The sequence below is a fragment of the Bos indicus genome, chromosome 14 (assembly GCF_029378745.1).
Source record: "Bos indicus isolate NIAB-ARS_2022 breed Sahiwal x Tharparkar chromosome 14, NIAB-ARS_B.indTharparkar_mat_pri_1.0, whole genome shotgun sequence".
Taxonomy (NCBI): domain Eukaryota; kingdom Metazoa; phylum Chordata; class Mammalia; order Artiodactyla; family Bovidae; genus Bos; species Bos indicus.
Window position 1 is genome coordinate 5,093,062 of NC_091773.1, and position 72,089 is coordinate 5,165,150.

Below are 72,089 nucleotides of genomic sequence, written 5' to 3' on the forward strand. Positions count from 1 at the left end.
AGATCTCCTGGAAGAAGAAATGGCAACCCTCTCCAGTATTCTTGCCTGAAGAATCCCATGGACAGAGGAGCCTGGTGGGATGCAGTCCATAGAGTCGCCAAGAGTCAGACATGACTGCAGTGACTTAGCACGCATGCAACCATAGAACATGATACTAACTTTGCAAACATTGTTGTTCAGTCAATCGGTCATCTCCAACTCTTTTGCGACCCCGTATATTGTAGTATGCCAGGCTTCTCTGTCCATCACCAACTCCTGGATCTTGCTCAAACTCATGTCCATCGAGTCAATGATGCCATCCAACAATCTCATCCTCTATCATCCCCTTCTCCTCCTGCCTTCAATCTTTCCCAGCATCAGAGTCTTTTTCAATGAGTCAGCTCCTCGCATCAGGTGGCCAAAGTATTGGAGCCTCACTTAAGCATCAGTCCTTCCAATGAATATTCAGGACTGATTTCCTTTAGGACTGACTGGTTTGATCTTCTTGCAGTCCAAGGAACTCTCAAGAGTCTTCTTCAACACCACGGTTCAAAAGTATTAATTCTTTGGCACTGAGCCTTCTTTATGATCCAACTCTCACATCCATACATGACTACTGGAAAACCCATAGCTTTGACTAGACAGACGTGTGTTGGCAAAGTAATGTCTCTGCTTTTTAATACGCTGTCTGGGTTTGTCAGAGCTTTCCTTCCAAGGAACAAACGTCTTTTAATTTCATGGCTGCAGTCACCATCTGCAGTGATTTTGGAGCCCAAGAAAATAAAGTCTGTCACTGTTTCCATTGTTTCCCCATCTATTTTCCATGGACTTTGCAAAGTATAATAATATAAAGCCACCATATGCATAGATAAATGACTGAAGTATAAAAGATAGGAAATGATCAGTAGTCATTTTTGTTCTTTAAATATAATGGAATTATTTTTTCCTCCTTTGCACTTTTCTGATTTTCCCTAAATTTCTAAAAACTTATGTGTAATATTACTTGTGGGTACAAAAACAAAACCAAATAAAATTAATAATTTTTTGGTTAAAAAAAAAAGCTGAAAAACAGCTAGCAGAGAACTACTGTTGCCTTTTCATATTTGCCTGCTATTTTTTCTCAAGTAGCAAAGTAAAAACATAAGAACTTTCATATCACTGCTCATTATTTTCAAAATGGAATTCAACACAGTACAAGTTATTTCCCCAGGAGCATCTTCTATCAGGCACTATCATTTTGAATGAAAGCACTTTTTAAATCATTATTTTTTTGCCCCTAGACTACTGCTTTATACTGTCTATTTTTTAATATTCTGGGAGATAAATGGTTTTCTAATTTTTTTTCTGAATTTATATTATTTTTTGTACATATGCAATTGATGGCCAGCAGTATTCCTATTAATTCTCAACAAGCATTTCTTGAGTCATTGAATGATAATGGATATCTAACAGAGGTCTTGAAATAAAGTAGATGCTCAATAAATATTCTTGAAGGAAGGAAGGGAGGGAAGGAGGGAGGGAGGGAGGGAGGCAAGAGGAATGATGAAATAAGTGACCAGATAACATGAAATTTGGAAAGAAATTTTGGAAAGCATCCACAGATAGCATCAAAAATAAACAACAGAGCGGTTCATGAGACTCGAGTTCGAGCCCCAGCTCTGGCATGAAATCAACATAATAATGGGAAAGTCATTTAGTCTTTTGGGTATGTTTGCTCCATGATGAAGTGCAGAAAATAATATTGCTAAATGTATAGATGTGCTATGACATTACATAAGGTAAACCTTGAAAATGCTATCTCCATAAATTATGATATGTTAATATTGTAAAAGTCGTGTATCCAAATTCTGATATTGGTATTTTCCCAGCCCAATATCTGGTATATTGTAGATGTATACTCATTAAAGATATACATAATACATGATTGAGGGGGTGAACAAAAACTAGAGAGATAAAATACCTTGCTGAAGTTTTTTAAAACAAAGAATATTGAAGTCCAGATCTCCTGGCACCAGTTTCAATGTTTTCTTCTCTCTGTTTAAAGCCTGTGATCTACGTTTATCTCTGGATGCTTTCCTGATCAAGAATTTCAAGTAAATATTTAGTAAACTCTGAATATCAGATTAAAATATACACTTTGAATATTGTTTATTCAGTATACAATAGTCCTAATTAATTGCCATTCTCATTAATTTCAAGTCGGAAAAGATCAAAAGATGCTGCTCAACTAGGTCTTTTTTCTGTAGATTGTTCGTAGTATAATGCAAACCAGCAATCTTGTATTTTGTTAATGCAGATAGAAACCATTACTAAAATAATGGGTTTCCCTATAACCCATTATTCTTTGACAAAATTTGTTTATTTTAAAATTTTCTGCATGTGTTGATTAGTTTGTATGGAGTAAGATTATGAAAAGTGCTCTCAGAAGAACGTTGATTGAGACTTCCAGGGTCAATGCTAGGGCTTGGGGAAACAAAAATGAACAGGATGGTATTTAACAGCTTTCAGTCCACTGAGAGAATTGATAAGACCATAACAGGTGTTAAAAAGCATTGCAACTATGGTTACAGAAGTAATTATAGACCAGAAAACAGTGAGACACAGCATTCTCTAGGCACCATGCCAGCAGATATCTAGTGAGGTTTTGCTCATCTTTGAAGGAGACATGGAGAGAGAAAGATTTGGGATGACATAAACATTCTTATGCATTTTGCTCAATGAGTGAATAAAGTCAAAGCTGTCAATTTTGAGGGCAAATGCCAGATGACTTCCATCACTGTTCTAAGGGCATGTATTGTGGTAGTGGTAGTTTAGTGGCTAAGTCGTGTCTGGCTCATTGCAATCCCATGGACTGTAGCCTGTCAAGTTCCTCTGTCCATGGGATTTCCCAGGCATGAACACTCGAGTGGGTTTCCATTTCCTTCTCCAGGGGATCTTCCCAACTTGGGGATTGAACTTAAGTCTCCTGTGTTGCAGGCAGATTCTTTATTGACTAAGCCACCAGGGAAGCCCAAGGGCATCTGTAGAGAATTAACCAAACTACGGCTACTTGGGATGATCTGTAGAGATGGTTCATAGCTGGTAGGTTTTATAGAGATACTCACAGTTTTTTTCCTTTCTTTTCTTTTATACTGGCAAGAGAACCTCATAAATCAGTAATGAAAATTCACATTAAATGAACTCCCCAAATTATCTCAATGAAGTGTTCTTGCCTTCAGGCCTAAGTGTGAGAGATTTCTACAAAGACCTGGCTCTGAGGTGATCGTGGGTCATCACTCAATACTGAGTATAAATAAGAAAACCTATTTTAGAATGCATTGCAACAGAGAAAGGAGAAGTTCCATTTACAGGATAAGTTGCTTGAGAATATATTCATATATAACAAAGAAATATTATTTAAAATATGCATTTTCATCCTGGAAAAGAGTGTTGTGGAAAAATGTCTACTTCTTGAAAGATGGCACCCAGCCCTTGGTCAACCAGGTTATACAGCAATGTTCTCTGTAAATGTTTCCTAATTACTTTTCTCCTTCACTTCTGCCTGCAATGCAGGAGACCTGGGTTCAGTCTCTGGGTCAGGAAGATCCACTGGAGAAAGGAATGGCTACCCACTCCAGTATTCTTGCCTGGAGAGAGCAAGGACAGAGAAGCCTGGCAGGCTATGGTCCACAGAGTTGCAAAGAGTTGGACATGACTGAACAACAAACACTTATCACCTCTACTGAATTTTACTCATTGGATTCTTGCTACCCCCATATCTCTCTAGTCATACAGCTAGTGTAATCCTCTCACATTTTTATAATTAGTGACATAATCGTATTAAGGTACCTAGATCTCATAGAATGCTTTCACACATAACAGGGACTCAGAAATGTCTAATGCTATAAGGTTCAACAAAGGTACAACTTAAAAAAATAAATAGAATATCATATTCTTCTCCTCTATTTTTTATTGAAAGAGTCAAGTTAATCAAACTCCAGGTTCATGGCACTGGAGCGGTAGTGCAGATCTCTTTGATGTTGTTCACTCTTTCAAACTTCCTCTGTTTTTAAAATGATGTAATAGTATATTTCTATTTATTGTAAGATTATATATAATGTATACATATATATGATTTGTATAAATAACAAAATGAACACACCTATATCTACCATCCAAACCAAGATCTAGAATACATGCAATAATTATCATCTGTCTTTATTCCATCTTTATCTCATGTCTTAGTATTAGTCACTCAGTCGTGTTTGACTCTTTGTGATCCTATGGACAGTAGACCATCAGGTTCCTGTTTCAATGGGATTCTCCAGGCAAGAATACTAGAGCAGGTTGCCATTCCCTTCTTCAGTGGATCTCCCCAACCCAGGGGTTGAACCCAGGTCTCCTATGTAGCAGGCAGGTTCTTTACCATCTGAGCCACCAGGGAAGCTCAATCTCCCTGCTGATTCACTTAAAATTATCAGCTCAGTTTAATTTAATATTCATTTATTTAGCACTTATACTGGGTCATCTCTTCTGTTACTTATTAATTTAACACATTTATAGAACACCTACTATAGGCTGGGAACCAAATGGCATATCAAGCTTGACTGTGACTTTTATTTGACTTAAAGTCTAGTGACAAAAAAAGTCCTTAAATAAATATTAGAGAGAAACCTGTAGTACTTGTCCCAGTGCGGTTTACAGTCCAGTCATTTCAAAATTCTGGTTAGTACCTCACTTATTATGTTAAAATATAGTCCTCTCTTTAAAAAAAAATAAAATAAAATATAGTCCTCTCTTTACCATCACCTATTTTTTTTTTTTGATTCAAACCCTGTGTCTTACAGAGGCATGATCGAGTAAGCAGTTATTTGGGATCTGAACATGCTTGATTTCTGAATACTATTGATGTTTTTTGTTGTTGTTTGTGTTTTGTTAACTTGGGCAAGTTAATTCACCTCTCCAAGCTTTGTTTTGGGTTTTTTTTTTTTTTGGAGATAATTCCTAATTTTTTGCCAGTTTTGGAAGAATAAACTGTTCCCTGAGTTATACTTAAATAGCTGTGAATATCCCTTGAGAAATGCGAACAAAGCAAACATGAGTATCATTTAATATTCCATACAGAATGTAATTCTGTATAGAATTTTGTCTTCACTCATCCACTGATCATCTCATGAAACTGTGACCTACATTTCCAACAGGAGTCTCTGTGTCGTTCTACCTTCTGTTCGCTGCTGGAATGTTCTTTCTTTTCTCCTCCCCTAGAAATTGCATTCATCCTGCATACACTGTCTGAGAATCCTTCTCATTCATCTTGTGGCAGGCCACTTCATCCTCCCAGGGTCACTGTGAACTGGGTGTCCTTGCCATTTTCCTGATTTTACAGATGAGAACCCTGAGGCAGAGAGATTAAGAAACTAGTTTAAGATCGTTTGGCTTATACGGAGTCTAAGAACCTGACCTCCAGTCTGTTTCAGGGAAGTGTAGGAATGATGGATAATGGAGCTGGCTAGGACAAAAACCGAAATGACTTCAGAGTGTAGCTGTTAGGAAATTGTGTGGACATCAGGTAAGGGATCAGGTCTCAATCTGGAAACAAATGTGAGAGTCCCAGCTGACATCCAATCCTGTCTGAGTGAGATGAGATGACATGAAGAAGGATATGAGAGAGATACACTGAGTGTTTGCTCTAAACCATGGTTTTATCAGTAGGAGCATAAGTGATTTCATGAATGTCTACCAAAAGACCACAAAATCCTCCTATGCAATGCAAAAAAAAAAAAAAAATCCAAAACTTCACACCTTACCTATGTCTTTTATCAGTCATCGACATATATTTCCAGCAACTAATATTTTAACATGCTTATGGCCAATGTTTAGCAACCTTCCAAAATTAGTTTTAAAGGTGACTGATATTTAATATTTTAAAATGAAAATTACTGCATAGCTAGAATTTCCTGAAGACTCTAATTTAGTATTTGAACAAAAAAATGTGGTTGCCATGCAACGCGTTTGTGTGCAATATTGCAAACTTCCTACTGTGCATACATAATCAGAGATAATTGGGATTCTTATAATTTTGTTCTGAAGTATGTCATCTGTGCTGTCTTGGGCTGGTCGAGAATTTTGATTGCTGCTATTTTGGTAGTCATTAATATATATGGTGGATGACGGTTAGGTTTAATTTTGCTGATCATTTTGTTCTTCTATAATTACTGTGTTTTTAAGGCTCTGAGTCCTATTTGTTATTTTCTACATCTTTATCATCAATGAGTTGCTTCCCTTTTTTCCTCATCAAAATTAGAAGAGTAGAGGAGACCTATTCCTTTGGGCTGATGGGCCTGTTGATTGTTGGTGCCCAGAAAAAGCAGTTTCTCTCTCTCCCTGATTGTAATGGTGTGTGCTCAGCTGTGTCCATCTCTTTATGACCCCATGGACTATAGCCTGTCACACCCTTCTGTCCATGGAATTTTCCAGGCAGAAATACTGAAGTGCGTAGCCATTTCCTCCTCCAGAGGATCTTCCCAACCCAGGGACTGAACCCGCATCTCCTGCATTGGCAGGTGGATTCTTTACCACTGCACCCCCTGGGAAGCCCGTTTGTAATGATGTCTGTATCTTGAGGCTGTTGTGAGTATTAAGCATTTTGCTAAAATTATGACACCTGGCCCTTGAGATGGCTTCCCTGGTGGCTCAGTGGTAAAGAATCTGCCTGAGGATGTGGGTTTGATCTCTGGGTTGGGAAGATCCCTGGAGAAGGAAATGGCAACCCTCTCCAATATTCTTGCCTGGGAAATACCATGGACAGAGAAGCCTGGTGGGCTACTATCCATGGGGTTGCAAAGAGTGGACAAGTGGACGTGACTTAGCAACTAAACAACATCAAAGACCTATGAGAACCACTCAATTAACATATTCTTTTACTCTCTTGCATTGAACTCTTGTTGGGAAAATTACTCTCATTATTTCTACATAGTGTAAATACTTACAATGACTTCATCCCATTGTTTCTAATGAACCTAAAAGGGACCACATCTAAGAGTTCTGTTCTTTCTTTGGATGTTTATTTACAACTATCAGAGGAAAGAAAATGCCACTCCCCCTTTCCCAAGTCACTGATGTTTTTGTTTCTAAAAGGAAATCCATTTGTGTAAACAATGAAGGTGGAAGCGAATACTTACTGAGCTCCTGGTGTGTGTTAGGCATTGTACTTACCAAAAAAAAAAAAAAAAAAATCTGTGTTAATTTTCTCATTTAGTCCTTAGGACAACCAAATGTAATAACTGTTACAACTCATAAAAATGAGGCAAAGAAAAGTGATTTTCCAGATTTTTAATTCTGGTCTGTCTGACTCTAGTGCCCACGATCTTTCTTTCCACAGTGACAGGAACCAACAGACCAGGAGCATCACCATCCCCTCTGCTCTGTTCCTCACTGTCGCATGTGTGGGGCACCAGCTTGTGCAAGGCCCATTTAAAAGCTCATTTCAACCAAAGAAGCATGATGGGTACAGAAGAGGTCAATTCAGGCAAACAGATGAGACAAGCATCGCCTGTGATATTTTAAGATGGTAATTAATCACCCTTAATATCACAACCATCTAAATACTGCAGACATTTGCACTCCATCCTTATCTAATTCTGATTACTTCTCATAAAGAAATGCATTTTGACATTGACCATTTCTTTAACATAGTGAAAATACATTTTCAATTTTCTGTCTGCCTCTAACATAACTCCTGTGAGTCTGAGATTTGACTTAGTAAATTACTTAGTGGGGTGGCCAAGATGAATGGATTGGATGGAATGGTTCTCTCATCATCCCTTAACTTTGCCCTGATTATGAGAATTAGGCACAAGGTATCTGTACCTGTAAAACAGGAAAATGTAGAAACTGGCTCCAGGCCGAAAAGAAATGAAGTAAAGTGTGAAAGGAATTGGTGAGGGGTGGGGAGGGGAGGTGGTAGCTGGAAAGCTCCTACTGGGCTGGTGCACTTCACTGAAGCCCTGAAGGCACCGTTTCAAGGCAGGACGATTTCTTCCGGTTCAGACTGTTCACAAAGCAAGGCTTTTTCCGAAATCTGTGCTTGCTGAAACTCCACCAGTCCTTTTGTCCTCAGTTCAGAAGGCTACCTCCACCAGCAAGCTGGCTCAGATGCTCAGCCTGTCTTTTGAAAACTATACCCATAGAACACATTGCTCTGTGTTACGGATGTCTGTGCAGTGTTCTTTTCTTACTGGGACTATATATCAGCAGCATCATTATCCTTACCGGTACATGGCTATGAGATAAAAACCTAGGGTCATACGGTTTTAGTCTCCTTGTGCTTAGTCGCTCAGTCATGTCCAACTCTTTGTGACCTCATGGACTAAAGCCCACCAGGCTCCTCTGTCCATGGCGATTCTCCAGGCAAGAATACTGGAGTGGATTGCCGTGCCCACTTCCAGAGGATCTTCCCAACCCAGGGATCAAATCCAGTCTCCTACATTTCAGATGGATTCTTTACTATCTGAATCACCAAGGAAACCCAAGAATACTGGAGTGGGTAGCCTATCCCTTCTCCAGGGGAACTTCCTGACCCAGGAATTGAAGTAGGGCCTCCTGCATTACAGGCAGATTCTTTACTAGCCGAGTTACCCAGGAAGCCCTTGACCTCCTTACTGATTATATATTTTATATTACATAATAGTGTGTATATATTAATTCCAACTCTTAATTTATCCTCACCCCCCAACACACACCTTTCCCCTTCAGTAACCATAAGTTTGTTTTCTAAGTCTGTGAGTCTGTTTTGCAAAGTAAATAAGTATGGTTTTCTCAGATATATGTCCAGGAATGGGATTGCTGGATCATATGGCTGTGTTATATTTTGGTCAAAGAGAGCTGACTGGCATCAAACAGTTAGGGATTAACTTTAGCTACTGGGAGAAGTCTTAGTCAGCTTCCTAGGTGGTTCAGGGGTGAAGGATTTGCCTGACAGTGCAGGAGACACAAAAAATGTGGGTTAGATAATGGGTTGGGAAGATCCCTTGGAGTAGGAAATGGCAGCCCACTCAAATATTCTTGCCTGGAAAATTCCATGGACAGAGGAGACTGGCCGGCTATAGTCCACGGGGTCACAGAGAGTCAGACATGACTGAGCATGCACACACTGAGAAGTCTTTGGAAATTTTTTGAGGTTCTCATTTCTTCATGGTTTACCACCATATAACAAATATGCTCAGTGTAGGAGCACAGGTATCTGGACCTTTTCATACAATGACTTATTTTTATCTCACGTGTAATATCACACTTAGACATTGATGTATGACGAACAGTCTTAGGTTGGTGCGTTTAGGAATATTTTAAGTATTTTTCTGGGTGAGGTCTTGAGTAAGAGAACTTGGACCAGAAAGATTGCTGGGATAAGAATAAGATGAGCCTCAGTGAGGTTAACTGAAGAAAGACATTGATAACACCTGTCCTGGATTTCGGTCAAGATGAACAAAAACAAATTTTGACAAAGGTGAAGCATAATTTAAATCATAAACTCCTCCAAATAGCAGGTTTTCCTTGTGGAAAAAAAAAGGGCAGAGTCAATCTCTAGAACAAATACTCTTGATTTTTTACTTAGTGTTCTTGACTATAACACATACGTGGCAGGAAAGGGACAGCAAATGAAGTTGCCCTCAACAGCAAGGGTGTGCCCAGAACTGAGTACTTCCCGAGGGCAGAGGTGGGTATTATTTAACTCTGTCGTCTCAATGCTGGCAGGGTGACTGTCTTTTTTAAATGAATATGAGAAAAAAAAATGAAGAAGATGAATAATTTAATTCCTCTGCACAAAGGAAAAAAATTACAGAAGGAAGGGGAAAAAAATGAATGTAAGACACCACGAAGAAGAGATCACTCTCTCTGACTCGACAGACTCAGATCATCCTTTGCAGTGTTCGTGTGGTCTATGCATTGAAAGTGATTCTGGTCCTCTCAACCTGATTACTGGCTGTCAGCATCCAAACGAGACCTCATTCAGTACACCACATCAGTGGCCCCTTCTCTTTTTCTTCTTCAGGAAATGGCCTGAGCCATGCTCGGGAGTTCAGAGCCCTCCTTGCTGCACAGTCCTCACCTACTCCTTCTCTGGAAATTGGCATTGAGCATCAGCACGTGCAGGTACTAGGAGAAAGCTTGTTAATCCACGTCTCTGCTGAAATGGAACTCATCTAATGCGGCAGACAGGAAAAAAGAAGATAATATGCAGGTATTGGAATAAAATGCAAGAAGTCAGTTCCTAGAAACAACAAAAAAGAAGAGTAATGTGTATGAACATTTAATAGGTAGGTATATTTCTCTTAGATTCTACCGAGGGCAGCAGATGACCTTGGTAGAGGGAAAAGCTCACTGAAAATTGTCTAGTCCCTGGGGAAAATGGATGCCAGGCTGGAACATGAAATACATAAAAGAGGGTGATCATTCTGATACCTCCTTCTTGAAGCCTTTTTTCCTCCGTTCACTTCCTGCCCCCCCCCACCCCACCTTGTTCTTTCCCGCTTGACTCTTGTGTATGTTTCCCTGCTCACTACTTTCACATTGATAACCCATGCCAAGACCCCCCTCTGACAGCCAGCATGGGATTACAGCTGGCTTCTTTGTCTCTCTTCCCATTTCTCCTCCCCAGACGAGCCCACCACCTGAGATGCCCAAGTCTATCTCTGAAGCCCAAGTCCTTCCTCCAGAGCTCTAGTCATCTCTACAAGAGATGGGCGTGAGGGCAGAGTATCAAAGTGCGGAAACTGGAGACAATGTAACCCAAAGAAGAAGCCAGAGGAGATTTAGCCAAAGAGTGCTAACATGAAACCAGACCAGAAGGATGGAGAAAAAGATGAAATATGGTGCAAGGGAGCAGAGAGAAGTGGTTAGGGATGAAGACACAGGTGTCAAGGGCGGACTGGGTCCTCTTCTTTTCAAAAGTCCCCTTCTCTTTATGGATGTAAATTTTGTACCTGTTAATGCATCTGCAATTGTTTCTTGCTTAGCAGATAACAGGCTTCCTGAAGCTGGGGTGTTATACATTAGTCATTTCTCATCCAAGGGTCCAGTACAGCACTGAATGCATACACAGTTGATACATAAAAGTTTTAAAACAAATATACATTATCAAAACCAAATCATATAACTTGAAAAATATCCTAACTCTATTTTTTGAGTGTTCCAATGGCACTTCAGGTGTAATATCCTTTGGTCAAAAACACAATAGTAATCTACAGAGTTCAGTTAGCCTTAATTATTGTCAACAAACAGAACTCCCAGAATATCAAGGTACCAAGACCTTTTGATAAGCAATGGCTTGAATGCCAATCTGAAAGGTATTCAGCTGAGAATTTCTAAATCCATATACTAAAGTATTTTAGCTAGTTCATATTTTTTGAACACTATTTATTTCAAGAGCCTATTTCTAGAGTTTTGCATTCTATTTATAAAGTCTGTAATTGCACCATTGACAATTTATTTCTGACTTTCATTAAGCTAATTAGCAAAACATCTGGTGTTGACCAGGGTTAAAGATAACTAAAACCCCTAGCTGCCATCTGTGGAGGGTGCATTTCTGATTAAGACAAGAAGTAACTTCTACAGTTAAACTATTACGTTGAGTTGAGAGTTGAGTGTTAGTCACTCAGCCATGTCCAACCCTTTGTAACTCCAAGGACTGTGGCCCACCATGCTTCTCTGTCCATGGAATTCTCTACATAAGAATATTGGAGTGGATTGCCATTTCCTTCTTCAGAAGACCTTCCCAATCCAGAGACCGAACCCAGATCTCCCATATTGCAGGTGGATTCTTTACTGTCTGAGCCTCCAGGGAAGCCCAAACTATCACCATACCTAATATCAAACCGTTCATAATAAATGTTCTAAATATAATCACTGATGACTTAACCCCTCTGGCCACTCAGGGCACCTGGAACTCTCTTTGGGCAGCTTTCTGGATAGTTGGCTAAAGTGATCTCCGCTTGGTGGTCCCAATTTTAATCCTTATAAGTTTTAAAACATGAAGTTCTAGACTTACTTCCTAAGGTGAGAAATAACAACTTAGATATTCAGAAGTATAATGCTGAATTTTATTTTCTCAGGCAGTGATGAGGTAGATGCGAGATGCTAAAAGCTCTGGACCTAGCTCCAATGCGGCTGGGGGGTTGCAAGACTTCCACAGCACTAAGCAGTTTCCAGGCATCAACTAAAACTCAGCTCAACTCAGTTCTGATCCTGTCTGCCTAGAGAGAGCAGCACATCCCACAGGTTAAGGGTTCAGTCCTGCAAAACTGTCCCCACCCCGTGCAGACACCAATCACAAGTCCAGGTCATCACCTGTGATTCTGACAGACCTTCTTTAGACCAGAGAAGCACTGCTAAACTCACCTGTTTGCATATTCCAATGCATTATTATGGGAAATGCCAACTTTTAGGAAAATAGATGAGTTTTCCAATATCAGTGGTTGTCCCAAACTATGTTTGCCCATGACCTCCTTCCAGCTCCTAAGTCCTTATTCCTTCCATGGAGATCATTGAGGAATGCACACAGCATCTTATAGCTCTTGAGAATCCAAGGAAACACCTTTACTTTAGAGTAGGTTTTATCAGAAAGATAGCAAAATCAGAGGAAAATAGCAAGATGAACCTATCTCACTACCCCGAAGTCCTCCCAGCCTAATGACAGCCTTTCTGACAAAGAGAAGAATAACAATGTTGACAATCATGGACTCTGCTAACAATATTTGAGCACTTACGGTATGTTCCCTTCTTACTACAGGCTTATAAGAAAGACTTGGTTAATATTTCCAGCATCAGTTCAGTTCAGTTCAGTTGCTCAGTTGTGTCCGACTCTTTGTGACCCCATGGACTGCAGGACGCCAGGCCTCTCTGTCCATCACCAACTCCTAGAGTTTACCCAAACTCATGTCCATTGAGTCGATGATGCTATCCAACCATCTCATCCTCTGCCATCCCCTTCTCCTCCTGCCCTCAATCTTTCCCAGCATCAGGGTCTTTTCAAATGAGTCAGCTCTTCACATCAGGTGGCCAAAGTATTAGAGCTTCAGCTTCAACATCAGTCTTTCCAATGAACACCCAGGACTGATCTCCTTTAGGATGGACTGGTTGGATCTTCTTGCAGTCCAAGGGACTCTCAAGAGTCTTCTCTAACACCACAGTTCAAAAGCATCAATTCTTTGGTGCTCAGCTTTCTTTACAGCCCAACTGTCACATCCATACATGACAACTGGAAAAACCATAGCCTTGACTAAACGGACCTTTGCTGGCAAAGTAATATCTCTGCTTTTTAATATGCTACCTAGGTTGGTCATAACTTTCCTTCCAAGGAGTAAGTGTCTTTTAATTTCATGGCTGCAGTCACCATCTGCAGTGATTTTGGAGCCCAGAAAAATAAAGTCAGCCACTGTTTTCACTGTTTCCCCATCTATTTGCCATGAAGTGATGGGACCAGATTTCTAGCACAGAGATGACAAAATAAGCTCAGAAAGGACAAATAACTTACTGGAGCTCCTGCGGCTTGAATGATTAGAGTGAGGGCAGCAGAGACCAGAGCCTGTGACTGTATACACAGTGTGCTGCTGGGGTCAAGTTGATGGTTGGTGTTTCTGCTTCTTAACAAGCTACTGCTCGAGAACAAGACTTCACTTCTCACTCCTCACCATTCCCAAACTCCTCTAGCTCCTGAGGAGTGACCCTAAAGAGGTGGAATGTTCTAGAGACAGCTGGGCTGGGAGTTCATACACAATCTTTGCTGTGTGACCTTAGGGCATGTACACAGGCTCTCTGAATTTCAGTTCTTTGCCTCTTATTCAGGATAACACTTCCCCTTCCCTGGATGGTTGACTGCACTACTGAGACGGCTTCTTCCAAATGTCCAGCTCGCTATAGCCCATGTTAGCAGCAATAGTTCCTGCCCTCTGCCTCTCAGCCTGGACACTTCTCCCCAGGCTCAACCCGTTAAAATGTGCTCTGAAAGCAGCTCACTTAGAGACTGCCACCTCAAATCAGATAATAAAATCACACAGTACTGTCTCCATTACCACCCCCTGCTATGCAGAAATCACATTCTATTCAATTAAGTTAAGTGGACTCCGAAGGAGTGTCACATGCTCCTGCCATTTGCCTGATTTAGGGGAAAAAAAGGAGGTGGCAAGGGTAAGGGTAGGATGCGCCTTCTGGCCTGCTCCTGTCCTGGTGGGAGGACATAAACAGAATGCTATTTCATAGAGGAGACACTGGCAGCTCTCCTGCAGTCTTGGTGATTCAGTCCTCTAAGCCCCTTCAAGACGCCAGCCCTGACTATGAACTTTGGGAGAACTGGAATAATGAAAGCTCCCACCTAGGGTGACACTGCGGGGAGCAGGCAGTGGAGTGTGCCAAAGATCACTGTGTAAGTTCCCTCCGTCGGCAGCAGACAGGTCGTCCTTCGAAACTCTCCTTCAGCACCCAAGGCAGTCTATGTCACATATCTTGGCCCAGTCTTTTTTTAAAAAATTAATTTTTATTGGAATATGTTTGTGCAAATTCTGGGAGTTAGTGAAGGACAGGGAAGCTTGGCCTGTTGTAGTTCATGTGGTCGCAGAGTCAGATACGACTGAATGACTGAACAACAACAATACCAGTTGCTTTGCAATGTTGTACTAGTTTCTACTGTACAGCAAAGTGAATCAGCTATGTATATACTTATATCCCTTCTTCTTTGGATTTCCTTCCCTTTTAGGCCACCACAGAGCATTGAATAAAGCTCCCTGTCCCATAGAGTAGATGCTTACTAGTTATCTATTCTATGGGTGCATATGTGCCCAGTTGCTTCAGTGGTGTCCAACTCTTTGAGACCCTATGGACTGTAGCCTGCCTGCCAGGCTCCTCTGTCCATGGGATTCTCCAGGCAAGAGCACTGGAGTGGGTTGCCACGCCCTCCTCCAGGGACCTTCCCAATCCAGGGATCAAACTCACATCTCTCATGCCTCCTGCATTGGCAGGCGGATTCTCTATTGATAGCACCACCTGGGAAACCCCATCTATTTTATGCATGGCATCATTATCATATGTATGCCAATCCCAATCTCCCAATTCATCCGACCCCACCCCTTGGTATCCAAATGTTTTTTCTCTACCTTTGTGTCTCTGTTTCTGCTTGTCAAATAAGATCATCTGTACCATTTTCCTAAGATTCCAAATACATACATGGATATAGGACATATGTTTTTCTATTTCTGACTCACTTCACTTAGTAAAGAGGGTTTTTAGGTCTATCTGCTGCTGCTGCTGCTAAGTCGCTTCAGTCGTGTCCGACTCTGTGCGACCCCATAGACAGCAGCCCACCAGGCTCCCCCGTCCCTGGGATTCTCCAGGCAAGAACACTGGAGTGGGTTGCCATTTCCTTCTCCAATGCATGAAAGTGAAAAGTGAAAGTGAAGTTGCTGAGTCTTGTCCGACTCTTAGCGACCCCATGGACTGCGGCCCACCAGGCTCCTCCGTCCATGGGATTTTCCAGGCAAGAGTGCTGGAGTGGGGTGCCATTGCATTCTCCTAGGTCTATCTATGTCTGTGCAAATGGAACAGTTTTGCTCCTTTTATGGCCAAGTAATATTCTGTTGTATATACATGTCCCATCTTCTTTATCCATTCCTCTACAGCTAACAAGGATGAGGGCCTTTTGGGCGCACAAGGCATGGCCTCCCTGTGGAGGCATGCGCTGCAGTCCAGGGACCATTCCAGCCTTTACTATTGGAAGTTGCCATGATTCTCAGAATGTCAGTGTTCTCTCTTACAAAATGGGGTGAGTTGGAATCCTCACCGAGGAGTACCGTGAAAGTCAAATCAGAGAGTGTGTGAAACTATTTTGCAAATTGGGAGACATAGCACTCTTCTTTCCTTTTAAAATTTTGGGCTCACACTGATTAAGGGAGTATTGGTTTATGGCTGCTGCTGTAAAAGATTGTCACAAATTTAGTGGCTTAAAACAACAAACACTTATCTTTCAGTTCTGGGGGTTGGCATTCTGAAATAGATCTCCACAGGCTACAATGAAGCTGTCTGCAGACACCCCCTGATAATCCCATCTTACATCAAGCATCACGTGTCCTTGAGTTGGCCAGCCAACCTCTGGAAGCACCTCCTTCTGCTCAGTCCCCGGGTCCAAGTTTTAGGAAACAATGGACCTGACTGTTGAGGGACCTTGTTTGCTCTCACAGGAAATCACATACAAAAGCAAGGGGCTTTTGAATGTGCAGTTACTCTCGAGGTAAACCTGGGAAAGTTCCAAAATCTGGAGAACAAAAATGCCTGTCGACTCATTAAGATTCTGCACCCCCTCACTACAAGGATATTAGTGATCATCACCATCTCCATCTTCACAGTTTCACACACAAGTCATGGGAGCCTGGAGGGCAAGTGACTGGACCAGGTCACTGGGGGCTTTGTAATATGTCAGAGCAGATCCGCTCTCTACATTTTCCAGGCGTGCTCTTTAGGAGTTCAGTTGTAATAAACGATGCCATTTCTCCCACCTGACAAGAATAACAACCTTTTGTGTCAGGACTGTTCCCTTCCTCGAGACTGGAAGTTTTCCAAAAAGGGTGATCAGAAGGCCTTTTTAACAGGAGCGGGACATTCGCAGAAATGCCAAGTGCTGACTTGTCTCCTCTTGCAACCCGAAGCAGCACCTTGCAAATGTCAGTAGCTCAGGGACAGACAGTATCCAACGGTATAAATTCACTACCCACCTCCCTTCATGGGAGTTGTTCAAAAGCATCTCAGTGAAAATGGGAGGTCAAGTATATCTTCTTTATTTTTTCAGCCCCTGTTTGCAGAAGTGGGTGATGAGCAACATGCTGTTATTTGTTTACAGCGACTGAGATCAGATGACAAATCAGATTTCTAATTCAGGTTACTTTGAATCACAAACGTGCATTATACATGCAAAGGCTTATGTCACGGGCTTCGGGTTCTTGGTTAGCTTAAGATTAAACAAACACACTGTGACCGTCTATTAGTATTTTTCTTTCTTCCTTTTCTTTTTCTTCTTTGCATTCTGCTAAGCAGTTTCACAAGAGTAACACAGACCCCAGAGTCCTGCGGGGCACCTTAGGTTGGAACCAAAAACAAGCTGCTAAATCATCCTTAAGAACATATAACCTTGAACATTTGTTGTTGTAAGACAAAATAACAAGGTTAACTTCTCTCTTTTTTTATGTTTTAAAGGAATGATTTTTAAATTTTTTTTTTTTTTTTGTAAAGAAAAGTATTATCTGATTTGGGGTCTTTGCTGTAAATCCTGCCCCCAAAGGCTAGGATAAAATATTGAAAATCTTTTCTTTATTGGAAATCAAATAAAATGACTTTAAAAATATGATTAATGGATACTAATTTACTAAGTGCAATACTTAAATCCCCAAGGCGTGTCTTATTCATCAGAACTCAGATAATAATACATGATGCTCCTTAATCAAATGCTGAGTTTCTTTCATTCATTAGCTACATGACTTTGGGAAATTTACTTAAGCTTTCTGAGCCAGTTTTTCTGTCAGGTTAGGGTTGTTAACACCTCACAGGGGACTTTTTGAAAATTAAATAAGACTTCATGTGTAAATAGGCTAGGCTCAGGGCTAAGCCCAGGATGACATCTGCCACAGTCTGATAACCCCTTACACTGGGTCTACCCACCTGATGTGCATCAGTGAGATGCAGCAAAATGCCTTTTTTCTAGATCCTGATGCTTCTTTCACTTCTGAGAGTTAGTGATGCTGGGTTATAGCAAGCCCATAGACAATCTGTGGGTAGGACGGATGCACAATGCAGAGCCAACAAATTAATTCTAAGGGAAATAACAGCAAACCTCAGATGACTTCTAATGGTGCATGTATATTTTCTCATGCAATCTTCACACCAGTGCTGAGAAATAACAGATTTGTATTCATATTTTGGGCTTCCCTGGTGGGCTTAGCAGTAAAGAATCTGCCTGCTAATGTAGGAGGCACAGGTTCGATCCCTGAGTTGGGAAGATCCCTTGGAGAAGGAAACGGCACCCCACTCCAGTATTCTTGGCTGGAAAATCCCATGGACAGAGGAGCCTGGCGGGCTGCAGTCCATGGGGTCACAAAAGAGTCAGACAGGACCTAGCAACTAAAGCAACAACAGCAACATCCACCTTTTATCCATGTGAGATGGCCACAGAGAGGTTAGATAGCTGTAGACATGGTAAGACAAGCTATTAAATTTCTTTGTCTGCTGTGTTATCTTAAAAAATGTAATAATAATGATAACTCATAGGGAAAGAGCTATTTAGAATTAAATAAGGTGACATGAGTCCAATATTCAGCACCGTGTCTGGCACAGGGTAAACAGGTCACTGAACCCTGACCACTGATTTTCTCTATATTCACAGAGCCGCACACAGAATTCTAAAATGTAGTGGTTATTCATTAAACATTACTCCAAAAGATATAACAAAGAATAAGTGAGTAGTAATTTCCAGGAGCACAAAGTTTAAACAAAAAGCTGACTCTGCTTTCAGTGTTTCTATGATGAAAGTACGACTCCTATATTTCTGAGTTGTCTGGAGGTGATATAGCAGAGCATAGTCATTTGGTAAATTATTCAGCCTTTGGAAAGAAAAAACTCACTAATGTTTTCTCCCTGTTATGGATCAGATATTTTTTTTTTCCTCTTAAGCACATTTCTATACCAGAAAAGATTCTTGTCCCTCTGCCCAAGAAGGACCATGCCTGTTTGATAGGCTGTTAGCATCTTGACATGTTACACCCCAGAGAAAACATTCATGCCTCCCTGAAGCCTGCCTTGATCCACAGTAGCGAGAAGAGATCTCTCCCACTCTCATTCTTTCCTTCCTTCCTTCATTCACTTACCAAACATTTATTGCAACTCCATGTGCCAGGCACCATGCCACGTATGGAGATAAAATGCCATACCAGACATAATCTTTGCTCTCATGGACTTTTTGGTGTATTTGAAGATTGGGATTTTAATTGAGTAATCTTATAAATACATGTAAACTCCTTCTTGTACAAAGTGACCCCCCAAAAAGGTGAAAAGAAGGTATGAATATGGGGACTTTCCCTGTGGTCTAGCGGTTAAGATCCAGTGGGCAATGCAGTGGGTGAGGCTTTCATCCTGGGTCAGTGAACTAGAATCCCGCATGCCAAGAGGTAAGGCCAAAAAATAAAAATTTTAAAAAGAAAAAAAATAAAAGAAGGTATGGGTAATGAACAGGGAGAAAAGTCTGGGTCCAGGAGTTTGGGGTACGGGTGGATGGTTGAGCTGAGATTTGAAACAAGAGAGAACAACAGACAGACAAAGGTGTGAATATGTGGGTGTGCAGTGAGAGAGAATAGGAATGGTGTATTTTCAGAGCTTTCAGCTGGGGCGAGGGGAGGACAGCCCTGTGACATAAGGAAGCCCGGACTGTTTGAGGGGGTAGTGTGAGGGGAGCGAGGCGGGGCCACACGGAGCACGTGGTCAACTCCTGTCCAGTCTGCCCCTGGGTGTGTGTGCCTGCCCTTGACTTCTAGAGCGACGCTGTCCAATAGCACTTTCTCCAATGATGTACGCTCTCTCTATCTGCCCTTCAGTGTGCCGGCTATTGACTCCTCTATTAAAGAACTAAAGAACTGTCTGACTGGTCTACTGAAGAACTGTGTTTGTAATTTTATTTACTTTTTTAAATTACTATTACCAGACACTTCTGGCTAATGATTTTTTATCTGATCCCTTAGTTCTAGTCTGTCCCATGGAGGTCTTAGATTGTAAGACTTGTTGCATGATATGCTCCTTTAACGTCCGATAGTAATTTGGCTTATTTAAAGGTGATCTAATGGTAATTTGATTTGACTGTGATATTCACAAAAAGCAAAAGTGGCATCTTCTTTTCTGTCAAATGGTTATGTTATGCAGGAGGAAGGAGATAATTTATATGAGCTATGTGGTTTGCTAATAAAATATTTTTCAGCAAATAAAGAAAAAAAAAAAAAAAAGACATTGCATGATCACTCCCTGGTCTAACATTTACTATCCAAAGCACCAAAAACTGATTCTCAAATTGACAACAGAATTTATATTTATTAGGAAGAAAAAGACGGGGAAAAGGAACAGAAAAGTTAGTCGAAAGAGGAAAATTAATCACTTTAGAGCTTTCTAAAGAACTAATAGTATCAATAATAGTATGCTTATCTTAAAGATGTAGAATTGCAAACACTGATACTTCTGTTACTGTGACTGCTGCTGCTAAGACCCTTCAGTCGTGTCCAACTCTGTGCGACCCCATAGATGGCAGCCCACCAGGCTCCCCTGTTCTTGGGATTCTCCAGGCAAGAACACTGGAGTGGGTTGCCATTTCCTTCTCCAATGCATGAAAGTGAAAAGTGAAAGTAAAGTCACTCAGTCGTGTCCGACTCTAGCAACCCCATGGACTGCAGCCCACCAGGCTCCTCCGTCCATGGGATTTTCCAGGCAAAAGTACTGGAATGGGGTTATTGTGACTATTATAAGATAAATGTTTATGAAGGGTTTTTTTTTCCACACCAGTCATTGTTCTAAACACTCAACTATGGATTAGTCCATGATATCTTTACAGGGGTGCTATGAGGTAGGCATTAGTTTAATCTTTTTTTTTTTTTCAGAGGAGTAAAAGTGATGCACAAAAGCCTCAGCCTCTCTCCAATGTAGGTGTCCGTGATGTTTCACTGGCATTTGCTAACTCTTCATCAACCAGAACAAGCTTGGGACAAAGGCCATCCTTCCTTCTGGGGTCATGCATTCCATTTTTTTTAGTGTCAGGGCTCCTGATTGGTGGCAAAATATACCTCCTTCTGATTCCTTTCATTGTCCAGAGTCCCGCCCTTGGAACAAAGCAGGACAAATTTATTTATTAGTTTTTTAAAAATTATAATAGAACTGCTTTACAATATTGTGCTAGTTTCTGCTGTACAACAGTGTGAATCAGCTATTAGTATACACACACCCCCTCCCTCTTGAGGCTCCCTGCCACACCTCCCATCTCACCCCTCTAGGTCATCACAGAGAACCTACCCGAGCTCCCTGTGCTCTACAGCAGCTTGCCGCTGGCTATCTATTTCACACGTGGTAATGTGTATATGTCAACACTATTCGCCCAATTCGTTCCACCCTCTCCTTCCTTCACTGTGTCCACAAGTCCATTTTTTGTGTGTGCTTCTCTATTCTTGCCCTGCAAATAGGGTCATCAGTACTCCAGATGGAAAGCACCCAATAATTTGTACAGATGAGAGAAAAGCCCAGTTTCCATAGTATAGTTGACTCAAACTCCATGGGAAAAGGCAAGGGGACTTTGAAGGTCTCCAGAACGGTCCTCTACCTATAAATCCTACAGTAAACCCTACCCGAGGAAGCCAGCACTGGCTTCAGGCTACAACGAGTGAAGCAAATGCACAGCTGCAGCTAACTTTCTCAGTTCTTTCATTTCCTTAAATGTCACTTTCCCTGAGCTTTTCCTTTTATGGTCTACCTCTGGGCAGAATCCATCACAGCCTTGGCTGTGTTCTCTTAACCATTCATCTGTACCTCTGGGTTTGCACTATGCCTCTAGCACCTAAGATAGTCTGTGTTTCAGGGAAAGTTCTACCTATTTATTGAATAAGTAGGTAAAATGCTTTGGTGCTACTGTGTAAAGACTTGTTTATATGTCAGCCTCTCACCCAAGAGTATGAGCACCTTAATTCAGGACTATGCTGAACAGCTGGCAGGTAATATCTATGGCCATCAACTCAAGAGTTTATCCTGCTTGTCCAACTCAGTCACTGTCTCTTGGTACAGACATGATGGGGACATCTAGCTCTCAAAACAGCTTTGCCTCTGATCTGACTGCATCCTCAAACCCACGAGTGTATTACCTGGCTTTTCTTTCTATTGTAAATTTGTTTCTAGTTACTTTCTGTGTTTTCAGGTTGAGGAAATGTGCTTTTCCTTGTTTCCTTGTTACCTTGTCCAAATAGTTGGACATTTCCATTTCTTATCTGTTTAATCATTTATACAAAGGAATATGTTTGTTCCCAGATATATTCAAAGCAAGGGTAATGACAACTGCTATGTAGGGTAGATTGAGAACTTAACAAGTCTTGTTATTAACAGAACAGCACCTAGTATACAGAAGGGCTTCCCTGGTGGCTCAGAGGTAAAGGATCTGTCTGCGATGCAGGAGACATGGGTTCAGTCTTTGGGCCAGGAAGACCTTCTGGAGATCCTCATTTTCTGGAGAACAGAATGGCAACCCACTCCAGTATTCCTGCCCGGAGAAACCCACGGTCAGAGGAGCCTGGCAAGCTATAGTCCTTGCAGGCGCAAAAAGAGTCAGACACGACTTAGCAAGTAAGCCACAGCCACTACCAGAGCGTACAGAAGGCTCGGAAGGAAGGAAGGAAGGGGCTGGTTGAACCCACACGTGGAGAACCACAGATAGAGAGTGACCGCAGATACTGAGGGCAAACTGAATGTTATACTCGAATTTTCAACTGCGTGGAGGGTTAGTGCCCTCAACTCCCACGCTGTTGAAGGATCAGCTGTATTTATAATTGCCAACTGATGATCACAATAAGTTTAGTTAACATTCATAACCTCACATAATTACAGTTCTGGGGTGGAGGCAAGCTGCTATTAGAAGCTTAATTTCTCCATCTGACATGTCAAAGCTCCATGAGGAAAGAAAGGACATAATTTGAGCTGTACATTCATGTATCACAAGCACACAAAAAAGCCTTGGACATGCAGTCAATACTAACTAAATATTTGTCGAATTAATTGCATTAAGAAATCCTAGGTGCTATGATGTGTCTTATTTATCTTACTGTTAAATTGAGGGTTATATTTCATGGTGGGTGCATTGGTGAGAGTTGTTTAGCACTTTAATCCTTGAGTGATACTGCTCAATAAACAAGGCACCCTGGTAAAAGAAAAATGGCTAAGAATTCCCAACGAAGTCTTCAAGGAGGGTGGGCCTCGAAGCATGGGGGGCGTTTTACTGGATAGCAGAGAGTTTAAAAATGGCTTCATAAATGTGTGGTCAGTTTTTGCACATTCAGCACAAGCCACGCTTACTTCATGTGTTGCCCAGCCAACTAAACAACACAGAGAGGTGCAGCTTTAAATAATAGAGCTAGACATTTGGATTTATGAAGCCAGTGTTGAGTGGAATTGCCCAGAATGCTTAAGCACACCATTTCCCAGATCCACTCTTGCATTTTGAATTTTGCTGTGTTCCTGCTCCTGCTTTGTCAATAAAGTTTCTCAAATGAGTGCACATTTATTTCCCCAGGTTACTACTCTATAATGTTAAATAAAACTTGTGCCAGAACTAATCTTTGCAGAGCTTAATCTCACCTGCCTGTGCTTTTAATTATTCCACTTGCCATTTTATTTTGCAGAGCCTACATGGTGGAAAAAATGGAAAAAAGAATGCTAAACAGCAAAATGAAGCATAAATCCATATATACACATATGTATATTTGGCACAAGCTCACATAAACACGTGCAGGAGACTCACCTTTTAATTAATCCATGTATCCAAATTAATGAAGATCTGATGCTGATCTTAATCCTTCCTGGGTTTAGGAAATTGGTACAAACCTAATTAAGTGTGATTGAGAAAAAAAATCACAATCCTAGGCCTTTTATAGACCTCTTTCTCTCAGCAACTTTATCTGTTTCATATCATTTATATGCCCAAAATATCTCTACTAGAAATACATTTTTCTCCTCCCTGATACTACATCCTCTTTGAGGCATTCTCCTTAGATAACTTGCTCTTCCAAGTCCTAAAATGGGCTGCCAGCATCCTCCCTGGCTTCCCCATTTCATTACATGAATATCAGTGACCTGAAGCAGGGGCATACTATTCATTGAATAGGCTTGCAAATTTTGATTTTTCCTCTCTTAGAGATTATAGGACTAGGATATGGACACAGGTTTAATTAAACATTAGTTCCAGACTAGATGGGCTTGCCTGGTGTCTTACAGTGAAGAATCTGCCTTCCAGTGCAGGAGACCTGGGTTCTATCTGAAGATTCCCCTGGAGAAGGAAATGGCAACCCACTCCAGTATTCTTGCCTGGAGAATCCCAGGGACAGGGGAGCCTGGTGGGCTGCCTTCTATAGGGTCGCACAGAGTCGGACATAACTGAGAGACTTTCACTTTCTTTTTCCATACTAGATGAAAAGACTCACGTGATACAGGGCTGTAGACAAAATTGTGGTTGCCAAGATGGAATGCATGTAAAAGAAAAGGAAATCTTTTCTCCCACTATGCAGGGAGAAAATTATATATAGTGCATGCTAGACAAAAGCATATTAATTTTCAATTGTTGCTGTAACAAATTACGACAATTTGGTGACGTTTCCGTCGTAAAGACGACGTCAGACCATAAAATTATTGTCTCGCGGTTCTGTTGGTCCGAAGTCTGACCAGAGTCACACTAGGTAAAATGAAGGCATTGGCTGGTCTGTATTCCTTTCTGGAGGCTCCGGGGGAAGAACTTATTTCAACTCATTCGGGTGGTTGGCACAGTTGAATTTCTCATAGATGAAGGACTTTCTTTTGTGGCGCATCCACCGAATGGAGAGATGTCTGCTTCTGAATCTTGTGGCTTTACGTCCTTGGCTTGAAGCCTTCTTCTAGCATCCCCAAGCTGGCAGAGGTAAGTCAAGGCCTTCCCACACCTCCAATCTCACTTCCCCTTCTACCTCCTGCCTATCTGGCTGGAGTTGGAATGAAGTTGAAGGAAACCTGAGGGAAGAGACCACAGGCAGGGGTGGCTTCCTGCTAAGAGGTATTGTTCTAGGCTTTAATCTATTGTTTTGGTGGGAAGAAGGAAGCAGAAGGATATGAGAGAATGGTCAGGAAAAGCCTTTGTGATGTCTGAATGGTATGCTTTATGAAGATTTCTGTTTTTCTGGTGTACATGGTCTCCATCTGAAAATGGTTCAGTTTCCTCAATGGAAAAAAATCTATATTCTTTTACACACGGGCTTCTCAATGAGCCTGGTGTCTGGTGGACTGTTTCCCAGAAAACACTTTCTCATCATATGTGGTTTTATACTGCTGCTGCTGCCAAGTCGCTTCAGTCATGTCCGACTCTGTGTGACCCCATAAACTGCAGCCCACCAGGCTCCTCCGTCTCTGGGATTCTCCAGGCAAGAACATTGGAGTGGGTTGCCATTTCCTTCTCCAATGCATGCATGCATGCTAAGTCACTGTAGTCATGTCAACTCTGTGTGACCCTATGGACAGCAGCCTACCAGGCTCCTCTGTCCATGGGATTCTGTAGGCAAGAATACTGGAGTGGGTTGCCATTTTCTTCTCCCATGTGGTTCATAGAGCACATTAAATTAAGACTTCCAAAAGAGAATGAATACCCAGTTTATACCAATATGTAAACTGAGACTGTACTTCTTTTACTTCCTAAAGGAAGACTGGTTCCAAAACTTTTTATATGTGGGTTCTTGTAGCTGGAGGTAATAAAATTGACATAAATCAAGAATAATAGGTGTTTTCTAGTGAGGACTTTCACAAATTCAATGAATGCTCAAGCAGTATTATTAATAGTAGTCATTTACAAAAGGCTTTAAAGATGAAAACCTTTCTAACTTCTCAGTTGCATGGCTACATGAAACAGGAAGACGAGTTTTTTCCAAAGTCTTCAAGGTAAGTTAAAAATGAAGTGGTGGTATAATTATTATTTAGAATTTCTTCAAATGGAAATGGGAGCTTCACTAATAGCTCAGCTGGTAAAGAATCCACCTGCAATGCCGGAGACCTGGTTTCGATCCCTGGGTTGGGAAGATCCCCTGGAGAATGGAAAGGCTACCCCCTCCAGTATTCTGGCCTGGAGAATTCCAAGGGGGGGTCACAAAGAGTCGGACATGACTCAGTGACTTTCACTTTCACTTTTCAAATGGGATTAGTAATATGATTGTCTTCATTGTTTTATTCCTAAATTTTGCTTTTTTGATTCCAAACATTTAAATTTAATGAAATGTGAGTAAAATATCCCTTTGTTATCTCTTCTTCTCTTGTTTACTCTCTATAGATGTCTATGCATGAATATATAGATATAGATCATATAGATAAATCAAGGAACTTTTAGTGACTTTTAAATGTTTTCTTATGTATTTTATTATTGTATATTTTGTACATATTCTACTTTCCATTCTTTCTTTTATGTTTTTAAGAGTTTTAAAAATCTGTTTTACTTATTTGTTTGTTTATTTGTTATTGTCTGGGTCTCCCATTGTGGCACTGGGCTTTCTCTAGTTGGGGTGAGCAGGGGCTACTTCATTGCAGTGTACCAGTTTCTCCAGAGCTCTGGCTCAGTAGTTGTGGTGTGTGGGCTTAGTTGCACAATAGCATGTGGGATACTCCCAGACCAGGGATGAAACTCATGTCCCCTGCATTGGCAGGTGGATTCTTAACCACTCGACCACCGGAAAGCCTCCATTCGTTATCCAAATCCCAGTTGACCTTTTGCCTTTGCATCAGGAATCACTTTTCCAACAAGCTTTCTTACTTTCCTGTAGGTTGCTATTTTACCCTAACAGTTATGATGTTTTTATTCAAAATATTTATCTACATGGTAATATCCCCAGCCTGCAACCCCAGCCACAGCCCTCAGCAATGCCTTGCACAGAGCAGATGCAGGATAGTTCTTGTGTCGTTTCTGCCGCACCGAAATGAACTGCAGTGACCTCGTGGTAAAATAAGTACGTTCACAGATGTCAACACCGTAATTAAAATTCCAGTCTTCTGGCTTTAAATTCTCCACCGTGAAGAAATGTCAAGTGTCCTACTTGGAGTATATTATTAGTTACCTAGCAAATATTTACATAATTATGGGTCTGGTTAATGCTTTTTGTGAGACTAGGAATATTACAAGGTTTACTGTTCTTCATGGAGTTTACATTCCAAATTCAGCCAAGTTCACAATGGTATATTTATTGGACAGGGGAGAATATTATATTTTGAGTATGCTTTTCAAAATCAGATAATTAAAATTAGAGAGGCAACTGCTCAAAACTTACTATGGCTCAGTAAATTTATATTATCAATTTCGAGTAACACCTGTGCTACCCAACTGTCAGAGAATGATAATTTTTATAGTGTAAAGCAGTTTCTCCTTCTAATAATTAGGGACTTGTGTATATTAAATACGGATTTTTAATGTTTTTTAAGGACTCACCTTTATATTTCATTGCAAATGAATTTTTCCCAATAGAATGTTAGTTGATAAATGTCGTTTGGGATTTGATTCTCTAGTTTAATTATTATTCTTCCAAGATCTTGGATCTGCAACTTAATCTCTCTAAGCTATTGGCTTCTATTTTTTTTTAATTATAGCATAATACTGCTAAATTCCTTAAACTCCTACTAATTTTATGAGGATTATCAGAAGATAAATATTAATAACAATACACTGATTTAGCTTTATATTTCACAGGCCAGTTTGCCTTCCTTATCTTGTTTGATGGCAATATTTTTTAACTTTCATTTTTCCTGGATTATAATTTAGATATTTAAATATAAAATTCTGTAAATAAAATTATAACTACTATAATATTCAAGAGAGGGAAGTACAGTGTTAGTCGAGCAGTCGTGTCCGACTCTTTGCAACGCTATGGACTGTAGCACGCCAGGCTCCTCTGTCCATGGGATTTCCCAGGCAAGAATACTGGAGTGGGTTGTCATTTCCTTCTCCAGGGGATCTTCCCAACCCAAGGACTGAATTCCAGTCTCCTGCATTGCAAGCAGATTCTTACCTCCTGAGCCTCCAGGGAAGCGAGAGGGTACAAAATTACAATACAAATACAAAACATACATCAGTGAAGAAAAGAGATACAAAGTTAATTGTGTCAAATAGATGATTTATCAACTAGACTTTACCCCAGTTAAAATGCTGTATAAGAAGATAGTCAAAACTCACCAAAAATCAAAGACAGTAAAAATTATAGCAATGTAAATTTCGTAACGTATGAGTAGTGTAATTTTAAAACGTGATTGTGCTATTAGTGAGTGTGATGAAACATCACATAAATGTGCTGGATTAATGAAAGAACGAATGACCCCAAAATGTGCTGATAGGGCTCTAATGCCTGATGCAATAAGTTTGGTAAGCAAACCTAAAATATGAAATAAAATATGCATAAAATTGTCAAGGAAATACTCATTTAATCTTTGTTTCTTCTGATTTCGCACAGACACATGGATCAGTGAACGTTCTTAACATTTTGCAGGGGAAAAGTTTTTTACTCTCTTCTCTTAGCATTGACAGATAAACAGGAGAAATCATACCTATTTATATAAGTTGTACATGGTGGCTCAGTGGTAAAGAATCCACCGGCCAATGCAGGAGATGTAACAGACTCGGATTCCATCTGTGGGTCAGGAAGATTCCCTCGAAGAGAGCATAGCAACCTGCTCCATTATTCTTGCCTGGAGAATCCCATGGACAGAGGAGCCTGGGGGATTACAATCCTTGGGATCTCAAAAGAGTTGGACATGACTTCGCGACTAAACAACAGCAATAAACAGCATGAAACAGGAGCACCCATAAAGACGTGGTGAAACCTGCACATTTCTATATCAGGTTGAATAAAGAAAGCTAATTGTGGAAAGGCAACTAAATTCTGTGGGGAGGCAGAAGGAAAATGCAAGTTATGTCCACAAGTCCTGTTGTGTGGTATTATCATGGCTTCAGCTTCTCATTCGTCATGATGATGTTACTTTTTTTCCAGTATAGGGAAGGCATCATCTATATGAGTGTTTCCATCTCCTTTTCAAGAAGGAAAGAGATTAGAATGTTCTACTTGCATTTGCTGTTTCTCAAGTGCCTTTAGCTCAAAATAACCCATATATGGAAGTGGCATATTTTGATATGGCATGTTCTGCCAACCTTCAATGCAAAATTATAGTATTATGTGAGTTGTTATGGTACATTATCCTAGTAAAATATTATAAGAAACAAGAAAATGCATCATGGTAGTTACAAATGACATGTAGTATATGCTTATATGCTTTTTGTGAAAAGATGATAAGGAAGTACTATGAACAACTCTATATCCACAAATTGGATAAATTAGATGAAATGGGCTAGTAAGTTGAAAGACAGAAACTACCAAACCTGTACAAAAGAAAAAAAAAACATATCTTAAATGCACTATATCTATTGAATTAAATAAAGAATTTTAAAATTTTTCCAAAAAAGAAAATATCCAGTCCATATGGTTTTGTTGATGAATTCTATCAAACATTTAAGAAGGAAAACTAGCAATTCTCCACAATCTATGTCATAAACTAGAGGCAAGAGGAATACATTCTTAATTAATTTTAAGTGACTATAATTATCTGAATGGGCTTCCCTGGTGGCTCAGCAGTAAAGAGTCCACCTGCCAATGCAGGAGACACATTGATCCCTGGGTCAGGAAGGTTCCCTGGAGAAGGAAACAGAAACCCACTCCAGTATTCTTGCCTGCAAAATTCCAAGGACAGAGAAGCCTGGCTGACTACGTCTGTGGTGTTGCAAAGAGTTGGACATGGCTTAGTGACTAAACAACAGCAACAACAAATTATCTGAACACCAAATACTACAACCAAATGAAGCCATTACAAGGAAAGAAACCTATAGGTTAATATCTCTCATAGATATAAGCAAAAAACAAATCCTCAACAAAATAATAACAATTTTAATGCAGTGTGTCTAACAATAGAAATTTAGGCATCAGGACAAGTAGGGTGCAGTGATATATTCTCCTTTGCTCTAAACAATTGCAATTAGCAAAAGCACTTTTCATGTCTTCAGAGACTTAAAATTGTCCAATGTGTACTCAAAATATAGTAAACAAGATACAGCAAATACTCATATTACAGAGAATTTTTTTAAAGAATTCATCACTATGTGTTCTTTACTCATGACATTTCAAGGACTGCGTGAAGCAACAGGTATCAAGAATATCACATAAAATACATGAAATGAATGTCCACTCTGGACTTTCTGCTGTTTCTGGTGACTGGAGTGATCACAGTTTGTTCCAGAAGATATCATTGCTACACACATGAACAAGCGGCTAATCGTCAAAATGCACAGTGGTGTTCATCATGATGTTGCTATTAATTTTCTAGGACTTCCATAGTCAGCTGTCACTAACTGGGTGACTTTAACAACAGAAATGTTATTTTCTACCTGTTCTGGAGGCAGAAAGTCCAGGATCCAGGTGCCGGCTGCTTTGTTCATCCTGAGGCCGTTCTTCTTGGGTTCTGGATAACCACCTTCTTGCCATGTCATCACAGTTTCTCATTCGTATGCCCACACCTCTGGTGTTCTTTTGTGTCCAAATCTTCACTTTTATACAGACACTGGTCAAATTGGATTAGGGCTTACCATATTGGCCTCATTTAAACTTAATCACATTCTAGGAGGACTTGTCTCCAAATATAGTCACATTCTGAGGTTTCTGGGTTAAATCTTCAATATATGAATTTGCAGATTCAATTCAGTCAATAACAATAATTAAAACAATAAAGATGTTCTAAATATATAAGAAGAACAATCAAATCATTATATGATATGCACAAATTGAATATTAACCAGCCATAATATGTATCTATAAAAATAGATTGTTTTAAGGATGACTGTTGCACAGTGGCAACATGATATTATATTCAGTATAGTTACCAGATGGAATTTAAACAAGTTTAATAGCAGAGGAAAGGATTGGACATTTCCATAAGTGAAAATAAAGCAGTGTGCAGACCTGAGTGTAAAAAGGGCCCTGACTCTGTAAACAGAAGGGTAGAAAAAATGGTGCTTAACCACAAGTAATAGTTAATTAATCAGTGTAATTGTTTTTATTTCCTCCCAAATGTGTACATCTTGCAGATTTTCTGTAATGAGTTTGTATTGTTTTTATAATGGGAAAATTATGTTAGTCCTCTAAAACAATATAATAAAATTCATTCATTAAAGCAAGAATGAAAATTGTCGAGACAACCTGATTTCTTACAGAGGTTCTTCAGAGTCAGCTGCATTCTCAGTCCCTCTATTGGCTATGGTCTTGATCACAGTCTCAGCCACGCTGACCTGAGAGAAACTGGAAGATCACTGTGTTTTCAGTCCAAAGCACTGTTATAATTCCCTTTCTTTTACAGCTCTTTTCTTTGTCAAGAAATGAAGGCTGGATATCAGTGAAAATGGTGGTGCTAGGAACTCCACATTCTTAGCTCTCATAAAAACCCTAAAAAAATAGAGGGAAATCCAGAAAAGAAAATCACCTTTTTTTAGGTATAGTCATCCCTCTTTATCTGAAGGAAATTGGTTCCAAGATCTCCTAAAACTTATGGAACCTCGAGTCCCTTGTATGAACCTCTGTATATCCTTCTATATACTTTATTAATAAATCATTTCTAAGTGAGTGAGTGTTAGTCACTCAGTTGTGTCCGACTCTTTGTGACCACAGATAGTAGCCCACCAGGCTCCTCTGTGCATGGCATTCTCCAGGCAAGAATACTGGAGTGGGTTGCCATGCCCTTCTCCAGAGAATCTTCCCAAGCCAAAGATGGAAACCATGTCTCTTGCATCTCCTGCATTCTCAGGTTAATTCTTTACTGGTGAGCCACTGGGGAAGCCCAACGCTTTCAGTAGCCTGATATACAATGAAGAACAATGAGTAGAACCTAAAAGACCTGTAGGACATCATCAAATACACCAACACACCAACATATACATTCTTATAGTTTCTGGAGGAGAGGAGAGGGAGAAAGAGATAGGAAGAATATTTGAAAAAAAAAAAAACAGTGGTTAAAAATACCCAAAGCAGGTGAAAACATTAGTCTTTATATATAAGAAGCTGAACAAATTCCAAGTAGGATAAACTCAAAGAGACCTACACCAAAGCACAACATAATTAAATTGTCGAATACAAAGACCTTTCAAAGCAACAAGAGAAACATCTCTTAAGGTATAATTCAGTTCAGTTTAGTTTAGTCACTCAGTCGTGTCCGACGCTTTGCGACCCCATGAATCGCAGCACGCCAGGCCTCCCTGTCCATCACCGACTCCTGGAGTTCACTCAGACTCACGTCCATCGAGTCAGTGATGCCATCCAGCCATCTCATCCTCTGTCGTCCCCTTCTCCTCCTGCCCCCAATCCTTCCCAACATCAGAGTCTTTTCCAGTGAGTCAACACTTCACATGAGGTGGCCAAAGTACTGGAGTTTCAGATTTAGCATCATTCCTTCCAAAAACATCCCAGGGCTGATCTCCTTCAGAATGGACTGGCTGGATCTCCTTGCAGTCCAAGGCACTCTCAAGAGTCTTCTCCAACACCACAGTTGAAAAGCATCAATTCTTCAGTGCTCAGCCTTCTTCACAGTCCAACTCTCACATCCATACATGACCACAGGAAAAACCATAGCCTTGACTAGACGGACCTTTGTTAGCAAAGTAATGTCTCTGCTTTTGAATATGCTATCTAGGTTGGTCATAACTTTCCTTTCAAGGAGTAAGCGTCTTTTATTAATTTCATGGCTGTAGTCACCATCTGCAGTGATTTTGGAGCCCCCAAAAATAAAGTCTGACACTGTTTCCACTGTTTCCCCATCTATTTCCCATGAAGTGATGGGACCGGATGCCATGGTCTTCGTTTTATTAATGTGGAGCTTTAAGCCAACTTTTTCACTCTCCACTTTCTCTTTCATCAAGAGGCTTTTGAGTTCCTCTTCACTTTCTGCCATAAAGGTGGTGTCATCTGCATATCTGAGGTTATTGATATCTCTCCCGGCAATCTTGATTCCAGCTTGTGTTTCCTCCAGTCCAGCGTTTCTCATGATGTACTCTGCATAGAAGTTAAATAAGCAGGGTGACAATATACAGCCTTGACATACTCCTTTTCCTATTTGGAACCAGTCTCTTGTTCCATGTCCAGTTCTAACTGTTGCTTCCTGACCTGCATACAGATTTCTCAAGTGGCAGGTCAGGTGATCTGGTATTCCCATCTCTTTCAGAATTTTCCACAGTTTATTGTGATCCACACAGTCAAAGGTTTTGGCATAGTCAACAAAGCAGAAATAGATGTTTTTCTGGAACTCTCTTGCTTTTTCCATGATCCAGCAGATGTTGGCAATTTGATCTCTGGCTCCTCTGCCTTTTCTAAAACCAGCTTGAACATCAGGAAGTTCACGGTTCACATATTGCTAAAGCCTGGCTTGGAGAATTTTGAGCATTACTTTACTAGCATGTGAGATGAGTGCAATTGTGCAGTAGTTTGAGCATTCTTTGGCATTGCCTTTCTTTGAGATTGGAATGAAAACTGACCTTTTCCAGTCCTGTGGCCACTGCTGAGTTTTCCAAATTTGCTGGCATATTGAGTGTAGCACTTTCACAGCATCATTTTTCAGGATTTGAAATAGCTCAACTGGAATTCCATCACCTCCACTAGCTTTGTTCGTAGTGATGCTTTCTAAGGCCCACTTGACTTCACATTCCAGGATGTCTGGCTCTAGGTCAGTGATCACACCATTGTGATTATCTGGGTTGTGAAGCTCTTTTTTGTGCAGTTTTCTGTGTATTCTTGCCACCTCTTTTTAATATCTTCTGCTTCTGTGAGGTCCAAACCTTTTCTGTCCTTTATCGAGCCCATTTTGCATGAAATGTTCCCTTGGTATGTCTAGTTTTCTTGAAGAGATCTCTAGTCTTTCCCATTCTGTTGTTTTCCTCTATTTCTTTGCATTGATATCTGAGGAAGGTATAAGGAACTCTCAAAAAGATCAGTAAACAATTGCTCATTAGAATCTGTGGAGGCCAGAAGACATTTGGATGATTTATTGAAATTCCTGAAAGAAAAATAGCTGACAACCAAAAAGCTCTGTATCTTCAAAATACAAGGAACAACTAAGATAAAAGGTAAGATTTTTCTTGCTATCAGACCTGCCCTAAAACAAATGCTAATGGGAATTTTGCAGGTTAGGAAGAAAAAACCCTAGGCAGTAACTCAAATCTACATGAAAAACATAAAAACACTGAGAGATATGATTATGTAAACAAATATAAAAAATACATGAATATGTTTTTGTTTGTAATTTTTGTTATTGTTCTTTCTTCTTTAAAACTCAGGATTATTGATCTTGTTCTCACTTTATTCTAATTCATTACAGGTTCTAAATATTATGAATCTTCTTATAAATCCTAAATAGCCCTTCTGTGCATCCTATGCACCAGGTCAATTTAATGATCCATTTCCTTTATACATTTTTGACAGATTTGTTTCTTATTGTTCATGACTTTGCTCCAATTAGGATGAACCTAATAGACACATTTTGGAAGTATTACTGTATTGCTAGCTCAAGAATAATGCAAAGGGCCTTGTGTAGTTTTCAGTTTTATTAGAATATTTAGGAATGTCTCCAGTGATTTTGTCTGTGGATATGATGCTAAAAGGCAAAAGACAAATATTTTTAGGTGAACTTTCAATCACTGGAAAGTTCTTATCCCTGTTACTCCAATGCACAGACTGTGCAAACTAATACTTGAGAATTTTCCATTTACAGTGGGAATATTGACAGGCTCTATCACAGGCTGAGAAGGTTAATAGAGTGGAGAGGGTTTGGGGAACTATCTCTCATGATGAACAGTTGAAGAGACTGATAACATTAATCCTGGAACAGAAGAGATTAAAATAGTGCTTCTTGAAAGTGCTTTTAAATTACTGAAAGACTTTGATTTAGTGACAATTAAAATCCAAAATCACAAAGCTGATAAGAAGGAGAGCTACTGTGGTTGAAACAAGGTCAGAAACCTTAAGACCAGAAAGCAGTCTCTGCAGCTTAATTCTCAGCTCCTCTGTCTGGGGATCCTTCCTGGGAATACAGAAAAGCACTTTTCTAAGAAGATAGTTTTAGATACTATAAGGTATTATAAAATTCCATCACAAGGAATAAAAGAAATTATATTGACCTAAAAGATAGATTCAAGACTATTTTTAAAAGTATCATTAGGTTAAATAAAACACGTAGCATAATGTGTAATAATTACTTTAATAGTAATATTTTCTACCAGTTATTGTAACAGGTTACTATTATGGTTATGAATCAGGACTTAAAAACATGAATCCTAATATTTCCACTTACTCACTGTATGACCTTGGGCAAATACACTATATATGATTGAATTTCTTCATCTATAAAATAGATGTATAATGTACCTTTCTTAAGTTTTCATATCAAATGATTAAAGAATTTTTGTGATACATTATAAGATGTTTGGCACCTAGAGAGTACTACTTATGCATTTGAAATATAAATAATCGGGCTTCCCAGGTAGCTTTAGTGCTAAAGAACCTGCCTGCCAATATAGGAGACTTAAGAGACACAGCGCAGATTTGACCCCCGGGTTGGGAAAATCCCCTGGAGGAGGGCATGGCAACCCATTCCAGTATTCTTGCCTGGAAAATCCCATGGACAGAGAAACCTGGCAGGCTATAGTCCAGAGGGTCACAAAGAGTCAGACAGGACTGAAGCGACTTAGTATATATAAATTACTCAACAATTTAATACACAAACCAATCAATCTATGAGAAAAAAATACAGATGTTGTTGCATGAAAGCTAATTATTTGTAAATTTGAAAAGTTAAAGATTTACAGACTAAGGACGGTTTGTTCAAAACACCTCTGTTACAGCTAAAGAAACAAAGTTCAAGATTGTATCTGATAATGAATTCGTTATGTTCTTTATCAATACACTGATATTCATCTCAGTTGATTTCATAAAAAATAGATAAAAATTTTATTTTTCACAATTCTTAGGTATAATTTCTTGGGGGTGTTTTGTTCAAATGAACCTCCAGAATTAAAGACCTAAAATATCTGGTTGCTGTTGTTGTTTCCTCACTAAGTTGTGTCTGAATTTTTTGTGACTCCAGAGGCTATAGCTAGCCAGGTTCCTCTGTCCATGAGATTTCCCAGGCAAGAATATTGAAGTGGGTTGCCATCTACTTTTCCAGGGGATCTTCCTGATCCAGGGATTGAACCTGTCTCTCCCTCATTGGCACGCATGTTCTGTACCACTGAGCTATCACGGAAGGCCAAAATATCTGGATTTATTTAAAAAACACAAAATTCAAAGAAGAACTGCTATTGTGGTCAGTTGGGTCTGAGTAGAAGGAATCAAATTTCAAGTAAAATACCAAAATTAGAAGACTGCAAGTACAAACCAGAAGATGTTCCCAAGTCTATAAAAGTAGTCAGAGAAATTATGGATTAATAAGTAATAATTTATAATTGATAAATTATGACAAGAGCTTTGTGAGATTAGTAAAACAGGAGCTGAGTTTAGGACTGAGACATCTTGGTGTCTCAGCTTTAGTTACTTTTCTTCTTTTCTCCTCTTCTTCCTGAAGAGAAGCAGTCTGATGTGTGGCTGACAAGGCAACAAGCCAAGGACCGAGACAGGTCTTTTCCTGGTAGCCTCCATGAACTGAATTTCATAGTAACATGACAAGGAGTTTGCAGCGGATTTGGTGTGGTCTGTTGCTGTTCCATGACTTCCCTTCTGACGTCATAACTGGGGACGATAACCTGATTGAGAGATTCTGGTGGGAATGTACACACTGGTGCAGCCACTATGGAGAACAATATGGAGGTTGCTTAAGAAATTAAAAATAGAGCTACAGTATGATCCAGCAGTCCCACTCTGGGCATATACCTGGAGAAGAACATGGTTTGAAAGGATCCGTGCCCCCAGTTTTCATTGCAGCCCAGTTTATGATAGCCAAGACATGGAAGCAACCTAAATGTCCATCGTCAGAGGAAAAGATAAACAATATATGGTGCATATATACAATGGAATATGGTGCGTGTGCTCGTTGGCTCAGTTGTGTCCGACTCTTTGCAATCACGTGGACAGTAACCTCCAGGCTCCTCTGTCCATGGAATTCTCCAGGCAAGAATACTGGAGTGGGTTGCCATTTCCGACTCCACAACAGAGTATTATTCAACTATTAAACAGGATGAAATATGCATTTGCAGCAACGTGGATGGACCTGGAGATTAGCGAACGAAGTGAAGTAAGTCAGACAAAGACAAATGTTATATGATATCACTTACATGCAGACTCTAAAAAATGATGCAAATGAAAATACTTACAGAGCAAAATAGTAAGGAAAATAGTCTAGCGTAAAAAAGAAGGATTCCAGTATCTCCAGATGTGCCCATTCTATGTTAGGGGTCATATTGAAAAGTTTATTTAATTAAAATTCCCTATCATAGGACTTTGTTTACATCTTCCTCCCACTATAAAATATTGATATAAAAGAGAGCAAAAATTGCTAGGCATTTTATTTTCTTAGTAATATATTATATATATATATTTTTTCTTTTTTTTGCTAGGTGGCTTCAAGTTAGGAACCTCAGGTCCCAGATTGGAAATGCCACTTACCTTCATCTGTAGGTGAAAAGCAGAAAGTCCCTCTGCTCGGCTTCTAAGATGCTGCTGCCTTTGAGTGCAAGGACAACCTCTCCATCTTACTTTACCAGCAGTGCTTTTAGGGTCTCAATCCAAAGAGATGGGTGATTGGATTAATAAATTGAAAGGACTGGCTGATGTGTTGGCTCAGGGTATTTTTATAAAATATTAGGTGTAAACAGTTGGAAATAAATGTGGCAATATTTCTGACCTAATTATTACCACCTGAGAAGACATCAAGACAGAGATGGTTTAAAAGAAATAGAAACTTTGATTCTTTATTAAAGATCAGCAAACTTTGATGGAGTAAGACAATCATTCTGACTTCATTTTAAGAGTCTATGGTAGGAATAAAAATATTCAAGATATTAAATAGTGAAAAACAAACAAAAATCACTGTGTTTCTGAAGAAGATTATAACCGTGAAAACCAAAGAAGAGAAACAGTTTATTCATTGATTTGTTTGGTTGAATGATTAACTCGTATATTCATCCACTCAGCAAATGGTTATCAAATATTTAAGCCTGCAAGTTTTCCTCAATCTCTTTTTCCACTCTCACCTCTTATTGTTATTTGTATGTCTGTGCTCTAACTACATTGTAACTATATCACAATTTCTAGAAATCACTATACCTTTTCATGTTTCTAAACAATTAAGTATGTATTAGTTTGGAATACTCATTTTTCAACCAGGTTTTTTGAATCATTTTTTAAGACTTTGTCAAATTTTACATTCATAACATCACATAAGACCGCATCGGGTAGTCAGGGTACCTTCTGCAATGTTCCTAAAGCCTGTAACCTTGCAAATGCAGCTATGCTAGAGAACTTCAGAGGAAAGTCATGAAAGTCACCTCTATGCCAAATACATTCTTATACAGACGTTTGAAGGAAAGAGGAATCTATTGTGGAAAAACTAATTCTGGAGGGAAAAAATAGGAAATAGGAAACATTTGCAAAATTCAAATTAGAAGCCTCTGTATTTTCAGGAAAATACCACAGCCAGAATCAGAGAACTAGACTGCTCAACAGAACAGAAGACAAACATTTTGAGAAAGGGAGGCTGAGTGATGATGAATGGGCTGGACACAGGGGGTGAGAGGGTGGAAGAAAGGGGCAGAAGGCAGAGCTCAGTGTGAAGCATTTGAGCTAATAAAGTCTGTAACTACCTATATCACAGGTAGGTGATTCATGAGCCCTCCACCTTTCCAGCCCATTAATGCCCCATTTAGAATATCCAGGAGATGGATTACTGCACTAACTACCTTGCACACTGGATTTACAGGGACGATTTACTGGAATATTTCCCCCTCCAATAAATCACAGTATGAATATTGATTGTGGTGCCCTGTACTTATCTAAACGCTTTATGTGGATTATAAAAGAAAAGCAATGGCTGTTTCCGTGGAAAGGTTTGAAGAGGAAGGATCTTGTCGAGAAAACGAGTCTACAGAGGTGTTCTAAAATATGCAAGGCCAGTATTACATAGTGAGGAATGAGTGTGTAACACAGCATTGCCGATCGGGACCAATTTATTAGATGCTATACAAGTGCTAAACCACCTTAAATCAATAGTTTGCAAGACAGCAGAAGGTTGGGTGTGATAAGTCATCATCCTGATGAAATATAGATTATTCCAAAACTATTAAACAAGCGGTAGGTGTCAGGAAAGTTGTTCACTTTTCAGAGCTAAGCAAAACCATCTATTTCAGAGGAGTGGAATCAATAGACATTGGTGGCCTGCCTTGTAGCCTGAATATATACATAAACGGATAGCTAAAATTACTCATTGACACTTGGTGGGGTTATACTGCCTTCACTGTTGTTCAATTTTTGAAAAATAATTCTCTAAGGAATGTGCTGAAGTGAGAAATAGAAGGAGCTGCACCTTATACCTCTTCCCCTCAACTTCTCCCCCTTAGATGTCTCTCCTTTTCTTTCTCTTCTTCCTCTTTGCTGCCATTCGAGGAACATCTATTGTGTGATAATAGATAATCAATACTGCCTTGAGAGATTCGTGTGGGTTAATCTAGGTAATATGTAATCAACATTGAGGGACTTCCCGGCAGTACAGTGGTTAAGAATCCACCTTCCAGTGCAGGGGACACGGGTTTGATCCCTGGTCAGAGAACTGGAACCCCGCATGCCACAGGGCACCTAAACCTGTCTTGCAAACTGCAGAACCCACGTGCTCCTGAGCCCTCCCACCACAATAAAGATCTCACACAGCCAAATAAATGAATGCATGAATAAAAGAGACAATTTTCATCCTTAAAAATAAAATAAAACAATACTGAGAAGCAGCTGTTATTTCCTTGAGCTAGGTAATAGGTGTTCAGAATAACTATGTCCTCTGCCTAATGCCAAACATTTAGGGAGTGGCATATTGGGCATGGGATGGAGACGTTTGAATGGTCTCTGCTTTCCATTGGGAGATCTCATGAGCATTGCATCAGTCTCCCCATGTGGACATCAATTAGTTTCATGTCATCAAAGACACTGCTTGCAAAGCCCTCTTCGTCTGAGTGGCTACAGAGATAAGTCTGGTCCGGAGGAATCACGGGCATTTCCAAACGTGGTTTGTCATAAAAATAACCAAGGGTAACATAGATTTCTCAGACCATGCTAGAATTATGCAGGAGATTTTTAAAAGAGAAAGTCTGAAGACTTTTATTTTTCTTCCCATGGGTATTTCAAGGTTGAGAAACATTCAAGTAACACATATCTTTTTTTTTTAATTTTATTTTATTTTTAAACTTTACAATATTGTATTAGTTTTGCCAAACATCGAAATGAATCCACCACAGGTATACCTGCGCTCCCCATCCTGAACCTCCCTCCCTCCTCCCTCCCCTACCCTCCCTCTGGGTCGTCCCAGTGCACCAGCCCCAAGCATCCAGTACCGTGCACCGAACCTGGACTGGTGACTCGCCTCATACATGACACTATACATGTTTCAATGCCATTCTCCCAAATCTCCCCACCCTCTCCCTCTCCCACAGAGTCCACAAGACTGATCCACACATCGGTGTCTCCCTTGCAGTCTCGTACACAGGGCTATCGTTACCATCTTTCTAAATTCCATATATATGCGTTAGTATACTGTATTGGTGTTTTTCTTTCTGGCTTACTTCACTCTGTATAATAGGTTCCAGTTTCATCCATCTCATTAGAACTGATTCAAATGTATTCTTTTTAATGGCTGAGTAATACTCCATTGTATATATGTACCACTGCTTTCTTATCCATTCATCTGCTGATGGACATCTAGGTTGCTTCCATGTCCTGGCTATTATAAACAGTGCTGCGATGAACATTGGGGTACACGTGTCTCTTTCCCTTCTGGTTTCCTCAGTGTGTATGCCCAGCAGTGGGATTGCTGGATCATAAGGCAGTTCTATTTCCAGTTTTTAAAGGAATCTCCACACTGTTCTCCAGAGTGGCTGTACTAGTTTGCATTCCCACCAACAGTGTAAGAGAGTTCCCTTTTCTCCACACCCTCTCCAGCATTTATTGCTTGTAGACTTTTGGATCGCAGCCATTCTGACTGGTGTGAAATGGTACCTCATAGTGGTTTTGATTTGCATTTCTCTGATAATGAGTGATGTTGAGCATCTTTTCATGTGTTTGTTAGCCATCTGTATGTCTTCTTTGGAGAAATGTCTATTTAGTTTTTGGCCCATTTTTTGATTGGGTCATTTATTTTTCTGGAGTTGAGCTGTAGGAGTTGCTTGTATATTTTTGAGATTAGTTGTTTGTCCATTGCTTCATTTGCTATTATTTTCTCCCATTCTGAAGGCTGCCTTTTCACCTTGCTAATAGTTTCCTTTGTTGTGCAGAAGCTTTTAATTTTAATTAGGTCCCATTTGTTTATTTTTGCTTTTATTTCCAATATTCTGGGAGGTGGGTCATAGAGGATCCTGCTGTGATGTATGTCGGAGAGTGTTTTGCCTATGTTCTCCTCTAGGAGTTTTATAGTTTCTGGTCTTACATTTAGATCTTTAATCCATTTTGAGTTTATTTTTGTGTAAGGTGTTAGAAAGTGTTCTAGTTTCATTCTTTTACAAGTGGTTGACCAGTTTTCCCAGCACCACTTGTTAAAGAGATTGTCTTTAATCCATTGTATATTTTTGCCACTTTCCAAAACTGGACCAGGAAGAAATAGAAAATCTTAACAGACCCATCACAAGCACGGAAATTGAAACTGTAATAAAAAATCTTCCAGCAAACAAAAGCCCCGGTCCAGACGGCTTCACAGCTGAATTCTACCAAAAATTTAGAGAAGAGCTAACACCTATCCTGCTCAAACTCTTCCAGAAAATTGCAGAGGAAGGTAAACTTCCAAACTCATTCTATGAGGCCACCATCACCCTAATACCAAAACCTGAAAAAGATGCCACAAAAAAAGAAACTACAGGCCAATATCACTGATGAACATAGATGCAAAAATCCTTAACAAAATTCTAGCAATCAGAATCCAACAACACATTAAAAAGATCATACACCATGACCAAGTGGGCTTTATCCCAGGGATGCAAGGATTCTTCAATATCCGCAAATCAATCAATGTTATATATACACCACATTAACAAATTGAAAAACAAAAACCATATGATTATCTCAATAGATGCAGAGAAAGCCTTTGACAAAATTCAACATCCATTTATGATAAGAACTCTCCAGAAAGCAGGAATAGAAGGAACATACCTCAACACAATAAAAGCTATATATGACAAACCCACAGCAAACGTTATCCTCAATGGTGAAAAATTGAAAGCATTTCCTCTAAAGTCAGGAACAAGACAAGGGTGCCCACTTTCACCATTACTATTCAACAAGTAACACATATCTTAAGCTCCTTGCTGAGATCCTTGTATTTTGAAATGTGCCATTACATTCTCAGGTCCTCTAACACAGAAATAAGGGACAAATTTCAGTTTTTATTCTCTGTCAGTGTAATCTTTCTTTCCTCTCCATTTCGTTGTCTTACTCTCTCTAAGATTTTTCACTGATTCTATCAGTGTATCTCCAACCCTCATCTTTTTGTCATATTGATATTTTATCTCATTTATTATTTTAATGAAGTATAGTTGATTTACAATATTTCAGGCATACAGCAAAGAGATTCAGTTATACATGCATATATTCCTTTTTCAGATTCTGTTCCATTATAGGAAAATATATTGAATAGAGTTCCATGTACTACACAGTAGATTCTTATTGTTTATTTTGTATATGGTATGTATATCTGTTAGTCCCAAATTCCAAATATGTCCCTCCCCGCTTTCTCCTTTGGTAACCATAAGTTTGTTTCCTATGTCTATGAGTCCATTCCTGTATGTAATAAGTTCATGTTCACCTGCCCCTGCCCCCCTGTGGCACCCCTGGTAAAAGCTCAAAGAAAACCCAAGCCTCCTGCTCTGTCGTGTAAACTGTACACAGTCCACAGGTACATGAGCAGGTGATGATGGTCCAACATGATTATTGGGAGCTTTGACTTTTGAAGGAGAGAGATTCATTTCTTTTGGTCCCCAAATAAATTAACCAAACAAGGTGGATAGGAAGAGATCCAGGGTTCATAGGAGAAAAGGTGGGAGACAAACTGGAAATGTAGGTGAAGAGGTGAATCTAAGCAGAGGTACATTAAGACATGCATCACAGCAGACGGCAAAGGACCTAGAGGTGTGACGTGAAGCTGTATTTGGTTACATCTGACCTCTCTTCACACATTAAAACCCATTTCAAAAACATGTCACCATTCATTGATACAGGCCCTTTATGCCTAACACATCCTATGCAACATATACATGGAAAATACATTGATAAATGATACAGAATTTCAAGCTCATTCATCAACAAGCGAGATGGTTACAAATGTTGTGTAGTGGCTAAGTCGTGTCTGACTCTTTGTGACCCGCTGGACTGCAGCCCCCAGGCTCCTCTGTCCATGGGATTCTCCAGGCAAGAATACTGGAGTGGGTTGCCATTGCCTTCTCCAAGGGATCTTCCCAACTCGGGATCAAGCCTGTGTCTTCTGCACTGGCCTGCAGGTTCTTTACCGCTGAGCCACCAGGGAAGTCCCAGTTACAAATGACCATAGAATAAATTGGAATGATAAAAACAAGGTAGAGAGATAACATTTGTCTTCAAACAAAGCTTTAGGAAACTAGAGCTTTCTTCCAATCAGATGGCCCGATAATAATGAAATTTGAGGTAATGCATGAGATTCATAAATATTTAGAATCACTGCTCCTCCCAACAGCCCATGATGATAATAATTTTGTACAAATCTATGCCAAATATTATAAACTCAAAACACATGTATCTTTCCTAGCAAACTGATACTCAATTTTTTATTAAGTAACTTGCTTCTGTCTTTTTTAAATATCAGAATACTCCAAAATATAGTTAATGTTTTTCAGTTGCTTTCAATATCCCAGAATTTTTGAATAATTCACTTCTTTGTCTCTTACACTATCACTTAAACAGTAGATTTTAGCCTTTGTAGTCTTTTTCTTTTAATTCAAAAATTCACATGATGTTTAATGCATGTTGCTGCAGATCCTGCTATGCATGGTGATGCACCACATACCAAAGGAAAGGTGATGAATGAGCTTGAAATTGTGTATTATTTATCAGTGCATTTTCCATGTATATGTTGCGTAGGGTTTGTTAGAAATAAAGCCTCAGCCAGTGAATGGCAACATGATTTTGAAATGGGTTTTAATATGTAAGGAGAGGCCATATTCTGGCAAGGTACTCTTTTAACTGTGTGACCTCGGGCAAGCTGCTTCACCTTTTTGTGCATCCATGGGGCCAGCAGTAACTATTCATGAATTGGGAGGATTGAACCATGTGATGACACCCAATAAACTGTCAGCATGAAATTCTCTCTTTCCTCCTTAATAATTCCACTCAAGCTAAAGTATTTAATGGTTCTAACCAAGATAATAGCAGGAAGGATTGAAATTTTATTTCTACCACATGGTATGGGTGAACATAGGGGAATAAAATGCTAATGAAAATCTCCTCTTCTTTCTCAAAGCTGCTAAATTGAGCTGGAAATAGCAAAGCAGAAATATTCTTCACAGCCGTCTTCCAAAGCTTCAACTAGCTCTGCTTTCCTGAAATACCTCCCATCCCAGCTTCTGCACTTGAGCTTCACACTTAAGAGTTTCTGGGCCCAGCTGGCACTCCAAGGACTTAGGAAAGAAAGACTGTAATAGTTAGCATTTAGTATACAGTGAATATCTCAATTCTGAAAGTTCCTTGCCTTGGAGAACTTATACTCTGGACAATAAATGTAAGAGATACTTGGCACTTGGAAAAAAAAAAAAACTCCTTCCAGACCCAGCTGGTTGAGAAAATAAAATTAATAAATATTCAAGGAGGACCCTTTTCCTTCTTTTCTGGATGAGTTTTGATTAGAATCCTTACCAGTATGAATGCTATTTTAAGCACCTTGTTCCAGGGCCCCATGTCATTATAAGGAAATGTTAAAAAACAGATTGTCGATGTGTGGTTTCCAGGTAATGAGTTGTCTCCTGTCTTTGTGCACAGAATTCATTAGCTCCGGAATATTTTTTTCCTCCAGATTACCTTGTGAATTCCATTTGTCCTTCATCCCGGCTTATCTGTTACCTCTTTCTAAGCCACCCAGACCCTTTTCTGCACGTACAAGCCAGCTGTTCCACGTTCAGCGTCGTCTTTGTGTTGTTGTTGTTAAGTTGTCCAGGCGAGTCTGACTCTTTGTGACTCCATGAACGCCAGTCTTTATACCTACATTGGAAATCACCTTCTGCCAAACAAGGTGCTAGCGTTTTATTTATATTGTATCATTGAATCTTGGTAAGAATGAATGTGCTATTATCTCTTTGGTGCAGGTATTGAAACTCACATGACTTGGCTTGAGTTGTTTGCCTAAGGTTATTCATCCAGCCGATGTCTAGATCTGAATTTGAATCCAGATAAACCTGGCCTCAGTCGTGGGCTGTAACCTACCCTACCTCACTACCTTTTCTCAGAATTCCTTTCCCAGTCTTGACGGAGGTGGGTAGATGACTTGAACCTGTTACATTCCATGGGATTTCGACTGAAGCGAGTCCTTGATCACATCAGATCACATATGAACATTCTAGATGTAGATCATTGGATTTGCAGAAAGATAGACCTGCATTTGGTTTCAAACTCTGTTCCATAGCTCACTGGGTGTCCTTAGCTCATTCAGTTAAACTTTGAGCTGCCATTTTCTGATGTGAAAAATAAGAAAAAAAAAAAAATGAAACACCCTGCACACACAAATCTTTATCTTGTGATTTTGTGAGGGTTAATTGAGATAAAAATACAAAGCAATCCATAAAGTGTCTCTTTTATGGTGGCAATACATGATAGCTATAAAGATAATAGTAGTTATTATGAGTGTCATCATGGTTATAAGAGATGTCAAAACTAGAGAGGAGAATGAATAGGATATCTGAGTCCAGGAAAATGTTTGAGCACTGCTAAGTCCTCCCCTTAAATGTTCTTCTCCCTAATATTCATGTTAATGTACTCTGAAAATATTCAGAAAATATTTATTAAACACCTAGCACATGCCATGCACTATTCTGGTGCTGGTTTTGTCATCCTTTAGATTTGAGATTAACTATCTTTTTTTTTAATTTAGAGGAGCATTTCTTCCCCACCCTCTGTAAAAGAGGACGCTACTCAATTTCCATGTTTGTCTGCATCAAGTATATTTGTAGTTATATTTTTGCTTTGCCCTCTCCTCTCTATATGTCCATCTCCCCCATGGACAATAGGAACCGGGACTTAGCACAGCACTCAGCCTATTAGAGTTGTCCAGTCAGTACTAAAGAGTGATTGACATGAACTGAAGAAAGACTCTAAGAGGTGGCAAGTGGAAGGAGCCAGAATAATTAAACCCAACTAGAGAGGCATATCTATAAAAAGATAAATATTACATAGACAAAAGCAAGAAAAAACAGTTTAAGAGCAAATGAGATAGAAAGCTGAAACTATATCACAAAATGCCCCTTACAGCTGATGCCTAAGGAAACAAGCAAGTGAAAGTGAAGTGAAAGTCGCACAGTGTGTCTGACTCGTTGAGACCCCAAGGACTATATAGTCCATGGAATTCTCCTGGCCAGAAAACTGGAGTGGGTAGCTTTTCCCTTCTCCAGCAGATCTTCCTGACCCAGGAATCTAACCAGGGTCTCCTGTATTGCAGGCGGATTCTTTATCAACTGAGCTATGAGGTAAACAAGCAAAAGAGAGTCAAAAACAATGAGATCATTAAGAAACAAGAATTTGACAAAGAAAAGGGCATGGATTGATGGATGGCTAAGGGGTGGGAAAAGTAGCATGGAACACAATTATCTCCTTTTAATAAAGACCCTACTCCTTCAGCATGTGATCTCCCCTACGTGCCTATTTACATGCGTTGAAAGCTGCCCCACAAGATGGCATCTGATGTTACTGATGGTTACTTTTTTTAAAAGATTTTTTTGATGTGGACCATTTTTAAAGTCTTTATGGAATCCATCACAATATTGCTGCTGTTCTTTGGTTTTTGGTCTTTCAGCACAAGGCGTGTGAGATCCCAACACCCCCTGCCCCGACCAGGGATTGAATCTGTACCCCCTGCACTGGAAGGCCAAGTCCCAACCACTGACTGCCAGGGGAGTCCCTTGAAGGTTACATTTTATGCAGGGAGGTTTACAGTGATTTATTTTTCATTTTCATCTCTTTTATGGATTTAAACTTTTTAATAGCCATGTTGATGAAATTGAAAGAGGAGAGTGAAAAAATTGGCTTAAACTTCAACATTCAGAAAACTAAGATCATGGCATCTGGTCCCATCACTTTGTGGTGAATAGATGGGGAAACAGTGTCAGACTTTATTTTTCTGGGCTCCAAAATCACTACAGATGGTGATTGCAGCCATGAAATTAAAAGACGCTTACTCCTTGGAAGGAAAGTTATGACCAACCTAAACAGCATATTAAAAAGCAGAGACATTGCTTTGCCAACAAAGGTCTGTCTAGTCAAGGCTATGGTTTTGCTAGTGGTCACATATGGACGTGAGAGTTGGACTATAAAGAAAACTGAGCACTGACGAATTGATGCTTTTGAACTGTGGTGTTGGAGAAGACTCTTGAGAGTCCCTTGGACTGCAAGGAGATCCAACCAGTCCATCCTAAAGATCAGTCCTGGGTGTTCATTGGAAGGACTGATGTTGAAACTGAAACTCCAATACTTTGGCCACCTGATGCGAAGAGCTGACTCATTTGAAAAGACCCTGATGCTGGGAAAGATTGAAGGCAGGAGGAGAAGGGGATGGCAGAGGATGAGATGGTTGGATGGCATCACTGACTTAATGGACATGGGTTTGGGTGGACTCCGGGAGTTGGTGATGAACAGGGAGGCTTGGCCTGCTGCGGTTCACGGGGTCACAAAGAGTTGGACAAAACTGAGTGACTGAACTGAACTGAATAGCCATGTGTCAATTTTATGAAAGGATAAACTTATTTTTCTTTGAAGTGAAAACAGACAACAACAAGATTCTGATTGCAATTCATTCTGCGATGTGTGGATGAGGGTTATTGTTACATTCCTTTGCAATTTTACATATAGTTTTCAACTGAAACTGAATTTTTTTAAATCAAAAAATATACAGCACATGCTGAATTATCTGAGGCCATCTTACAGAATTGTTCCTGTGTCCTCGGTTGGCATTTATAGGCCAGCACAGAGGGACAGGATAGGGAGATGTGTAGATGGAGTTTGAAGAATGGCGCTAAGCTATAAACCTTGTTTACTGATTTGCTCATGAATTTCCGACATGGCATTATGAATGTATTTGTTTATATGTCTGCTCCACTGGCACATGAGACCCTAAGGACAGGAAACGTGTCTTATTTCTTTACTTTGTATAGAGCCTGACACATAATAAATGCTTCATATGTTTCTTGAAAGACAATGAATTCCCTTAGCTCCAACCAGCTCTGAAGGCTCAGTCAGGCCAAGTGACTTCGCTGTATTCCTCTTGATAAGAACAGCCTCTATTATTTTCCTCATCAGCTGCAGGATGTGGTCTGTGCTGCTCTAAGAATCATGTTTTCAGATGACAGAAATCCTTAGATACCTCAACTCAGATGAGTCGCTTGGGTTTCCTCCAAGTAGACAAGAGGCTTCGGAATCTCATCACATGCTCCATTTAATTACTTGCCAATTCACGGCCTTGAGTTCTTCATGATGCTAATGGAGCCCCCGAGAAAGCAGAGAGAATGGTCTGAAAAGTCCTGGTATTTTAATGGGGATGGGGGTGGTGAGTGTTAGATATAATTTAATCTATGGGAACTAATAGCTTTTGATATAATGATGCCTCTTGACTATCAACTTGAAAGCTACCGCGAGTAATTGAACACATTTTGACTCAGAGAAGGGTGGCTTATTTCTGTGCTCTTGACTTAAAGGCTGGAGCAATTGTTTTACACTTTAAGAACACCAGTGGGCAGCATACAATTATGCCTTAATTTAGTGATCACTTAAAAAAAAAAGTTCTGTGCGTTTAAGCATAAAATGAACATGCACCCTGCTTTAAGTAATGCGTTTATGTTAAAATTATATATGTCTTAATGTATTACCATATATACTCATATATAAATATAACCGTATCAAATACTTCAGTTTTAAAAAATGAGGAAAGTATGAATGAAAATTATGAATATTAACAGGCCAATTTGGGGGTGCATAGAAAAGAGAACTCTACCTTGGGGACCACTCACTAATAAATGGCTTGAACCAGAATGTCTGGGGTAAATCCTAGCATCCCAATAAGTAAGTTGCCAAACACAGAGAAAATTTGATCCTCCCTATGCTTATTTTCCCAGTGTAAAATGGTCTTCTTGAGAAACAACGCAGCGTCCTCGTTGTCACTCTGTGCGGTATGGAACTCTGCACGTGGTTCTCTTTAACCCCTCTGTACCTCCCCGTGGTAGCTTGTATGTTTTATCTCCCATGAGGAATTGTTTCTGTGGCTCAGTACTGTGCTTTCAACCCTGTCCGATGGACACCAGGAAGTTCCAAGAGGACGGTAATGTTTGTTTGCTTTGCCTGTGGTTCTTTTCATTCTTGAGTTCTTCCTGTACATCCATGGCAGGCTTATAAGAAGCATTCAATAAATATTAGCTGTTACATTATTTATAATGGTACTTTGAAAGGAGTGTAACTTCCCACTAAGAACAGCCCTTAGAGTGTTCTATGTGTATCCCATTGTGCTTGGCATTCTATCATCATCTAAGGATTATTTCTTGCAACTGTTCAAAAATAGAGAGCATTCTGCTCAATAAAATACACATGGTAAGGAGATTTATATATATACTGCTGCTGCTGCTGCTGCTAAGTTGCTTCAGTCGTGTCCGACTCTGCCTAACCCCATAGAGGGCAGCCTGCCAGGCTCCGCCATCTCTGAGATTCTCCAGGCAAGAACACTGGAGTGGGTTGCCATTTCCTTCTCCAATGCATGAAAGTGAAAAGTGAAAGTGAAGTTGCTCAGTCATGTCCGACTTAGCAACCCCATTGACTGCAGCCCACCAGACCCTCCATCCATGGGATTTTTATTTTTCAGTGCATTGTCCTACTTTCATAAGTTTTTGATAAACAAGTATGCTAAATCTTGGCCTATATATTCTTCTGGTATTTATTTATTTTTTTTCTCTGTAATGTGACTTCCTGATTATCCTAGTAGAGGGATTTCTGCATGCAACTGCTATAGGAATGCAAAATTTTGATGCAGCAAAACCCAGGTTGGCAGAAGGATCACCCGTCCCTAGGTGTGATCTGACAGACTCCCTGGGATCTTGGCTTCCTCAGGCAATAATTAGGACAAAAGAGAGTACTGCTTATATGAGAATTTAGGAAGAGGAATATTAACTCTAGTTTGGGCCAATGCTATTTTTTGTTGCCCAGCATCTGTTTACCTGCTCTCTGATAACCTTAACTCAATTTCCTTTACGATTTTGTGACTTGAAACTGAAGTCATTAAATGTGGGCTTCCTCTCATCTATTAGTGTTGGATGTGAGGGAAAACACAAGAGATGTCCTGGACTTCCCTGATAGCTCAGTTGGTAAAGAATCCGCCTGCAATGCAGGAGACCCCAGTTTGATTCCTGGGTCAGGAAGATCCCCTGGAGAAGGGATAGGCTACCCACTCCAGTATTCTTGGGTTTCCCCTGTGGCTCAGATGGTAAAGAATATGCCTGCAGTATGGGAGACATGGGTTCGATTCCTGGGTTGGGAAGATACCTGGAGAAGGGAAAGGCTCCCCACTCCAGTATTCTGGCCTGGAGAATTCCATGGACTGTAGACTCCAAGGGGTTGCAAAGAGTTGGACTTGACTGAGAAACTTTCACTTTCACTTTCCTCTGATCTATGAGTGTTGGATGTGAGGGAAAACACAAGAGACGTTCTTGTGACAAGGGACACAATAACCTAAAGCCTAGATCCGCCAAACCTCTTTCTAAGGCTTGTGGGTAAATATTTTTGTTAGGATATCCCAGAAGCCTCAAAAATAATCTAAGTAACAGCATACACAGTTTTTTCCTGACATGTCCCTAGTAATTCATCACATGGCATTGGGTCATGATGGGGGTGCACTGGGGAACGGCTGACCTGGCAATTTATGTCACATGTTTGCATTGGAAGAAAGTAGTAATTTTATATTTTTATACTCCTTTATCAAAATCTTCCCTTCGTAACTGAGTTTGTTCTACTGAGGCAGACGTGTGTGTGCATGGGTGCTCAGTCACTCAAACATATCCAGTTCTTTGCAGCTCCATGGACTGTAGCCCACCAGGCTCCTCTGTCCATGGAATTCTCCAGGCAAGAATACTGGAGTGGGTTGCCCTTTCCAACTCCAGGAGATCTTCCCAACCCAGTGATCAAACCTGTGTCTCCTGCATTGACAGATGGATTCTTTACCACTGCGCCACCTGGGAAGCCCACAGAGGAAATCAAAGGGATTGAAACATTTACATGTCTATTGTCCAGTTGATCTAATTACTTTTTACATTACCTATTAAGTTTTGTTTTTAAAATATTTCAATTGCCGTTTAAGGTTTGTGGATCAACTGCCGTGTGGTTTCATTCTGGAAATTCTTCAGCTATCCTCCAATAGCTTGAAACTGAAGTCATTAAATGTGGGCTTAGCAGCCCAATAGCAGCCACAAGACTCACCTCCTCCAGGCAGCTTACCAGAATCCCAGAAGAAGCAGCCTTGACCATGAATTAAATGTGTCTTTCTCAGTGGCAACACTGACCCATTACCTTTTCTAACTGGAGGATAATTGCTTTATAAAGCTGTGTTAGTCCCTGCTGTACATGAATCGGAGAAGGCAATGGCAACCCACTTCAGTCCTCTTGCCTGGAAAATCCCATGGGTGGAGGAGCCTGGTAGGCTGCAGTCCATGGGGTCGGGAAGAGTCGAACACAACTGTGTGACTTCCCTTTCCCTTTTCACTTTCATGCATTGGAGAAGGTCATGGCAACCCACTCTAGTGTTCTTGCTTGGAGAATCCCAGGGATGGGGGAGCCTGGTGGGCTGCCGTCTATGGGGTCGCACAGAGTTGGACACGACTGAAGTGACTTAGCAGTAGCAGCAGTACATGAATCAGCCTTATGTATACATGCATCCTCTTCCTCTTGAGCCTCCCTCCCACCTCCTCCCATACCAGCCTTTTAGGTCATCACAGAGCACTGACCTATAAAGTTTCAGAAAGTCGTAGCAGAGGGTTTCCCCAGTGGCTCAGTGGTAAAGAATCCACCTACCAACGCAGGAGACACAGGTTCGATCCCTCATCCAGGAAGATCCCACATATTGCGGAGCCACTAAGCCCGTGTGCCACATCTACTGAGGCTGTGCTCTCGATCTCAGGAGCCCACATGCCACAGGTCCTGAAGCCTGTGCACCCTAGAGCCCCTGGTCCCCGGTGAGGGAAGCCACGGCAATGAGAAGCCTGCATGCTGCAACGAAGATCCAGCACAACCAAATAAATAAATGATTTTTTAAAAAGTTGTTACTCTCTGTTACAGAGAGAGAGGGAGAAAAGGAGGAAGGGAGAGAGAGAAATTGAAGTGGAGAGACAGAAAAGGTTTTCAGGATCTCTCATGCTGTTGAATAGCAGTGTGGCAAAGCTGCTCAAGTAGCTTTGGATAAATCCATGAAGACAAAGATGTTTTTAAAATAATCAAGTGTGTGGCTTTTGATAATGGACTAAGTGGACTCAAAGTCATAGAAGATCCATAAGATAAACATGAGAAGTGTATTTCAAGTACAGCTATGACAGTTTACTCTAGTGTGGATTAGGGTTTGTAGGGTGAAATTCCTACCTGAAAATGAGTTATTATCTGGGTTTTGACTTGCAGGTGTCCCACTGTGTTTAGCTCACCTGAAGAGCTTATGTAGCGATCCTTGGGGCTTCAGCTACTACATTGTAAGAAGCACTGCCCCATCATAGTGGCAGGCCACCATTGAGGAGAGGCCATGTAAGCCCTCTCGTCACATGGGTGTCACTATGCATAAACCTGCAAAAGCTGCTCCTGCCAGCCAACGGTGGAAGTACAGGAGGAAGAGAATCAGAAGTCACTCAATGGATGCTCTTACTTTTCTTCAAACTCCAAACACAAAGTTGTACCCAATACTTGTCAGCAAATGAGCAGCAAACAACCAACAAACAGAAGGCACGGTGGTACTGAATATTTGATCCCTGGGTCTGGAAGATCCCCTGGGGAATGATATGGCAACCCACTCCAGTATTCTTGCCTGGGAAATCCCATGGATAAGAGGACGCTGGTGGCTTGCAGCCCATGGGGTTGCAAAGAGTCAGACATGACTGATCGTGTAAGCAACAACAACCAAGTCTTCTGATGACCACTCCCCCAACCCAACCCCGACCCCCATGGAGACCAGAGCCTCAATGTCCTGTGTGGCCTCTTGACCTAGTGGCAGTGAGGGATGTGGTAAAGTGTTCAGGAAACGAGTGAAACCAAACAGACGGCTGAGCGGTTTGATGGCAGCTAAGGGGCAGTATTCTTTATGTAATAATATTCTGGTCTGTTAAATTTCATAAATCTCTTCCTGATTTAGTGCCAGGCAGTTGCAGTCATGGGAGAGTCAATTCTCATAGCTTCAAAGGGGAGGGCTGATCTTTGAAGAAGTCTCTCAAGTGGCTCCGAACACCAACCTCAGGATTCCCCTAAAGAGCTGATCACATGTTTGCACCCCTTCGGCCCATTTTCTCTTCCTCTCTGAAGCATTCAAATCCTCTTCCTTCTGACTGTCACCCAAGGGTGCTGCGTTTTGAAAAGCAATGTGTGTGTTCCTGCACCCGAAGACATCAGATATTTCTGTTTATTCATAATAGATTATTGGCACATCTATCATTTGCCATGTACTCTCCACAGAGATTTAATATTTTAAGAAGAGGGAGAAGATTCTGTTCCCAAGGAATGCATAGTCAAAAAGACAGTTCATTAAACTGGGGCGGCGGGGAAGAATGGGATGACCTATTATCAAATTATGCATTAAAACTGTTGTGTATCAAATAGCTTAAGATGCTTTAACTTTTTGAAGTTAACAGCTCTCAGTTTATTTCAGCACCCCTTCCATGGCAGCTTTATCTCAGTGTCTTGTTTTGAGATACGTCTGTTTATCAATCTATATCTATTCGTAAAAGAAAAAAGAGCATTTGTATGTGCCAAGCAGCACAAAAGGTGTTGGTGACAGAGACAAAATACTGATTCCTGTTTTCAAGAAGTCAGGAGCTATGATGGATACAGGAATGGCTCCTGTAACCAGAGCGTGCAGTGCACATTAAGGGAGGGCTTCCTGGAGAAGGAGGAAGGTAACCTGGGGCCAGTGCCCAAACGTGTTCACAACAGCTGTCGGAGGTGAGGAAAGTATGTGAGGCGGAAGCAGTGTTTGTCAGGACGTCCCTGGTGGTCCAGTGGCTAAGACATCACACTCACAAGGCAGGGGGCCCGGGTTTGATTCCTGGTCAGGGAACTAGATCCCACACGCCACAACTGTGTATGTCACCACTAAGACACAGCTAAATAAATAAAATAGTTTTTTCTTTTTTTAAAGAAGCAGTGCCTGTAATAGTGACTGCTTTGCATGCATGCTAAGTCACTTCAGTCCTATCGACTCTTTATGACCCCATGAACTATAGCCCGCCAGGTTCCTCTGTCCGTGGGATTCTCCAGGCAAGAATACTGGAGTGGGTTGCCATGCCCTCCTGCAGGGGGTCTTCCCAACTCAGGGATTGAACCCGAATCTCTCTCTTACATCTACTGCATTGGCAAGAGGGTTCTTTACCACTAGTGCTACCTGGGGAAGCCCAGTGACTGCTTTACATGTACTAGCTGCAGAGATCATGCTAGTAACTAAAAACATTTAAATTCAACTTAAACGAAAACACTGCAGGTCAGATTGAGTCCACAAGCCACCAATTTATGACTTGATTTAGAGTTTGTCAGATGGAGAAGGAGGCAGGAAGGTGTGTGGCAGAAAGAATCAGAGCCACACAAGCTCCTCGAGGGCTTCACTCTATTTTTGCCAACTTTGTATTTTCTAAATGACTGCTCAATGCTTTGGTAATAGCAGAGGATCAATAAATATGTACTGAATTGGAAAAAAAGAAGTATCAGAATCAGACCTGAGGGCTGAGAGGGAGCTCGGTGGGGCTCAGAACAGCTAAGTCTGGTAGAAAGTGATGTGCTCATCTCTAAGGCTTTGTTGGTTCTTTAGCTTAAAGTCTGGTCAAGTAGCTTCTTTGGTTTCCTTCCTATCAGTCCCGATAGAGACTTAATTTTTTGCTGGGTTTAAAGGGAGCAGAGAAGACAGCTTATTGAGGTTTGGTTTATTCAACCCACTCTTCCCTCCCTGCTGGCTCTCTAGAACCCTCCATCTGTGCTGTTACAGTGAGCAAGGACACATCTGATGTCAGCTGCCTGTATCTGGAGATAAGACAGAGGCTCCTCAGGCCTGAGTCACAAGGAAACATGCTGCTGTTGAGCACAAATTTTGGGGGCATCTTCAGCATCTGCCTCCATGCCAAGCCTTCTTTCTCACCAACTGCCAACTGAATTCTTCAAGACTTGGCTAAGCTCTGCTATTGTTAAAGTGTCATAAAACCTACATTCTGCCACTCTCTCATCAGTAGCCTGGGTGTCAGGAGTCATAAGCTGGTCCCTCAGCACCAACTGAAAGAAAAGAAGGCTAGCACTCTCCTAGAGCCATCAATGCCATGCTGCACGTCAGGACAGTACTTGTCTGTTTCTGGAAGTGACCCATTCTCCTCCACCAAGCCCCAATCTTTCTTTCTAAGCTCTGCTAGTTCTCATCTACTTCCAACTAAGTAGTTTGTCTACAAAACAACCCCACAAATACTTGGCCATTTGCCTTTTCTTAGTGATTCCCTTTTATGATCTCATCTTTTCCTTAATGCACGTCTCTGCCTGCTCCTGGGTGTGTCTCTACTTGAAAGAGTGGAGACAATGGGCAGGCGTGACCCCAGACTCCTTAACCAGTTTGGAGCTGTCGTTACGTGTTCCAGTTGTGTGTGCAAAGAACACATTCAGAGGAAATGAGTATTTTTCTTTTATTTTTTTCCTTCCTGATTTAAGCGTTCGACACCCAAATCTCTCAGGAGACTATACTCTGATGAGTTAGGTGGACCACCGATGAACTTCCAGGATTCATCTTGTTCACTGATTAAAAACCTAGAAAAAGACTTCCCAACTGATTTCACTGTATTTCACAGCTGATGAAATGATGAGATTATGCTCTCAGTTGACAGCCAGTAGTTTATAAAGCATGTGGCAGAGTAGACGGATTGGACATGCTTTTTAGCATGCTGTTTCGGTGGTCGCGGAAAATCTCTGACCTGATGGAAGAGCAGGATTCCTAGTTTGCTTCATCTGGGCTCATAGACTGATGCTGAATGAAGAGGCTTTGCTATTTGGCAGTGAAATGAGCCACAGGAAACTGAACAAAAGAAAGAACAAGACTCTTTATTAGTCTTTTTGAAAGAATCTGTTCCATGGAGGTAAAATGAAGGTAAAATGAGTAGGAGTGATCACTTTTTGTGTGCTCGAACTGCCTCTCCAGACCAGAGATTAATAATGGCAAGCTGTGTTGGGCATGGATCAGAAAAAGAAGTGGAAAGGGTAGAGATGAGACTGACATGGAGAACATCCCATGTTTGTCGAGAAAATTAGTCTGGACGTAATTTTTAAGACAACAGAGCCAAGGAAGCACATTATCTAAGAAGGAGGTACACTTGAAGGCACTCCCTTGTTTTTCTTGCTTGTTGCTTTATTTTTTTGGGAGGAGGTGCATGCCACATGGCCTGTGGGGTCTTAGTTCCCCATGGAGGGACTGAGCCCATGCCCTCAGCAGTGAAAGCATGGAGTCCTGATCACTGGGCCACCAGGGACGTCCCAGCCCTATTTCTCTATATATATTACAAAAGACTTAACACAGTAGAGACATGGCCTGAGAGCTGAGGAATAAATCAGGTTAAATATATCCCTTGTCCTGGATACTAACTCCAGAATACATTTGTCGTTGATATAATTGCATCTGAAATTAAGAAGGGACCGTGTGTTCCTGCCCTTAGGCTTAGGAATTTCTGGTCCCCTACCTCCCCTCTTGGAGCTGCCTCAGGTTACATGGGTTACCTGGGGGCACATTTACAGCAAGGCGACATGTATGCCTCTGGTAGGAACTGGCTCAGAATATTCTCAGGCTTATTCCTGTTAGGATTTAGAGACATTTTAGCTAGTATCCAGTGGGGAAACAGAACACGAGCCTTCCTAGCTATCAGGAAGATTAAGGCCAGTTACACAAAACTTCCTACACTTAGAATTCTTTAACCTTTTCTAATCTGCCATGAGAATATCACTTTTGTGGTGGGCTCCTTTGCAATTTGTTTCATACCTAGAGAAGGGCCGGGAGGTACTTTCTTCCACCTGGGCTGTCCTTCCATGCCTTCTCTCCCTCCTGATAATAATAGCTGTTGTTTACAGGGTAATGCATTGCATGTAGAATTCCTATAATTCTCAGAAAATCTTGCAAAGTATCACTCTCATAGAAATGAGGAGACTTGCAAGCTAAATCCAATAATACACACACAAATGGGTACAATGGCCATCAATTATCAAATCTATACCATTAAAAGTACACTGGGCTAGGAACTTTACACGTGTTCTTTATTTCTTCTTCATTTGTTGTGGTTATTCAGTCTCTAAGTTGTGTCTGACTCTGTTACCCCATGGACTGCAGCACACCAGGCTTCCCTGTGTTGCTATCTCCCAGAATTTGCTCAAACTCATGTCCATTGACTCAGTGATGCCATCCAACCATCTCATCCTCTGTCATCCCCTTCTCCTCCTGCCTTCAGTCTTTCCCAGCATCAGGGTCTTTTCCAATGAGTCGGTTCTTGGCATCAGATGGCCAAAGTATTGGAGCTTCAGCTTCAACATCAGTCATCAGTTGTTTCAATGAATGTTCAGGGTTGAATTCCTTTAGGATTGATTGGTTTGATCTCCTTGAAGTCCCAAGTGATTCTTGGGACTTCTCCAGCATCGCATCTATACTCAGCCTTCTTTATGGTCCAACTCTCCCATCTGTACTACTGGAAAAACCATAGCTTTGACTATTCTCCCTGGTAGCTCAGATGGTAAAGAATCTGCCTGCAATGCAGGAGACCTAGGTTCGATCCCTGGGTTGGGAAGATCCCCTGGAGAAGGGAAAGGTTACCCACTCCAAAGTTCTGGCCTGGAGAATTCCATGGACTGTGTAGTCCATGGGGTCACAGAGTCGGACATGACTGAGTGACTTTCACTCACTCACTCACTCACTTGACTTTGACTAAACTTCTTCATAGTTAGCCTACAATGTAAATTTAATTATTCCCTTTTTACAAGTGTCAAACTGAAATCCATAAAGATGAAGTAACTAAAGTTTTATACCAAATTAAGAGCAGGACACAAACACATGTTCATAGGTTGCAAAGTTCCTTTTCTTTGTTTTTTCTTTTTTTCAAAGTCCATTTTCTGATCACTGCAACATTTTAAATAATTCCTATAAGTGCTGAATAAATCTGATACTTCAGATTCCCAATACATGAGTCCCCATTAATACTGTTAATACTCTAGAGAAAAAGAGTATATTTGATAAAATTCAAAATAATATGCAAACTAGCATCCCTAATATTATTGGTAAAGTACTTTAATTGTAACAAAATGAGACTGGTCTGACTTCCCTGGTGTCCAGTGGTTAACAACCCACCTGCCAATGCAGAGGACAGAAGTTCAATTCCTGGTCCCAGAAGATCCCACTTGCTTTGGAGCCACAAAGCCCGTGGTCCACAACTTAAGCCTTTGCCATAGAGCTTTTCTTCTGCAACAAGAGAAGCTACCACGATGAGAAGCTTGCACAGTGCAATGAAGAATAGACCCTACTTGCCACAACTAGAGATGGCCCGCTTGTGTGCAAAAACAAAGATAAACAAATATTTTTTTTAAATGAGCTTAGCCCATAATACTTCTGTAGGTAAGTTTGTTCTTGTTTTAATATATTTTAATATTTAATTAATGATGATCTCTGACTGTATATGCTTTCTGGATCATCCAGAGTCAGCGATCAAACCCAGGCCCCCTGCAATGCAGGCATATCCTTTATTGCCTGAGTCACCGGGGAAGTCCATTTAGTTTTAACTGGAGGACAGTTGCTCTGTGATGTTCTGTTGGTTTCTGCCGTAGGTCAACATGAATCCGCCGTAGGTATGCACGTGTTCCCTGCTTCTTGAGCCTCCCTCCCACCACCCCAGCCTTCTATGTTGTTACAGAACACTGAGTTGAGCTTCCTGTGTCATACAGCCAATAGTTTGCTTTGAACACATATGTTTGTGTTATTTGAGGTCCCTGGGTCAGGAAGATCCCCTGGAGAAAGCAATGGCAATGACTCCAGCATTCTTGTCCATGGGAATCCCATGGACAGAGGAGCCTGGCAGGCTATCGTCCATGAGGTCATAGAGAATTGGACATGCCTGAGTGACTAAACTATAACAATAGCAGGACAAACGGAAAAGTGCGACTCAAAGAGTGATTGATGGAAGAATGTTTACACAAGTGTGAACATGTGGGTGAGGTTAAGGGAGACTTAAGGGGGGATGATGACACATTCCTGGGCTAAGCCAGATGAGCTGTACTATTATCTCCGGGCTTGCAGGTTCAAAGCGAGTAAATTGTCACTAAAACTTAGGGGGAACAGGAACTATAAAGAGAAGTGCTCTGGCAGGAACTGGGACTTTTCATCAGGGGACTGTGGCTGCTCAGAACATTGGGCTGGCAGGAAAGAACCAGCAACATAAACTTGGGGGCTTCTATCTCCTGCACACTCAGCTCACCTGTGGGCTTCCCATGGTTCTTACCCACCCAGAGATTATATGGCAAAATAAGCCAGAGGGTGCCCCTGGGGGCACAGACAGGTCTGGAGAAGGGTAGAAACTGACTCTGGAGAGACCAACAAATGATGGAACTGTAAAGGTGAGATATTCTCCTTATTGGGCAACTCTAGAATCAGAATATATCTGCCTCACTCAGGTTCACTGGTTGTAAAGGACAGAAACTGACTTCAGCTGTTTTAGAAGTGAAAAGTGAAAGTTTTTAGTTGATAGCTATGTCCAACTCTTTGCAACCCGATGCACTGTAGCTCACCAGGCTCCTCTGTCCATGTAATTCTCCAGGCAAAAATACTGGAGTGGGTTGCCATGCACTTTTCCAGGGGATCTTCCCAACCCAGGGATCGAACCCAGGTCTCCTGCATTGCAGGCGGATTCTTTACCATCTGAGGCACCAGGGAAGCCTATCTGTTTTAGAGGAGATTTCTCCAAAAGCAGACCCTCTATAAAGAATATGAACACAGATCATTTTCTAAGGGAGGATTTCCAGGTAGAGTTGCCAGATAAGATATAGGATATCTGGTTAAGTGTGAATCTGCAATAAGTAACAAATACCTTTTGGGGATAACTGTGTTTCAAATATCACTTCAGGGCAACATCTTCCTGCTCTTTACATAAGTATCTTCTCGCCCCTACCTGCCTTGCAAAAATGTAAACTCTTCTGTCTTCATAAGAGGCAGTAGCCCTCAGAACTGGAAGTGTTTTTTTTTTTTTTTCTTGAACATTTCCCTTACCTTGATTGACAGGCTGGAGGAGACTCTTGCGAGTCCCTTGGACAGCAAGGAGATCAAACCAGTCAATCCTAAGGGAAATCAATCCTGAATATTCACTGGAAGGCTTGATGCTGAAGCTGAAGCTCCAATACTTTGGCCACCTGATGCAAATAGCTGATTCATTGGAAAAGATCCTGAGGCTGGGAAAGATTGAAGGCAGGAGGAGAAGGGGATGACAGAGGATAAGATGGTTAAATAATATCACCAACTCAATGAACATGAATTTGAGCAAACTGGGGGATAGTGGAAGACAGGGAAGCCTGGCATGCTGCAATCCATGGGGTTGCAAAGTGTTAGACACGACTGAGTGACTGAACAACAACTTGGACAAAACCCACATTATTATGATTAGTGTTCATATCCTCTGCACCTGTCTTCTCCAGGTTTCTGAGGGTCATATAATCCAGCTATGTCCTCTGCCACCCACCTCTGTGTTAATGTGGCTGGATCATTGAAGTCTCTAATTGTGGTCAAAATCTTTCTCTCCTACAACTCCTAACTTTATTCAATCAGTAACACATTCTTCCTTCAGTAACACGGTGTCAGCAGCTTCTCCAACTTAGGAAGCCATGGAGTGATGATGCTTTAATAGAGCAAAGACTACAAAACATAATTAAGGAAAGTACAGATACCACATCTGTTTTACCAAGTAGCCTGGGCTTTGTATGTGCAACCCTGACTACCAATAAGATGTACTTTGATCCATATAATATTAGTATCCAAGAGCAGAAATCTGAAAATTATGGGGCAGGTAAAAACATTACACACTTTTAAAGCATTGTTATAATTCCTAGAACATTAAATGTACTATGAAAACCATAGTCCATGGTATTGGGATAAATAACAAAGGAAGAACTTGAATGTTTATTGTATGCACTGAAGTATGATTCTCTAAATTTTTTTCTGTGAATTTCAATGGCTGACAGACTTCAACGCCTCATTTGATGTCCTGAGCTCTGTCACAGTGTAGCAAATGCCCAGATGTTCTGAAAATCTCTCTGGAATATTTGCAGTTGCTTCTGACTGTCGTTGTCTGGGCCTGTGCTACCCAGGTCTCCAGGAAGTGGCAGTAAACTGAGGCCATGCTGTCCCATACCTCTTCCTTTCTGCTTCTGGAACCTCCCTGCTCTGAAGCCTCTGTATCACAGTAACATGAATTTCCCTGCACAGGATGGAAGGTGGGTGCTGATTTAACCGTGCATGTGTGTTGGGTGTGGTGGCGAGGGCTACAGCAGAGAGGAAGCAGCCAGCAAGCATCTGTTGCCACCTGAGCCTCCTCTGACATCACCGTATGGCAGGCCACCTTTGCCAGTAAAGCTGAGAAAAATCTATAAAAGGCATGTGTATGCGCTCAGTCACTAAATCATGTCTGACTCTTTGCAACCCCAAGGACTGCAGCATGCCAGGCTCCTCTGTCTGTGGGATTTTCCAGGCAAAAATACTGGAGTGGGCTGCCATTTCTTTCTCCAGAAGATCTTCCTGACCCAGGGATGGAACCTGCGTCTCCTGCTCAGCAGGCGGATTCTTTCACACTGCACCACCTGGGCGGTTTCTCCATAAAATGCATACACGTATACACACTTGTACACGGACACGCATGCAGACATAAAGCTTATGGCTTGCTCTCTCTCCAGACATCTGGACATATAAAAAAGAATGATGAGAAAGAAAAGTAACACAAAAAACAATGAGCGTAATCATGGTTTTAATGTCAAATCAGAGTAGCTGTGACAAACACAATATGAACGTGGCTTTGTGTCCAAGACAGAAGTGCTGTCCTTCTCTTTCTCATTCCTCTCCTCTGGATATTATCCAGCTTCAAAACCCCCAAACTGCAGGCACAATTGACTGCAGTTTTAGTTTTCAAAGAAAAGCCTTCTGAACAAAAATTTTTCATTATTTTTAGCCAGAGAGAAACAGGTGATAACCTTTTAAAATAACTAAATGGAACTGCTAGGAAAAAAAAAAAAAAAAAAGAAGCACAGGGAAAATGAATTAGCTGTTTCCCTTTTTTACCATGTCTCAGAAAGTTTAACATTTTTCTGTGATTTTTTTTTTTTTTTTTGTCTTGTTAGACATTATGAAAGGACATTTGCTCACCATAAACGCAGGAAGGGAACAGACTCTCTCGTTAAACTTGGGCACCTGAGATAAACTCTCTCAGGGGTGCTCAGGAGACAAAAGAGCTGTCTGCCTGAAACACACTGTAAAAGACTAATAGTTTGAACCACAGTTCAAAATATACCGTAGTGGAGACGTTTTAATTAAATTCCTTAATATAACATTTTTGAGAGCCTCTTAAAAATTCAGACATGTCAGTAGGAATCTTTTTTTTTGGTCCAGGAAAGTGGTAGGATGGAATGGGCCTAATGGTGGTCGGGCATCTCATTGTACGAGGATATTGACAAAATTATTTTACTTAATGCCCTCAACAGCTCTATGATGTTGATGTTTGTGTCCCTGCTTTGCAGCTGGGGACACCAGTGTTCAGCTGTGTGAGGGAGTCAGATCTAAACCATACAGCTTCTTGATAGTAACACTTAAATTCATAGAGCCATAATAAGATGTAAATACGGGTGTTGTCTTTCTGAGGAAGGACAGATAATATTTTCCTTTTGTAGGGGTGGCCCTTTCGTAGGGGTGGCAGGATCAAAAACAGCTTCACAAAAAGATGGTTGTTTAGACAGAACTCAAATAATATAAAGAGGTTTGAAGAGAAAACGAGAAGGGGTTTTCGAGTGAAGAAAATCATGAGAAAAACAGTGATGAAGTGAACACGATGCCTGGAGAAGGAATGACAAGAACCAGAGATGAGTGTTAATAGAGTGTAAGATCCGCGAAAGGAAACCAGAGTGAAACAGAAGAACAGAGTGGTTGGTGAGGTAAGATCACAGAGGGCAAAGCCTAGAGTCTGAAAATGTTACAGTCCATCTTGGAAATAACTAGCCACAGGATGAGTGAGCTAATCGGTGTTGTGACCAGCATTTGCTTGGAATGTCAGTCTGTCATCAACACATAAGGAATCCTCAAGCAGGAATTCCCCTAAAGAGCTCCTTGGGAAATGAGACGGAACATTCAAACATGCTGGAAACAGAAAGCTCAGGTTGCTTTCTATCTCCAGGAACAGATAACGGGTGTTGGGTCTGAATCGCATGCCATTTCATTCCATTCTTTTTTAATCTTTCCAAATCCTCCACAATCCTATGAGAATGTAAGAAGTCTGGGAAATGCCTCCCTCCTGTGTGTTGAGGACAGAAATAAAATAATGTGCTTGGACACACACATTGGCTCTACCAAAACAGGGGTCAGAGGTGACGTAGAAGTTTAGACTTGGAGCGTTTGGGGGTGGCTGAGACTGGCATTTAGCAATATCTGTGCTTTCCCTTCCTTCCTGAGCACGTGGATAGCCAGCCCCTCAGTGCAATACAGGACATTACCTTGAAATGGGGTAAAATATTCAGTAAAACATGTCAGCCGAGGTCACTGGAGAGTCACCCCAAATAACCATTGAGTTCATAGCTGTAGAGGAAAGTGCCACTGGCCTCCAACAGGAATTTCAAAACAAGCCTTGTATTAAAACACTGAGATTTGAAATACACTGGTGAATACTTATGTTACAGGAATCAGGGTGACCCTACTGAAAATGGAGAACTTCTGTGCATGAGGTAATGTTGCTCCTGGTTAGAAGCCTGGATTCTGGCATCAAATAGAGCTTTTCCTCCCAGCCCTATGTTTGAGGAATTGCCAATGATTAAGCCAGTGTTTAGATGATTTATAGGACTTCCCTGATAGATCAGTTGGTAAAGAATCTACCTGCAATGCAGGAGATCCTGGTTCAATTCCTGGGTTAGGAAGCTTCTCTAGAGAAGGGATAGGCTACCCACTCCAGTATTCTTGGGCTTCCTTGGGGGCTCAGCTGGTAAAGAATATGCCCGCAATGTGGGAGACCTGGGTTCGATGCCTGGGTTGGGAAGATCCCTTGAGAAGGGAAAGGTGACCCACTCCAGTATTCTGGCCTGGAGAATTCCATGGACTGTATAGTCTATGGGGTCACAACGAGTTGGCTATTTTCACTCACTTAGGTGCTTTAAATAGTTCGGGTACTTTAAATGCAAAAATTTAGACACTAGGTTTAAAAAATACTACATATATTTGTTTAAATGAGGCAAAGGGTTAAGTAACTTTCATAAGGAAAATAAGAAAGGATGGAGACAAGGTTCACCCTCCAATCACCAGGCTTTGTGAATATTCTGGTTTTGGCATCTCCATGTGAACTATTAAGGTAATTATTGAAGTTTAAATCTAATTTCAAAAGAAGGGAATAGCACATTTTTTTAAAAGATAGGACATAATTACCTTGTATAACTATTGCCAAAGGCTAAAATAATAAACCTAGAAAATGCTCTGAAGATTAAAAAGCAAAACAAAATCCTCTGATTCTTTTTACTAACTTAACCTATTTCCAGATTACTTTCTTGTTCAGATATTTCCTATGTAAATCATGTTCTCAATAAACACTGTCATGATCCTTTACTCCCCTGTAGCATAGAAGAATTACGCATCCACACCTTGCCAGGCCCTGGTGGTGAGTAAAAATATTTTCCTTACCCCTTGATTTAAGACTTGGCCATTGTTCACTTGGCCAATGGCTCTTGCAGACATCAGTAAGTCAAGCTGAGGCTTAAAGTGTGTTTGTGTAGTGACACCGACCCTTTTGTCCCTTTATCCTTTCTGTAAAACAAGCTTTCAGCATTTCACCTTTTGTCCCAGAAGAAGACTAATAAGTCACTGCTATTGCTAAGTCACTTCAGTCGTGTCTGACTCTGTGCGACCCCATAGACCAACCAACTGGACCCAACTCACAGCCTGGAGCCACATTCAACTAACGGCAGCTTCAGTGAAAAGTGAAAATCAATGCTTTCATTAGCGGTGGTCAGTACTTAGCGTGACTGTGGCGCTGTGACCCAGACCACTAACCTGCACTGCCCTGTGGTCTCTTCACTGCAGAGATGTTATCTGAGTCTGTGTGTTAGTTACTTAGTCATGGCCAACTCTTTGTGACCCCATCCACTGTAGCCCGCCAGGCTCCTCTGTCCATGGGATTCTCCAGGCAAGAATACTGAAGTGGGTGGCCATTCCCTTCCCCAGGGGATCTTCCTGATCCCAGGAATCTTCCTGACCCAGGCATCAAACCCAGGTCTCCTGCACTGCAGGTAGATTCTTTACCATCTGACCCATCAGGGAAGCCCCATTATCTGTCTACTTCTTCTAAACCCCCAAATAGCTGCTACTTAAGATAAGACCTTTGGTGCCTTCCTATATATACTCTTAAAAAACTAGTATTTATCCAGGGCCTAAAAGGTGTCACTGATTGTATCAGGTGCAGGGGACACAGGGATGAATGAAGAGTCTGTTTCCCTAGTATCTCATAACTGGAAATTTTACATCAGCAAATGTGTACCAAGCAAGGTTTCCCTTCTCTCTGCTTTCAGGACCAGCTCCATTCACCGTGCAGGGCCAGCTTCGGTATTTTAGCACTTAGCCTTGAGGAGAGCGTTTATCACACCTGAATCCCCGAACCACCTTCATTGTACCTTAAGTGAGGTTGAAGGCACAGCTCCTGGTGAAGCATCTGGGACCCACTCCAGAGCAACAACGAATCCTGCCGACAGAGAAGTGCTAATACCTGGTAAATGAGAATACAGGGCTCAAGCGCGGCTCAGCTCCGATTGTGAATGAGCGTGATTGCCATTCAGCGGTGCGTGAATGCATAGATTGGAATGCGGATGAATTGAAAAATTGGGTTGTTGCTTACATCTTCACTTATTGCTACGTCAAATTGGAGAAACACCAAAGGGTTTAATCGGCATCATTGCGCTCCTGCCCTGAGCTGACGTTTGAGATGCTACCTGGTTCTTTCTACCCACTCCGCCCTCCCCTAGCAGGGGGAACTTACACTCCACACCCTCCATGCTTCACTTCCTGCTCAGCAAAGAACCACCAAGAGGTGACGCATCTCTAATAAGACATTCATCTTATTGTGTCTTATTTCAACTATTTTAAACATCCATCTCTCTATATATATATTTATATGCAATGATGCCCTCCCAATTAGCATTGTGCCTGCCATTTTAAAGCTTGAAATAGTTGATTTTTAGATGAAGGAAATGGCAACCCACTCCAGTATTCATGTCTGGAAAATCCCATGGACCGAGGAGCCTGGTAGGCTACAGTCCATGGGGTCGCAAAGAGTCAGACATGACTGAGCAACTTCACTTTCACTTTCATGACTGACAAAATGTTCAGTAAAAGGGGTCTTCCCTGGCTGTCCAGTGGCAAAGACTCTGCCTTTCTACTATAGGGGACATGGGTTCAGTCTTTAGTTGGGGAATGCCATGTGGTGTGGCCAAATTTTTTTTAATTAAAATTTTAAAAAAAGGAATCTATGAATCAGTGCATTCCTTATCTCATCACTGATTTGTTTTTTAAAAATGTCCAATAAAGAATCTTGAAAGATGGATAAAATTTGTGGGGAAACACATTCACTTCCAAAAAAAAAAAAGAAAGTTTTCATTTTAACTTCTACTGAAGTTGGTTTTCTTTACAAAGCATTTTATGAGGAATAAAACTAATAGGAAATGAGTAAGTAAGAAAGTAAGTGAATAAATACATGTTTTCAAACACAATTACAAAGTAAGTCATTAATACCAAAATAAACTGAAACTAATGCAAGCGATGTTTCTTCTCTTTTCCATTTTGCCCTCAAACCACAAACTAAATTACACTGTACTCTTTAATCTCCGGCATTGTCCAAATTGAGAGAAGTAATTTGGAGCTGCTCATACATAATTTATTAAAAGTTCCCTATGTAGTGTACTTGCCCTAATTCAATAACATCACACTCTTCTAATTTGACTTTTAATATATTATGGTTATTTATTAAAATTTTAATTAGTCTCAAAATTGCTTTCGGCAGAGTCTAAAATCCATTTTAATAACAGAACTGGACAAAATGAACTGTTTTAAGTCTCTCATCTTAGCACCAGTTTTTAGAAGCTGCACTGAAGTACACACATATGGGTGTGCACATTCCCAAAGATGTTCATGGCCAAGGATGGGATGGAGCCTAGTGTCCGAGGAGATGCAAGCTGCCGTAAATTAGTGGAGAGCGCTCAGGTTAAAATTCTGCTCCAGGACTAATTGTATGCATCGTATGAAATATTCACAGACCTTCTTTGAACACATGGATATTCTTGGGGAAATATTTTTTTTTTTCTCCACAAGTAGGTTGTAATTTCACAGCAGGAAATGAGATTAAGCCAGAGCTTTGTTTTCAGAAACATGTAATATCAACAAACAGTATCATTCAAAAGCATATCATTATAATGCACAGTAGAAGCCCTGCTCTATGAATTCGACATTTTCCTCGACTGCTTTGCACTTTAAGGGTGCCAGTGTACCAATCACCATGTGCTTAGAGTCAGTTTAGCACCTAGAACAAAGCAGGAAGCTGGTACACATTTCCTGAAGGACTATATGGAAAGTCTACTTTGTCTGTAAGTTTTAAAGAATGCATGTATATGTTTTGTTTCAAAAGGTCTATTCTTTTAACTCTTCAAAAACACAGTATCGCCCACCTTTGTCCATAAAATGACATTCAAACTCCTTGCGGACAAAATCTGGCTTCTGTTTTCTCACCTGCCACCTTCTACCCCGCTCAGTAAATTTTATAGCCATAAGGATGCACTCCTGCTCATTCCACCTTGCAGGCTTCTTTAACTTTTCTCAGAATTTTCTGCTTCCCCTGAAAGCTCCCCTCTCTTGTTGCTAGAACTCAAGGAAGAGCATTTCTCCTTCTAGGACTTGGACTAGGTCTCTTGGCAGAATCAAGCAACCTGGCATCTGAGTGGCTGCGACACCCTACACGTACTTTACTTCTCATTGCAATGTCCATAAAGTCTCATGGCCATTCCAGTGTACAGATAAGTGTCTCATTAGACATGGACCTTCTGGAGGTTTGCAGAAATCCACATTTGTATTGGCAACACCCGACACAGTATTTTATATAGAAATTATTGGATAAATGACTGTTGCATTGGAACTGAATGTGGATAAGTGTATACAAAGATAAGTGATCGCATTGATAAATGCAGAATTGCAATCCAAGCTAGAAGTAGTTCTTTGGACTAACAAGAAAAAGAAACAACAAGCAAAAGAAAAAGAAAGTCTGTGAAGATGCTGCAAGGCAGACAAAAACAGGTGGATTTTGAAGATGAGTCCAACTGTGGAGAAGAGACCCCTAGGGGTGAGCTTCTCCAATTTCTTGTTTGTTTATCCCCAGAGCCAGCCCCAGTTGGGGAAAGGTGGCATAGTGGTGGTGGCTAACACTAGAGGAGAAACCACGTATTTCTCAACCAGAGGAGAGGGGAAAAGTGGACCCTGGAAACTGGAGCATGTGGAGATAATTTCTGATTATTGATTATTGGGGAATGGATCCCTTCAGTTTATGAATGGGCCTGCAAAGCTCTCAGGTTTATTTCTGAGTTCTGCATGTGTGAGATAGACTCACATATGTATAACAAAGCTCTGTGGAGCTGAGCTGAAATTGGAACCACTGTTTAGTCCACTAAACTCAGAGCTAAACATGCACCAAAGAGATACCATTACAGACCAATGTTTCAGGGGCTTGGATCACTGAACTGATGGAAAGTGTGGACACTTTAACTGAACAGCTCATCCCCTGTACTACATGTGTACAAACAAGACTTTCACCAGCAGAATACGGTTGGAGGCCTGAACTGAGATGTGAGCTACCACAGACAGGAGATGTGACAGCATTTGCTGTTTGAACATATCGGGATTGATTGCCTGCTAAACAAAAACACCCACATTTTCCACAGGACTGTAGCAGAACCCAGGATCCACATGACACAGCATGTACAGTATTCACATTAAATTCATGTTTCTTAATAAACAAAGAAAAACTATTCTCAAGTGAAAAGCAATTATCCCAATAGACTCAGATATTGAAATTATGGAAAAAAAAAAAGACTTTAAACCAGCTATTATAACCATGCTCCATGACTGAGGGGATTAACAGATACACACTACTACATACAAAACAGACAAACAACAAGGACCTATTTAACAGCACCGAGGACTGTATTCAATATCTTGTAATAACCTGTAATGGGAAAGAATCTGAAAATAGGAAATATATATCTATATATGTATGTGTATATATATATGTGTGTGTGTGTGTGTGTATACACACATATAGAACTGAATTAATTTGCTGTACACCTGAAACATTTTAAATCAAATACACTTCAATAAAGCAAATATATTAATGAGAAAAAAACTGGGTCACCATTCATTCCTTAGAAATGACATTAGGAACACAAATAATACTGACAACAGATTTCTCAACAATAAAAACAGAAGAAAATTTAAAAAAAGAAGAAATGGGGTCACTTCCAAAATGACATTCGTTCCTCTCTAAGGTAGAGGTCTTTGTGCCCACAAGCCAAAGGAAGCCAACGAGAAAACAAATGACGGGGCTAGAACTGCTTTGTGGTTTGAATAAAGGAGTGATGAAGCTTTCATGAGCCAATAATAACATGTGACGGCTACTACCACCAGCAGAAGAAAGAGAGAGAAACATACTCATATTCAGTGAAAAAGAAGTGTCAGCTTAGAATCCAAAATTATTTTTAAAATAACCAAGTGCAAATATTGAACTGAAAAATATAGAATCTGAAATAAATTCTTTCAATTACAGATAACAGGGGGAAAAGTCAGTGAACTTCAAGACAGACTGATGGGCATTATCTTTTCTAAACAACAGAAAGACGTTGGGGAAGCAATAACATGACCTGTGGGTCTGCAAAAAATTTTCAAAATGTCTAATCCACATTCAGGTGCAACCATAGAAGTAGAAGAAATATGTGTTAGTGATGAAAAACACTTGAAAAATACACAGCTGAAAAATTTCCAAGTTTTCCATAAGATTTAACTTTATAGTTAAAAAATGCTGCTGCTGCTGCTAAGTCGATTCAGTCATGTCCGACTCTGTGCGACCCCATAGATGGCAGCCCACCAGGCTCCCCTGTCCCTGGGATTCTCCAAGCAAGAACACTGAAGTGGGTTGCCATTTCCTTCTCCAATGCATGACAGTGAAAAGTGAAAGTGAAGTTGTTCAGTCATGTCCGACTCTTAGCGACCCCATGGACTACAGCCTACCAGGCTCCACTGTCCATACTTCAAATACAATCAGCTCAAAGTTAACCATGATTAAGCAATCATAGCATGTATGTGTGTGTGTGTGTGTGTTACTCACTCAGCTGTGTCTGACTCTTTGTGACCCCATGGACTTGTAGCCTGCCAGGCTCCTCTGTCCATGGGATTCTCCAGGCAAGAATGCTGGAGTGGGTTGCTATTTCCTTCTCCAGGGGATCTTCCTGACCCAGGAATTGAACCCGTATCTTCTGCAATGACAGGTGATTTCTTTCCCACTGAGCCATCAGGGAAGCCCATTTTAATTGTCTATGCTATGCTAAGCCACTTCAGTCGTGTCCGACTCTGTGTGACCCCATAAACGGCAGCCCACCAGGCTCCCCATCCCTGGGATTCTCCAGGCAAGAACACTGGAGTGGGTTGCCATTTTCTTCTCCAGTGCATGAAAGTGGAAAGTGAAAGTGAAGTCACTCAGTCATGTCTGACTCCTAGCAACCCCATGGACTGCAGCCTACCAGGCTCCTCCATCCATGGGATTTTCCAGGCAAGAGTACTAGAGTGGGGTGCCATTGCCTTCTCCAAAAACACCTATGGTAATACACTAAGTGGAGGGAAAAAAAAGTGAAAGTAAAGTCGCTCAGTCATGTCCAACTCTTTGTGATCCCATGGGCTGTAGCCTACTCAGCTCCTTCGTCCATGGGATTTTCTAGGCAAGAGTACTAGAGTGGGTTGCCATTTCCTTCTCCATTTAATTGTCTAAATGTGCTAAATAAAAGCAGAGATAGTCAAAGTGGAAAGGAAACAGGCAAATAAGCCCCTGACACAAGCTGCTTACAAGGGAAATTTTGATTACGAGGATACATATAGATTGAAAGAAAATAGACGAGTGTGAACAGTCAGCCTGGCTGGCTGTGCTGACAGCAGATAGCACAGACACTGAGAGAGTGTCCTAGAGAGATAGAGAGTGAGGCACCATAAGGATGAAAGGGCACACAGTCAGGGGTTCATAACTATTGTAACTGTTGGGGCATCGAGTAAAAACATCTCAAATTGTATGAAGCAAAATTGACAAA

At 40.8% G+C, this 72,089-nt stretch overlaps 2 long non-coding RNA genes across 2 annotated transcripts; one reads left to right on the forward strand and one right to left on the reverse strand.

Annotated features, from left to right (window-relative positions):
- Nucleotides 1–9,550: 9,550 nt before the first annotated feature.
- Nucleotides 9,551–30,326, reverse strand: LOC139186791 (uncharacterized). The gene is made up of 4 exons (XR_011570399.1): nt 30,206–30,326; nt 23,522–23,604; nt 10,941–11,043; nt 9,551–10,228 (listed from the first exon to the last, which is right to left on the reverse strand). It is a non-coding gene; the product is annotated as an uncharacterized lncRNA (long non-coding RNA).
- LOC139186792 (uncharacterized) lies at nt 25,607–37,616 on the forward strand. The gene is made up of 2 exons (XR_011570400.1): nt 25,607–25,677; nt 37,403–37,616. It is a non-coding gene; the product is annotated as an uncharacterized lncRNA (long non-coding RNA).
- The last annotated feature ends 34,473 nt before the right edge of the window (nt 37,617–72,089 follow it).